The sequence below is a fragment of the Uloborus diversus genome, chromosome 6 (assembly GCF_026930045.1).
Source record: "Uloborus diversus isolate 005 chromosome 6, Udiv.v.3.1, whole genome shotgun sequence".
Classification (NCBI taxonomy): domain Eukaryota; kingdom Metazoa; phylum Arthropoda; class Arachnida; order Araneae; family Uloboridae; genus Uloborus; species Uloborus diversus.
In genome coordinates this window covers 72308034-72380122 of record NC_072736.1, presented here as the reverse complement: position 1 = coordinate 72380122, position 72089 = coordinate 72308034, and the positions used below count along the sequence as shown (strand labels likewise).

The 72089-nt window shown below is 33.8% G+C and overlaps 1 protein-coding gene across 1 annotated transcript; it reads left to right on the top strand.

Annotated features, from left to right (window-relative positions):
- Positions 1-41243: 41243 nt before the first annotated feature.
- On the top strand, positions 41244-71700 carry LOC129223865 (fatty-acid amide hydrolase 2-B-like). The gene is made up of 8 exons (XM_054858229.1): positions 41244-41499; positions 46773-46955; positions 50100-50319; positions 52635-52844; positions 57431-57550; positions 60527-60681; positions 69174-69266; positions 69389-71700. Exons 1-8 carry the CDS (start codon positions 41461-41463, stop codon positions 69977-69979), a joined length of 1611 nt encoding a protein of 536 aa, XP_054714204.1. The 5' UTR covers positions 41244-41460; the 3' UTR covers positions 69980-71700.
- Positions 71701-72089: the final 389 nt, after the last annotated feature.

The following is a 72089-nucleotide window of genomic DNA, read 5'->3' as shown; positions in this document are numbered from 1 at the left end:
CCGTCTTTAAGAAGCAAAGCAATTTATTTCCACAGATATTTAGAATTGCTTAATGTAACCTGCTCTATTTCAAAACTCACTCATTCATTATAGCATTTTACAAGGAATTTGGGTTATTCCTTTCTAGAAACTGATTAAAAATCACTTATGATTGTCAATATTGAAATTTAAATTATCGTACTTTTGAAGTATAAAGTAATGAGTGGATATAGAAACTCTTTAACAACTCTTTTCTCCGTTGCTATTTTTCCGTCTTTAAGAAGCAAAGTAAATTCTTTTCACAGATATTGAAAATGGCTGTAAGTAACCTAGTCTATTTGAAAACTCATTCGTCATAGAACTTTGTTGAAATTGTTGTCCCAAATAAGGAAAGAAAGCTGGTTTGGAAGATTTGAATGGATAGCAAACAGTTTCATTTGTAGATGACTTTTAGCTGCTTCTTTTAAAGACTTTTATGAGCTCCTAAAGAAAGGAAGTGATAATATTTTTCTTCTGACTTAAGGTGTTGGGTAAGATTACGCGTTATTAATAAATCTTCAACTTTACGAACTCTATAGCTTACATCTGACTTTTTTTAAGAAATTCTAGGACGGCTCGGAGATAAAATTGTTATTTTTGATGTTTTGGGGTTTTGTTTCACGTTTCGGGTTATTTTGTTTAACGTTCCAGGTTATTTTGTTTAACGTTCTGGGTTTATTTTTTTTCGATGCTTTGAGTTATTTTGTTTCGATGTTTTGGATTATTTTGTTTTGATGTTTCGATGTTTTTGGTTGTATCATTTTGACGTTTTTGGTTATTTTATTAAGATGTTTTGCGTTATTTTGTTTCGATTTTTTGGATGATTTTGTTTTGGTGGTTTGGGTAGTTTTGTTTTGATGTGAAAAAATACCTCCATCAAAATTAGAATTATCTTTTTGTCAAACATATTATTCAAAGTTCAAAGCACTATAGAATATAAGAAAATACAATGGTTTACAAAAACAAAATAAAATGCAATGCAGCAGTATTTATGTTTGCTCTAATTTTCATAAAAGACTTTTTTTTAATCGGAAAAGTGGAACTGTGCTGCTACAATTCCCATTTCTTAAAAAGCACTGAAAGGTTGGTTAGATAAAAGTTAGGGGAAAAAAAGCTAAGTGGATCTTCTTCTCTGATAAGTAGAGTTTATACAAATTCAACTACTGCCTAGCATGAGTACTTCAAAGCATTTGTGATTGTTCGAACCGATATGATATGAAAATGGTGACTGTTTTCCGTCTTATCTCAAAAGCCGTTTGCTATTCCGGGAATTTATTTTACTATAAATGTTTAGACCAACTTGAGTGAACGATAAGTTTTTGATAAGCGTATCGTTTCTATGTCCTCTACATTGTTAATAGAGAAATGTATTTCGATACGGGAAGTTCTTCTAGTGCTTGTTAATACAGTTGAGGCTATGAAAGAAGTCTTTTAACTTACAATTGGAAATGCTTACAAGATGGAATCTGATCTGCATTCAGTTACTTCAACTTTCACATTAGTCCTGCAGTTACTGCCAAATGTATTCAATTAGAGAATGCTCTTGATGCTGAAACTTCGCTCCCCAATGCTACGTTTTTAGGTTCATTTTATAACTTTCACGTTTTCAATGGTTTCAATGCATTTACGGAACACAATTTTTATGTAAAGGAAGTGTCATTGCTGTTCAGAGTTTTGAGATATGAGTCGACTGGTGTTATTTCCATCAATTTTAATCGATCTTGGTGGACAGTAGAAGGTTTTTAAAACGTATTTTCTGTTGTTTGTAAATGATGACCGGTATTATATTGTACTTCCGTATACTTATTTGTTCAAGTTTTTTCACTAAACGAACTAAAGGCACCTTTTTATCTTTCCAATTAACATTATTTCATTGTAAAATCAATGTGTAGTTAGGCCATTCATACCTGTCATTTTTGCTGATGACCTAATAGTTTATAATTTTATAACATTGAATTTGTTTTGTGCAAATGGTGAAATCTAATTCTTTACAGAAAATGAAATTAAGTAATAATATTTGTACATAATTTTATGTTTTGTAACATAAATTGGTATACATGAGGTGTTTTTGTGTCTATATTTTGATGCACATTTTTTCGATTTATGACTATGATAAAATATGAGATAGTAAAATAGCAAGTGCATTTGTAACTATTAAAAAGCATTTCAACCAAACTTTAACAGATTTGTATGTTTTCCATTCTTGTTAAAAAAGGAAAATGCTATAAAACATATTGGTATTTTCCTGTTTTGTATACTGCACAGCTTCAAAACTTGTCAAAAATTGCGTAGTATGTTTTCCTAATCTTATCTAACTTTGGAATAAAAACAAAGATTTAATTCTTCGTCTCAAAAATCTAAGCTTCACCAATAAATATTTGAGATGAAAATGATCTTCAAAGATGTTCTCCTGTTGTTGATGAAAGTCCTTTATTGTAAAAGAAAATTAAGAAAGGTTTCCGTTCTGGGAGTTCTTGCCATTGTGTCCCAACTTGCCATTTTTGTTTCAAATGTGCACAATGCTTTTCACTAAAATGCAATAATAAATATTCAATTAAAAGTGATACCAATGGATTGTCCAATTGATGATGCATCCCGTGAAACTTGAAAAAAACTTTAGTAAAGTTTCGTTTTTTTTCCCATTATCTTTCTTCCTTTTTTTAAGGGGGCGATTCCAACAGTCGCCAACCATAATATAGACGATGGACCACAAAATAATTCGCTTCGGTTCAGGTCCGGATCTCCGCTTCATATTTTTCGGACACTAACAAGAGAGTGAATAGGGAAGTTGCAACCTATTAAATGTTCATATTTTGGCTATTGGATATTGTTAATTGACCCTCAAAACTAAAAAATTCACCATCGCCGAATTTTAAAACACCGTGGTTGATTTTTAATGAATTTTTAAAAATCCACGCGCAAAAGTGCGCTCTTCTGAAACGTCACGAGCCTACGTCACAGGGCGCGAATGGGCAGCCTTCCGCCGAAGATCCCTTGTTTTCGCTAGGAACATTTTGAGCGCGCTGATATTTTTATTTTTTAGAAATTCAATAATCCTTTTGAACACACTATGGAGACTGGATTCGTAAAAGCACAATCTAAATAATCTTCCTCAAGTAACACCAATGAGATATTCGAATATTTCCGAGAGGATGAGAGGTTTAATGTTCCAGAAACGCGAGGAGTTAAATGCGAGGAGAAAGCCTTTTACGTTTCATCTTCGAAGTCGAATGCGTGACCTTCGCTTCTCCCCTATCGGAAGAGGGAATGACGTCACTTCCTATGCCATTTGACGTCACAAGCGCTTGAACTTTAAAAATTAATTTAAAAAAAAAACTACTTATCGTATCGCAAAAATTTTTTCACCTATGATGTTCATACATGTTACTCTATCATATAAAAATATAATTGAAAAATCGAAAACTTCCCTATTCAAATCGTATTACATTAAATGGGGGAGTGGGCTCCGCGGTTTGCTCGCCAACTCCAGCATTCGCCGCCTGATTACATAGAATCTTAAGGATTTGAATACGTGCAACGGTGTCAACTAACACACAAAACACGTTGATGGATCAAACGAGTCATTCCTGAACTGGAACAGTTATCCATTGTCATTCCGTAAAATGTGACATTTTTTGTTATAATATATGGTGCTTATACAAATCTTAAATGTAGTCGGTTAGGTTTTTGAGGCACCTTGTACTTTACCGTAAATCAAAAAAAAAAAAGGTTTAAGGTTTTTTTTTTTTAAAATAAACATAGAATTATAAAGGGAAAAAATACAACGTTAAATCTCACTTATTTGCAGGGAACTGATGATGTATGTTTTGAAGAACCACTTTTTCATTGCAAAAGCAATGAGCTACTGAAAAGACATTTATTTCTTAAAGATAAAACTGGTCCGTTTTTGATATTTTTCAAAAACTATGAGTTACATTGATTTATTATATTTTTTATTTTGTTGATTAATTTGGATTGTATGTAAATGACTACCGCGGTTTCTCAGGTATATGTGAATCATTTTTAAAGTGCTAAACTATAAATAAAAAAACAGCGTAAACGTTCTTATCAACGTGAAGCAGAAAAGTTTTTTTTTATTTTCCGTATTGTAATGTTGTGTGTATTTTTGTCTATTGATGGATGTTTGTTGAACCAATAAGTGAAGTCATATTTGACAAAATTTTGTAAATTCATGTAGCATCGGTTAGAAAATATTTCAATGATAAATAAATAATATTGAGGTTTCTCTAAATTTCGTAGCTTATTCTTTTTTCTCCTTTCATTTTAATGTCTTTTCATAACGTAACGGATGTAGATATAGAACAAGGGTACAAATCCCCTCTAAGATAATAGCGCACACCTAACGAACGTCCTCTCCACTCCTCCCCAAAGAAAAAAAAAAAACAAGACAAAGATCTCCAAGCTAATCCCTGACAATTTCTACGCCATTTCTCGTCCCACTAATTATACGTCATCTTTATTAAGGGGGAAAAACGATATTCTGCAGCAGTGAGAGAATTGTGAAACAGACAATAGGCGTCCGTGGCGTGGGTGGGGCTAAAACAGGGGTTCTCAAGCTTTTTCTGCTCACGGCACCCTTTGACGAAATAGAATTCTTTCGCGACACCCTAGTCCATCTTTAGTAAATAAGGTAAATACACTAAATAAGGCCATCCTAATGTTCATAGCCAAATATCACGCTCATTCATAACTATCTGCAACAGCTTTTGTACATTCATCAGATGGCTTAATTGGCTACAATCTTTTCTAGGATATCAAATAAAAGGAAAAATGACGGTATGCAAAGACATGTTTCTCTTTGATTTCGTTAACTACCTAAATTAGGCTTCAAGAACAATAAACAACTTTATTTATGCTAGTAAACTGCAGTGAACTACGTAGAAACAGAACCTACCGTAAGATAAGATAGTTTTGTCATCTCTCTTTTGTAACGACTTTTGCTATATTGTTGCCTGGTAATCAAAAACTACTTGTTGAAAAGGTATAATCATCAGTCTGGCTTTATGATGACAATGAAGACACGATATAGCGATTTTTTATTTTGCTACATCAAAAAATAGGGGGATAGATTTTTTTTATCTATATGGCCTTATTTGGCATATCCACTATACCACCATATGGATACCATGTATCTTTTGTGGATACGTGGTATCCATGTGCTTTTATTTATCCACCCATACATATGGATACCACGGAAACTTGCGGCACCCATTGCCTCTTCCTACGGCACCCCAGGGCAGGGCCGCGCCGTCCCTATGTGCAAGGTCGTGCGTCGCACGACGGCGCCAGAACGAAAAGGGCGCCGAGCTCTACGAATCAATGCTCTAAATGAGAAAAAAAATCTCCAACCAAAAAAATAAAATTGAACTTTTCATTTTTCTATTAAAGTACCTGTGAAATTATACTGCTCATTAAAACAAACAATCCTCCTTGCTGCCTTTCTATTAGGGGAGGAGGATATCTTGTTGTGCCCGCATATGCTATTCAGAAGCGCAACCTTTTACACTGAAAACACGTGATGTTAATTAATGCCTACATCGGCACTTTTCTTCATATGTGGAGCCATGAATGTTATTTCGGTATGTCTATAACTTCACAAGGTTGAGCTACGAAGCAGCGCAAGAAATTTGCTATTCCCCATTTTTGTTCTTGCGGTGAATATGTTATAATTTGTGCAATATGTCTTTTTGTGATTTTTAACTACTATCTTTGGTAATTCCACTGCATCATGTTATCATACATTAAAAAATATGGTAAGCACAATAGCATATTATTTACCTGAGCGTAATATGCATTTTTTGTAGACAATAATTTAGATTAACTTTTAGCTCTGAAAAGTAACGACTTGACCATGATGACTCAATTTCTTCATCCCCTTTTTCTTCAACTATTTGTGTATTAAATTTAAGAAAGAGCTTTGGACAATGTGTTTGTTTTAAACATTAAATTCAATGCATTTTTAACGACTTCGTAAGTTGGAAGTATTCGTTTTAACGGCAAGTTTCAGTTTCAGGTTTTAAAGCGGAATATCCTCTGCAATATTATCCTTTAATTCAGAAATATAATCAGTCACCTCCTGTTTCGTGGCGCAACCAGAGTTGTCCAGAGGACACCCCGCTGGTACCGCCCCGTGCCCCCTCCCCTTCAGAATGCTTAGTTGAATGTTTTTCAAAAATATTTACTTCTGAAGGGGGGGGACGCGTCCAACAAAGTGATTTTAATAAGGAAAATATAATAATGGGTTAAAACTTTTAATATCCACAAATTGGTCAGCTACTCCCCCTCCGTCCAATTTCTTTTCTTTTTTCTAGTTCGCCTGAAAATAAGAAAGTTTTCAGAATGCTACTCTGCCGCTGAAAGCATTACGGAGCATCTCAAATTTCGTTTCCAGATCTTCAGTTTGACAAATTTCGAGAAAGCTCCCGAATCCGAATCAACATTGCTTGAAACTCCGTTCGAAAATCACTTAAATTGCGTTTTTAGAGCTTTAATTTCGAAAGAATGCCAGCCCTAATGTCACCAAATATGGTCTCACAATCACGTTTTTAAGACTTCATGTTCAGAAAATATTCAGGCAAAGGCCTACGAACCTCCGATCTTAATTATCATAAAAACTTAAATTTTTCATAAGTCTTTTGAAAAACCTAAGTTAGAATAGCCTCTGAACCACTTCTCCTAACATCATAGAATACTGCTTAGGTTTTTAGGACTTTAATTTTGGAAAAAAATTCAGGGGGGGGAGCTCCAGAATTCTCTTCTTGTAAAAATCTTCAAGTGTCTTTAATTGCGTTTTTGTTCAATTTCGAAAAATTGGTGGGGAGAAAAGGGGAATTGATTTCTATCTATTTTTCGAAGAAAAAAACGATCGGGTAGAATCTCAGAGTTCCATTCCTTATTCTAACGTCTATAGATATGAACTAGAGAATCATGTTTTAAGACTTACAACTTCTATAAATTTCCGCAGATCGCTTTGTACCTTTTTCCCCATAACACCACCAAAGACCGTCTAAAATTGCGTTTTTCAAACTACATATTTCAAAAATTTTCTGGTGAGAATCCCCGGACCCTTCTTATTAAAAGATTTTTTTTTTTTTTTTTTTCAATTTGTGCCCCCTAAACCTATTTTTTAGTTGCGTTATTGCTCCTGTTGTCATGTTTTGACAGGCATAAAAGTTTTATTAATTATTCATCACTTAGAGATTAGATAGATATTCAAAGTGGCTTTAACTTAGATATTAATATATTTTCTTCTTCCAAAACGCATTAGCATATCAGAGGAGCTGCTGAACTCAAAATAATTTCGAGATATGAAGTAAAAACGTACACCATATTGCGAAATTAAATATTCACACTTTTTTTTGTATAAACTAAATGCCAAACGTATTTTTTCCCCGTTTTATATTTGTCTACAAAACCTCCCACCGGGTGTTAACTATATTTTCCTCGAACGCCAGGGCATAAAGGCGCTCAAAAGACAATTGCACGACGGCGCCGATCAGTCTTGGCGCGGCTCTGCCCCAGGGTGCCGCGGATACATGGTATCCATGTGCATTTATTTATCCACCCATACATATGGATACTATGGACACTTTGCGGCACCAATTGCCTCTTCTTACGGCATCCTAGGGTGCCGCGGCACCCATTTTGGGAACCCTTACATTTCAAGAAAAATCGATATTAATAAACATAAAAGCAGGCACGCTCTTGAAAGTCGTTTTTGTTTACGCGCAGCCTTGCGATCTTGCTATTTATGGTCCTCCCAGTCGCATATTCCCCCTGAATAGTAAGGGATTGGAAACCGCGTTAAATCAGTTGAACGCCAAATGATGCAATGGTTAAAAAACTTCTTCATATTTAACTTCTCGGCCAAGGCAAATAGAGCGAGTTGCGCAGCTTGAAGTGTGTCATATCGAACTTTCTTCTTTTCTGAACTGGCGACTTTCGAAATATTCGACTGAAGGATGCCTTTCGTTGCGCATGCTCTTCACGAACGGGACAATGACGCCTTAACTTGTTGACTCCCAAGGCGGAAAACCTTAATCCCCTGCGTGTGATTCATTAATATGTAAACACTTTTAATCTCTTAGAAGCTTTTTTTTAAGTATGATTTACAGCTCACAATGCTCTAATGGTGTTTAAGAACAAAGAACCAAGCCGTGTTAAATACTCTGAATTTTAGACCTTGCTATAACGAACCCTCAACGAATTGGTTTAGGAGGAGATTGCTATAACCAAAAAAAAGTTATAAGGTACTTGTACAATGAAAATCTGTATTGCTCGATAGTTTCATTAATTGTTAGGGTAAAATTAAGTAAAATATTAGTATTTAACAATTATAATCAAGTTGTAAACGAAATGCAAAAATTTACTTTTTTTATCATTTATAGTTAGGGATTGCAATACGGGTATACCGGTACACATAATATTGGTATTTCGAGCAATTTTGCAATTTCGTAATACGGTATTTGCTGAGGTAAAATACCGGTGCTTTCGCTATTAGCTGAAAATAATAAATGGATCATTCCACGTCAAATCGCCTAAATTAACTAGTCGACCGTTCCGTCATGTCTCCGATTTTTTCCATTATTTTTTTACGAATAGATATCTATGAGAAAAGCTTTTTAGATTTTTTGAATGAAAACTATGCCTTGGAGAATTTTTTCAAAAATTCGATTTTTGATCATTTTTCGGAGTCACCGTTTTGGCATGAATTCAGAAAATCTCTCTAATTTCTTTATTTTTCAACCAATTAAGCTGAATTTGGTGTCAGTTTCAAGCCAATATTTTTCTCTTTCAGCGTGAACGACAGAAAGTATTCTATGAACAGTTGGGTGTTGCCACTCTTTATCTAAACTCAGTTTTTATGTTTTTTCAATTGGGAGATTAAGTAAGTTATATCTCCCGAGTACCTATTACGATCTGCATCAAATTTTTTTGTAGAGTATTTAAATCATTCCCTTGCTTTATAAAAAAAAAGTAGGAGGGTGTTTTTTGTTGTTTTGAATTTAAAAAATAAAGTTTGTTTTGCAGAAAATACACGTTTTCTATTACTTTAAATCCCTCTTAAGCTTAAAAAGGGCAAAAACTTTTCAGAAGAATAAAACAATTAATACTGGACTCTCAAAGGATTTGTTTAATAAGTTGTTTATTTTTGAAAATTATGTAAAAATCTCCGTTTCAGACTTCGCAAAAATAAATAAATAAATAAATAAATAAATAAATAAATAAAAACACTTTTGATTGAAAGTGTACTAAATATTAAGAATAATAATTTGAAGAATAATATAAAAATAATTATAATGGAATTATTTTGCTTTTTTTTAAATTAACTTTAAAGGATGGAAAAAAAATACTGTTGAAAATTTTTCTTAGCATAATCTTGTTTGGATTACGTTACACATGACAATGAACTTCCACACTTACAGTAAGTACTCCACAACTTTAGATTTCTCTGAAGAAAATTATTTTTGCTGATTGAAGTATATTTTAAAACATCCCTTTGTTTCTCACTGCCTCATTTGTAGAATGTCCTCTTTGAGACATAAAATTGAAGATTTCTATTAGTTACAATTAATAAACTTTCGCTTCGTTTCACAGTAATGGTTTCTAAAAATTAAAGAAATAAAACGAAAGAGTCCAGAGGTTACGTTTCTACATTTGTACTACCTATATCCTCATTAGGAGGCAAAGTTCAAGATTTCTCTTAGGTACCATTAATGAATTTTCGCTTCGTTTCATGGTAGAAATCTCGTAAAATTTAAGAAATAGAAGAGAAAGACAGGGTACAGAGGTTATAGAGACAGAGAAAGTACATAGGTTGCAAAGTGAACGTAGAGGATAAGCTCTCTGCACGTTCCCATTCACATTATCACTAGTGTCCTCAATAAGACAGAAAATTAAAGATTCCTGTTAGTTACGCTTTTGTGTTTCTTTAAGTAAAAAAATATTATTTAATAACTAGTCGACCCGTGCGGAACTCCGCACTGTGCTTCGAATCGTTTCATAAGGTATTTCGCTCTTTAAGAATTTCAAAGGAAGAACATTATGAAGAAGAACCGAAAAAAAAGTAAGCGCAGAAAAGAAAGCATGTAATTTAAAGACATCAGTAACAAAACCTCGTTAAATACAACGTTGTGATAATTTGATCATCGCTCACCTTCTGATCGTACATATTTTCAATTCAAACATAAATATCATTAAAAGTGTGGCTGAGTAGTGACTCGTGAAAAAGCAATAATTGTGCATGTAAAAAAACAGGTTGTGGCAAATACAGTCCTGCCCATGAGAGCATCTGACGGGAAAAAAAGAAATATTAAAGAGATATTTATTGGCACGGATTCGAATTGGCGCCCTTCTGATTAACAGCCCGACACCCCAACAAACTTAGCAATTGCGCCTTCCTTTTCGAAAGCTATTCATTGAAGGAATGCGTAGTAAAAAACAGCAAAAAAGCTTTTTGCCAAAAAAAAATAATAATAATAAGATCATGCTTCTATGCTTTGTCATTAATCAGCATGATACGATTTAAAATTATTCGAAAAGCATGGAATTTGATTAAAGAATGACGAAGATCTCACGTAGCGATTGAAACGAACATTCTAGAGAAGTAATAAATTAGATTGAAAATAAGTGTTTTTATCTTTGAATATTGAACTATTTCACATAGAAGGTTGCTTTAACAGTTACGGCTTAAATGCCCGCACATGTTTCTCTTTTAATCGAACACTTAAAATTCAAAACCGAAACCAGTTGAACTGAGTCCGTTTTTTAAGCGTAATTTTTCGAACGTAGACAAAATGTATTTTTTTTTTTCAGCAGAAAGCAGAAGAGTAGAAAATTATTTCTTGCTAATGAAGTTGATAATAATTTTAATGCTTTATATCGTATTCGCGCGAATAAAAAATTAAAGGTTTACTGGGTGAACCTCGTAGTTTTAATTTGGCGTAGTATTTGTTCATTTGTACAAAAGGTCGAACACTGCTATTAGAAACATCTACATTTCAGCATAAAATGAAAATGTTTTTCTGCACAAAAAAGATTTCCTTTAGGTAAATCTAATACTTTTTTATGCTTACATTATGCTGAGTGGTCTGGATGTAGTCAAATCTTAAAAAAAGGAAAAACACTCTTCGATTAACAGTCAACTTATCCGAATGATAACTGTAGCCTGCATAAAGGAGTCGAAACACCAAGTAGCATTCCCACTGCATTTATTTTATTACGTTTGTATGTTATGAGTACATGTAATGCGTAATACTAATATAAATTTGATATTCTTTCGGACAGCCCAAACTTGCCCGAAGTTCAGATAGTTTATAGCCGAACGCTCTACCGAAAAAAACTTATCAATTTAACCGAACAACTAAGTGCAGTGCTTTTAAGCTTTATTAAAATATGAACACACACACACAGGCTATTTTTTTTTTTTTTTTTTTTTTTTTTTTTTGCCGAAAGCGACGTAAAAAATGGAAAACTGCATTAGAACTTTGCTTTTAAAAAATGCATAAGAACGACAGGCAGCATCAAAGTTTTGAAACAGCAAGGGGCGTTTTCGAAAACTTGATTTTTCGACCGTAAGTCTATTTTTCTTCATTAGCCAACCTGATAAGTTTTAAAATGAGAAGGGAATAATATATAAGATAAGATATTGAAGAAACATTTTTTTATTCTTGAAAATTTCTACAATTTGTTACCGCAGGCTGCTTGAACCGTTACGACTTAGATGGCAGCACGTGTTTATCATTTAACAGCACGGTTAAAATACAAAATAATTTGAACTATGCTCTTTTTTAAGCGTAGCTTTCGAATGTACTAAAAATGTGATAAGCTATTTGTTTTTTTGCAAAAAGAAGAAAAAAAATATATTTTACTCTTCAAATTGAGGTAGTAATTTTTTTATTTGTACAAAGAGTCAAAAACTCATTAGAAGAATATATATTTCAATATACGATTTATTATTTTTTTCTGAACAAAAAACAATTCTATTGTAGTCTGAAATCTTAAACCTGTTACTTATATTTTCACTTACATTATGCTTTACTTTTCTTACCAGAGCCAAAGCTTAAAAAGAAAAAAAAAAACGCACAATTCCGAAGTAATTTATCACAAAGTCACTTCAAGTTTTCATATCAGCAAGGAGCGTTTCCTTCTCCTTTATTCTATTCCATCATAGTTGCTATTCACTTAATTAAGTGTTCATGTAATGCGCGATATTTCTCTAATTTTTTGTTGCAGATTGTCCGGACGTGGGCCCGAACACGCATTCTCCTGGTTACGAAGAGAACGCTCTGCCGATCAAGCTATTCAGCTCTGTCGGTCATTGCACAAATTAAAGTTATAAGTTCAACCGAAAACCTCATTCTGGTTCTTTAAAACAGGTTTTTCGGCTGAAAAAAACAATTTTTAGATAGTGGGTCTATTTTTCGTCAGTAGTCAGCACCATAAGCTTTAAAATAAGGCGTAAATCAAAGAAATCGATCAAGAATTGAGGAAAATCTGGCGTAGAAACCAAAAACAGGCTACAGAAATAATATATAAGGATGTGTTTCTAGACCATTTTTGGAGCCTCTTAAACAGTTCAGAAGGAAAGCACCGTTTGGATAGAAGGAAATGTTTTTATCTTTACCACTATTACAGAGGAAATTCATAGTTTATTGTAATGATATTTAATGTAATTCAAAAAGCAGTGGGAGATGGGGCAAGTTGGAGCGTGGGGCACGTTGGACCGGTCTCAATTATTTTAATACTATTAATATTTTTTATTTTATTTTATGATCAACAAAGAGCACCTATGGTCCTACAAATCTCGTAATGAAATCACATGGTATAGTTACATTGAATATTTTTATTCTTTTTTTCAGTAAATGTTATTTTAGTAGTGCTGAGTAATTTTCAGAAAACTGCAACTTTATTTTTCTTTTAATGGTTTTCATTAAGATTTGTGGGGAAAAAATTGAACTCCTTTCTTAAAGTAAGTTCTTTTAGTTCACAGTTATTCGTATTTTTTTATATTTTTTGTCAAAGAGAAAAAAAAATTACGACATCACGTTTTCTGACCAAGAACGTAGGGTAGATTAGTACTCCACTCATTGTAGGGCACGTTGGACCGGACCAACCTACCCCACATATTTTTAAAACTTTTTTTTCTCTTAAATCTCAATAATTATAACATTCTAAGTCTTTGTAAATTATACATTCATTTTATTTCATGTTACTCATGTTTCGAAATAATAACTTAGGGGGAAAGAAGCAGAGATATATTTTATAATGATTTAACAAAAATTATACTTAATTGTTTTTAACTAGATATCTATTTCAGATATAGCACTTTCTTACTATTTATATTTTCAAATATACTTCTAAATTGTTGCAGACAATTGTTTTCTAAGAAAAAAATATGTAATACATTCTATAATAAAGTTCCTGTATTAAACATATTTTTCTCCAAACAAGCATTCTACATAGAAACAAAATAAAACAAATAATTGTTTAAAAGAATGAAAAGCATACTTTTACTTAAGTTTATATAATTTCCCTTTTTATACTTGACTTTAGAATACAAAGATATACTAACTTAAAGCTGTCAATTTTATTGTACTTTTTCTTTAAAAATATATGGTATTAGTATAACAGAATTCTTTTCTTTTTGGATTTGTTTCATACAAGTCAATAAAGAAAAAAAGAATTTTCCCCTTACCAAATATTGATGTAATTGTTCATAAAAGTAACATATGACTTATCCTTCTAAAACCCAATCCAATAAAAGTGCTACTCCCAAAGCTGAGTAATTGTAGTAAACTACAATTAACAATTAATTAATTGTTAAACTGTGGTAAACTACAACTAACAATCAATTAATTGATAATTGTAGTAAACTACAATTACAATTGATCAATTGTTAGTTGTTGTGGTTACGTTTACCAATTAATCAATTGTTAATCTTTAATTGTCAATGCAATTAAAATTTGCCCAACTCTGCTTTCTCCGTTGTTAATTTTCTTTAGTTGCTCAAACTATAATGTGTCATTTTAATTATATAGCTTTGTTTAAGCTAGATGTTAGCTTGCAATTACAATTTTGACAAGAAAAGCGAGCAACTTATCAAAATCACATTCCCACTTGTCAAAATCTCAGCTTTCTTGCCTTATATATGGTTTATGGTTGACTTCGTGATGTATTTCTTCAAACTTCAAGAATTTTGTTTCATATCGTCACTGAATTCAAATGTTTTCTGTGCAGGCACTGGTAAAAAACGAATTTCATGTTTTTCATGAACGTTAACTGATATACTTTGCGTCGTACATACAACGAACAATATTCTTTGTATGATGAAATTTCACCCTCATCCTAACTAATTATATCTTTTGATGTGTGTATCACTACACCCCTACCTTTTTTTATTATTATTATTATTGTTTGTGCTTTCATTCCTTTCAAATTTAGCGGATCTTGAACATTTGAAATCCATCGTTTGCGGCTAATTCATTAAAATCGAGTACCTGCTACAGATCCATCATCGTTTTCCACAACACATTTCATCATTCGGATACTTTATTAGTTCTTGAGGTTACCCATTGTTCTTCCTTTAATTGGCTGTTTTTTCCATCGGCTCATTGGGTAACATTGGCTGAAAATATCTCGAGTTCCACCTTCATCCCTTATTTCTAAGGTCATCCTTCCTCCGTGGAAGCATAAAATAGGCTTCTGTGCATTACGCATGCATAATTGGCGATCTTGCCCAACTCATTGCAGAATGGGAGGAACTTCGAAAATGGAGTCATTGCCAAAACGTGACAGCCAAATTTCCATTACCTTAATGGCAATAACTTTGCAGTCCAATTTAAGTGAGTCATAGAGTCGAAATGAAAGCGATCTGAAAGGAACCGAGGAAGTGTGTCTTGCCATTTTTGTTAGTTTCGTTTTCTCCAGTCGCTCGCCTGGGGTTGTTCCGAGAAGTTTCATTAGGTCAACGATTAGAAGAAAAGGTTTCAATTAAAGTATCGGGGCCACTTGCTGTCTTCTCATCATCCAAAATGCCACTTTGGCCTCAGGATGCCGAACTTCCAGAGAAGGGCAAAAGCCTGGAATCCATCTTCGCAGCTATCACCACCTTCGTAAATATGATTTTATGATTCTTCATTTTTAGTTTCGTTTTTACTGTTTCATCTCGAAGCAGTTTTTAGTGCACAAAAAAAGATGTACAAATTTCAACAGACAAATCTTCGTTGCTGTTCTTCATTTGGGCAATAATTTAAATCTAATTAAAATCATTTTCGATTTTTTTTTTTTTTTTTTTTTGCAGACTTATATTGACTACTAAACGATTGACCTTGAAAATTCAAAGTTCATCTTACGTTAAAAATTCAAAATATTCGATTGCTATGTAAATTTTCATGCCTGACGACTTTTTCTACCCAACTTGGGAAATTTATGTGAAAATGCGCTGGAAATTGATATAAAAAGAGAACTAAGTCGAGTTAAACGTATTTTTTATAATTTATTTTATTTATGTTTATTTAATAATTTGTTTTAATTTTATTTATTCGTTTTTTAGTTTTATTTATTTATTTTTGTGCACAGCATAGTTCGAAGGAAAAGAGGCCCGTTCCTCTTTTGTTTTTTAAGTTAGTATTAAAAAATGCGAGGTAGCTTTAATGTTGCTTCATCAATGAGTTACGATTGTGCCCTGAGACTTGCTCGTAGACTTTTTATTTCAATTTGATAAACTCGGAATTTATTGATTTTCCTGTTTCTAAGATAGCAAAAATACTCTAATAATTTTAATCAGTATACGTGCTTCGATTTTTATAACAGAATACAATTTTATTTGCATTCATTCGCTGTACTTCTCTGTAACTGCCGAAGGTAAGGATGATTTTCGAAAACGTATAACCAGTTTCTGTTAATTCGTGATATTTTTCCTCAAGCCATTACAGTTCTGAGTAATTTCTGAAAAATGGAAATTTTTGCAAATGTGATAAAACAATATTAAATGACCAGTCTGAAGCACAAAGCACTTAATTCGTATTCATTTTCAATAGCAATTGGATTCACAATTTGACTGCATCATTCGTCAGCGTTTTTTCCTTTTCAACACAAAAGCTAAATTGAGTCAATTAACAAATCTGCCATCCATAAATCATATAAATTTGGGTCTCACCATATTTCGGAATTTTTTTTTTTTATTTTCCAATGCTCGATTTCTATTGATGTTTACCCTAATGCTTGATGTATATTTAATAGAACACAAAAAGATCTTGTCGATCAAGATCTTTGTCCACCATTCAGCTATGATTAAAAATGGTTTGTCGTTTCTGGCTAATTGTGCTCGAGTTTCTTCTTTTTAGTCACCTCACGTTGTTCTCAAAGGATAAATGTGAAAAACATTAAATGTATGAAATTTAGTTTCATTTAAAGTCTCATTCATCCTTATTTGAGAAAGCTCAGAGCTGAAGTGCCCTTGCCAGACCTTCATGATGGATTTCGTTCCACCTAGTCATTTTAATGCTTATCAGTCCTGATATGATTCTTAGCTTTAGTTTCAGTACATAAAATGGAAAAAACGTAAGTTATTAAAGATATTTGATAGAAATATAAATCGGAAGAAAAATCAATGACCTCTATGTTCATAGTGAGACAGTACATGTAAAGTAGGTAGCGCAATTTATATTACGACTACCGGCCATGAGACTACACTAAAGCAGCGCAACTCTGGCACTCGTTTTGTATTCAGGAGAGAGTCAATCACGATAAATGTAGGGCTAGATGCAATCATATCCCATGACTGTGTTTTTGGTAGACTTGGGATTTTGTTGACAGTGCTCTACAACATCTTAGTAGCTGGTTTTCAGTAAACGATGAAACAAGCATATCCAATCTACTCAAACTGAAAAAGTTTTCCCGGCATCATGACATGAATCAGAAATTGATAGCCACACGTTAACATTTGTGATAATGAGGTCGCAGATAGGCTGTCTGAAAAGGGCATCGAGGACGAAACGGTAGTTGACTCTTCGCTTACCAGACTTAATTTGGTCTGGCATGTTCCACCAGTTCACGAACGGTACACCGGAACATTCTGTCGTGCTCTACTAGAAGTTTAATGTGATTGTGGCACTCAGACTGCTCTATCTAGATTTACAACTGGCGATCATTAGTGTCTTAACTTTGAACGTGGCTGAAAAATCCACCCTACTTCTAAAAAAATCTTTAACCATCCGGCTACTAGAGCATAATCTGCGTTGCATCAGACTTCTCAAGGAAGACTTAACCATTGAGAAGAAATTGACAGGTATATCTGCTCTAAGAATTCAACCTTCGATCCCCGCATAATAATCGACTTTTTAGCGGTCAACAATCCGCTGGAGCTGATCTGACAGACATCAGATCTCTTCTCCAAGATAAGCAACAACACAATTTGCGTTTTTGTGTTTCAGAGTAAACAATTTTCATTTTGATATGAACATGTTTTGGTTTTCTGAAACTTGTCTTATAATAACCGATATTATAAATAAGTTTCGTCTCAAGATTCATTCGGGAGATACTTTTGGGACATATATTAATTGAGATTTCGACGTGGTTGTCAACTTTGGGAAATAATTCGACATAAAGCAATTTGGGTTGTAACCCAAACTGTAATATTGCCAAAACTGAATTTGACACAAGTCTGGCAACATTATTGAGCAATCACGATTGCTTATTGTTCTCATTTGACTGTTTTGATGTCCTATCTTTTTATTTTCCCACCGCCACCCTCCGCACCCTGTCACCGTCGACGGGCTCCTCACGATGCTTCTCCTATAGCGAAAGCCGTCTCCAGGCTGCATCCATGTCCTACACACACGCGCATACATACGCAGCTACACACACACACACGCACGCACACACACATTCACACACATACACACAACTACCCACACATTCATGCCTGCACACTGACACAAACACATATGCCTACACACACATACACATACCCCCCACACACACATACACACATTCATATACACAACTATCCACACACTTATGCCAGCACACAGACAAACACACATGCCTACACACACATACACATACCCCTACACACAAACACACATACCCCCACACAAACACACACGCCTACATACACACACTTGTGATTGCGAAAAACATAATTTGAATTCAAGATGTCAAAATTCAAATTATTTTATTTTTTAGATTTCATATAAATTGGTATGTTTTTTTTTTTTTTTGATATATTATTGGTAAATAAATTATTGCTTAAATTTAAGATAGTTGCTAGGGGGAAGCAATAAATAAAAGTCATTTTTCCGACACGCAAATGCGTTTAAATATAGAGGTATCATATCAAACAAGCGCTCATAACAATATCACGCGAACGACCAAGGTTCAACAAACACCACCGGTGAATTTCTGAGCTCAAACGTCAAGTATTAAGTCATATTTCATTTTATGTAGGAAATTCTGTTACTCCAACCAACGCGTCCGTTGCATACCCAAATTACACCGTCAATTGCGATGAAGTACAAGTTTAAAAAATAACAACAACAACAACAACATTTCTCCAAGGTTGAATGTTGATGAAAATATCATGCACACGAAATAGAATTATTTATTTATTTTTTAATTTAATACTTGTATGTGACATAAACCCATTAGTTTAACAGCAAATTGGTGCTTAATTTCATATTTTACAGTATTTGCATGCATTGCCAGAAATGCCAGAGCGGCAGAGCAGCAATGTGATGCCAATTTATCAAACGTTAGCCTTAACCTGATCTCGTGGAAAAGTCAAAGGAAATATCACGTGTCTGGACGAAAGTTTAAAATAACACAAATGCCTCGCGGCGCTTTCGTCTCCAGACGAACAAAAGGTCAAGCTTTCTTCATTACGTGAAGAACTAAACGAATAAATATAATTTCGATTAATATCTCAAAACACTCACATAATAAACTTGTTAGTCGATTAATGCAGATGCTTGTTGGATTATTTTTCCGACTTGTAAACAGAAAGTTAATTATTTAAAAGATTCTACATACCATAGTCGAGTCTTAGTTTTCAACGAAAACTGAACATTTGTGACGTTTTAAGAAATAATCATTACATTTTTAGCTTCAGTAAAATTTTCAGCTTTTCTTAAGAACATCCAAATTATAGTCCTTTCATATTAAAGATCCAAAGGGAGAGTTTTAACATGACGTGGAACTTCTAGCGCATTTTCAAGAATTTTTGCCAAACTAGTCAAAACAAACCGCTTATCTGCTAGTCAAACGCTACACGCTACCAAAAACAATTTTCTGAACTTTTAAATTTAACGTTAAATTTTAAAACAAAATAAGCCATTAAACAAGATAAAAGTATCATTAAAAATATCCAATCAAATGCTGATGAGTAAGCCAATAACAGTTTTTTAAAAAAATTCACAAAGTAAAAAATAAATTGTCATTAAAAAATAATACATTTTCATTAAAACTTAAAATTAAAACGTGAGGAACAAAAAAATGGCCACAGCAATTTCAGCAGTGGATATTTGTTTCGCCGTTTTTGCACGTTCTACGTTATGATAATTTCCCCATTCGAAAAACTATTTTGAAGTATTCTGAAACGAAGTACGAAGTTACGTTTGTAAGGAAGTTGTACTATTTTTCTAATGTCCGTACTCCTTCATAGAAACGACCGAGTGTTCGAATTTTAATCTTCATATAAAATTTCCTGTACGCCATTTTAGTCGAATGATTCAAGCAGCACTAAATTACTCAGAAAGTTACTGACAAGATAAAAATTTACGATCATAAAATCATTGCTGTCTTCAAAATTGACCTGATTATGCATAGGTTAAACCAACTGGGTCAAGCATATGCAAAATCTAGATAAATTTCGTCAACTTTAATTTAAACTAGTTAATTTATAACTGAACTAACCTTATTCATGTCTATGCAGTTCTGAATTTCTAATAAGGTAAAGTGGGCAGTTGCCTAGAGCGGTAAATTTCACTTTTTTCATTTTTTCGCAACTCTTGACTACAAAACATGAGAATTTGTTTGATTTCTATCTCGAAATCTTCACAATAGCGTTAAACGGTTTGGTTTTAAAAAAGGCTTTTTGAATTAACTTTTAACTGTCCACCTTAAAACATTTTTAAAAAATATTTAAGGTTAACCTTTTATAGGATGTTCTGTATGTTGTTTTGAGATTTCTTCTCAATATTTTGTAAGATTTGTCTCAAAAGTTTATTTATTTATGTAGGATGATTACAAAAATTACTTGTCTTCACATTAAAATGATATTGCAAGCAAATCGTAAGAACAATTTTCATTACCATAATAGTTATTTAATATCAAGTACAGTTTTATTTTTTGAAAAAGAAAAGGAAATAAAACCGCGCTGGTCCAGACAATTTTATCGTTGAGTGGACGAAAAAGGACCTGAAAACGCTAGTTTTGAAAATGATGACGAAATAATTTTAAATTTTAGGAGTTTTGCTAAGAGACTCAAGATTTTTTGAACTGTGCGACATTTAGTCGCAATGTATTCTCAGTTCCTTGAATACATAGTCTTTTAGAGAAAATAGAAGTTCTGTCGATTCTATAGTAAAAGGAGAAGAAAATGAAATAAATAAGGTAAAATGAAATAAAATGAAAACTAGAATATGATATTTAGATTGACTAAATTTTAGTTTTATGACTAAATTTTAGTTTAAAAAAGTACTAAAGAAAACTAATTTCGGTCTCATAGGCAGTCATTAACCGAAATTTTTCCTTTTAAACTTAGTTTTAAGAATAGGGGGCTGTCCATAAATGCTGTCACACTTTCTTTCAACGTATTTGATCCCCCTTTCCTCCCCCCCCCCCCCCGCCGTCCTTGTCGCAAAGAGTGACACTTCTCCTTACCCCTTATCTCCCTTTGTCTCATGTCACGCTACATTGCATAAGCAAATTGTTATTTAAAAAAAAGGGTGATTTCACACTTCTTGTTAAATCCTCCCTCTGAAATGTCGCAAACTGTCACAATGGGGTTGTTTCCATCAGTCAAAAGTACAACTTTTATTCGCTGAAGTTGATAGAATGAGCAAAAAAAAAAATTAACATGGAGCGAAGAAAATCTTTCATTTTCAATACGTTTAATTTTTATTTAATTTTTAGAAAGCCCGATTTTTCAAATAAGGCATGGTCTTTATGACGTCACAAGTGATGAACATTGGCGCGCACTCCACTGGCGCTCTGAATGCTTACTCTTGTTGTCTACCGTGTTTCCAGGTTAAGATAATTTAGAAGCGAATTAAATATTGCTCTCTACGCTTGCTATCAATCATATCGTTTTTATTACATGTGAGTAAAGGTGCGAATTAAATATTGCGTTCTGCGCTAATGACATCAGTGAGTGGCATTTCATCACTTGTGATGTCATGTGCAGAAGTGTAAAAAATAAAATTGAATCTGCTCACCGATTAAAATATTTTTTAAAACTATTAAACTTTGTCAAATTATTTAAAAAATGGTCAGATCCTTTATGTTTAAGCAAGCCCTTTCAAAAAAAAAAAAAAAAACACGACCAAATTTTACGAAAGCAAAAAAGTCATTACGTTTTTTCAGTTTGGTCTGATTAGTAATTAGGTTTTATTAAAACTGCTATCCTGCGAAAACTTTTCATCCCTTTTCTGTCTACACTAATTTTTTCAGCAATCACGATTTTTTATGTTTTCATTTGGTGATAATGAATCGGCTTAATTTTTCCCCATCCTCTAGATTTTACACAATTATGATTGCCATTGGAGCCATTTGTAAGAAACAGAACGAGTAGATCGCAATTCGGGATTGCGAAAAAATAACTTGAATTCAAGATGTCAAAATTCAAATGGAAAAAATGCCAGGTGCTAGATACTTAGGTCTGGATTTTTCATTTTTTTTAAATTATTTTTCTTTCATTTGAGTTACTACACTGCAAAACCAATTTACATGCATTAATGTTGGATTGGAGTTTTCAGCTTACGACCAATAATAAATTAACTAGTCTATAGTCCGCTTTACCTTTGCTCCGGTAGTCCAGGAAAAGTTTTCGTATCCGCTTAATGCTCTTCAAATATATTTCCGAATGAAATAAGAACGGTATCTCTTAAAAACGCTTCATAATATTCATAACGAAAAATTCCTAAAGTTAAATGAATGTCTAAATTCAGAAAAAATCATTAAAAGCTTGTAGGTAATTTAAAAGTTAATTCTAATAAAAAGATATTTAAAATGTTATTTCTCGACAAAGTGGTTTTTTTTAAGCTCAGGAACTGTAACTGGTGGTAAAACTGTATTCACAAGATTTTTAAAGAACAAGGTTGAGAAAATAAAAGGACGTTTTTTATCTCAAAGTGCTACTAAAAGTTGGTAATTGAAAATTCATTCAAAATTATAATTTAGGTAATGGTTCTATCAAAACTGCAACTAAAATTCTAAACTTGTATTAAAATACAGAAAAACTTGCTTTAAACTTAAACTATGTTTTAAGTACACGAGTGAATAGCCCTGTTACCCTTAACTATGACTAGGCGAAGGCTTTGGCCATTTTTAGGTGACAGAACTTGATACTTACGGTGCAGTGTGGAGATATAAGAACGACAGCATTTCTAGTCTACATCAAAAAAATAACATATATATATTAGGGTGGTTCGAAAAAAACGTTTTTTCGAATTTGGTATCCGATTACCCCTCAAAAGTTGCAGTTTTGTACCCTGAATTCGGGAAAAATAATAAAAAATTCTAAATTATCATCTATAGTTCGCGCATGTCGCCTAAAGTTACGAAAAAATTAATTTTTTTCAAAAATTTTCATAATGTTGAAAAAAAATTCTAATTATGTTTTTTTTTATCCAACACCAAAAAGACAACAGTATGTAACATACATTTGATTTTAAAAATGGTTTTATTGCTGTTTTAACCCATTCCTTGCCCCGGCCGATACAGGATCGGCCGCGCAGTTTGTGTTAATACTGCCCCGGCCGATTCAGGCTCGTCGCAAGAAAATGGTTCCTAACTGCCCTCGACGATCCTGTGTCGTCACGGCGTTTCTAGCAGTTTTTGCTTCGGCCGAATATGTGTCGGCGATCCTTCCAGGAGCAGAACCCTGTTATTGCGCTTCTCTGTTGGGTTCTGGAGCTTTTAGGGGAGCGGTAATCAAGCTCTTTTCTTAGACAAAAGGGATGTAACTTATAGTATTTCACAGAACTGGTTGTAATTTATTTTATTTTACTAAGATATTAACTTTTCAAGTACTCTTTGATGGGACACGTATAATGCTTCAAATAATCAGGCATTATATTTTTATCTTTTCGTGGAAGCTTTGTTTCTTAGCATTCTGGCATTTGAACTCCTGATGAACAAGTGTGAAAATATTTCCTTACATATTTATCAATATTTCTATGCCTGAATAAAGCAAATAAACAGAAATATGTTTTTCTTGTTATCAAAAATCCACCTTCTTACGCAAGTATCCTTCACTAAATTGTTCATAATCCTCAAATTTTATAATTTATTTTACGCAATATTTTTTTAAAAATTATCTTACGTATCTTAATTTTGTACGAGTACGTTTTTTTTTAATTATTATAATGTGTTTACTACGCTTTTTATTTATTTGTATACTATTATTATTTTTGTGCTTATTTATTTTTAAATCATGATATTTTGAAACGTAAATTATATCTTTTTATATTCGCGGCACCCTTTGATGGATTTTTAGTGATACGGTTTTGAATATTTTTTATTTCACGAAAAAAAAAAAAGACGACCGCATTGACTATACGTAAAAGTTGACTATGTAAAACATAAAACAGATACGACAGTACGAATAAAATGATAATATCTTGAGTCCTTTTTTTGTACGCTTTACTCATAAGAAACAAAACATTCCTTTTCTCCCATTCTTTTTCAGATTTTATTTACTGTCTTAAAATAGCTCCAATGTTTTAATTGTACCTTCTTTTATGAGATTTTAAAAATATAAATTAAATATTTGGTTTCTTTTCAATAATCAAATTGCCATAATTAGTAAATAATCCTATGAAACTAACTAAAATTTATCCAAGTTTGTTTAAAAAAAAGATTTAAAATCCGACTCGATTTCAAGCAAGATCTCCTTTTTTTCCTTCTGAAGACATGTTCCGTCATATAAGCATAAAAGCTTGCTTTGAAATTCCTTTCTGAGCTAAACTGTTTTGTTGTAAGAAAATAATGTGGAAGGGTTGACCACAAAACACTAAAACCTTCTGACCATTCTTTGAATGGAACTAACTTGCTCGGATGTTTGCAAAGAGGGTCCTTGGAGAATACAGACCACCCAGTCGGTCTAGTTATTCCTCTCTCAGCTGGGGGCTTTTAGTTGCATGCACAAAAGTATCCTTTAGGGAAATAGGGATTAGCCGCAAGTTTTGATCTTTTGTAATCATTTATCTTTAAAATACTTCCCACGCTTGAGCAACTGATATCTGCTCATTCAGAAGGGTTTTAAAAGTCACCTGAATTACGATAAAAGTCGACCATAGTCCTGCCATCAAAGGGTTCTGTGTTTATTGGTCGTTTTGAAGTGTCACAATATATCAAAAGGCACCGAAGAATACTTTTTATCCTCTTAGAATATCATTCCCACACTTAAAGCGTTTTTGTCCATTCAGCGTTTTGTCCGCTTGCTCACACGTTGGATCGATCAGTCAATTGTTTGAAGAATGTTTTGTTGAGGCCTTTTGAAAGATAGATCATCTTACGTTTAACAGTAAAAGAAAAAAAAAGATATACTGAGATAAAAGCAAAAAGAAAAATAAATTAATAAAATAATTAGTGTTATGAAAATAATTTCTTTTCGTCCAATCCTCTATTGTTTCTTATTTTCCTGTTATGTACTGCGTAAATGTATGAATATTTCAGCACATATTAGCAACCTTGTATTTTATTGCACTATTTAATTCAGCGCTTAAAAACAAATAAAGCGAAGCGATTTTCGAATGCAAGCTGAACAGCAAAAACAACATTAAAATACCGATAGCAAAATGGGGAGAAAAGTGTTATTACAACGTAGCAAAAAGCAACTCCGTTTCGTTATCTGCGGCATGCGCGTTAAGGGTTTTCGGGCTGGTCATCGAATGGGTTAAAATAATTTTGGTTTGCAAAAAAAGTTATAAAATGGTAATAAATCGGTGAATTCGGACATTTTTGACTATATTTAAATCACATCGTTGTACCAAAATTAATAGTTAAAAGGTTTTAACTACACTTAAAAATGAAAGCGTGATCGATGCATGTATGTGTGCAGCTCTTAGCTCGTCTCAAAAACATTGAAACTACCCAGAACTCACCACGGGGAGGTGGCTTCACTTCGAGTTCCACCCACTCTCTTCCCAACTATCCATCCAAATGTAGGGGTGTTTTTTACAATATTTACATATTTACATTCACCAATTCTTGGCTAGCATGATAGTGAATTTAAGTTTACTTATCATCTTTAGACATTGTCTTGAATTCACTTTTAAAGTTAAACGATGGCATGACTGATCTTGAGAGCAGTGTTGCTCTTATGAAACCATCTCTATTTTCTTCCCCGCAAACTTTTGTACAGGACTCAGTTACCAGTTTTACTATTCTTTGCACACTTTGAGTATGGCAAGGAAATTTCATCGGGTCTAACTCCGGCAAAACATTACTACCAATCAGTTGTTCTAAGCTCTCATTTGACACATGGTTCATTGCTGGAGGAGGTGAAAGTTTACACTGAGACCAGTCAATCAGTTCAATGTAATCTGAAGCAGCAAAATTGATGGTCGGAGGTTGAAATGCACGCACGGATTTCCCTTTGGGCTCTTGATTTCTAGCTTTTAGCAACCTTCGAAAAGCTAACTGCTGAACATGGATTCTTTCGTCTACTGCCATTGATATTAACATATTTTCCGGATGACAAAAGAAAGCATTCCTCTGCATCACAGGATCAATGATATGCTTTACACTATCGGGTAGCTGACGTGACGACTGAATAGCTTTGAAGATGTGCTTGGGTCCAAACTTCACTGATGGATGCCTTTTGATTTCAAACCAAACTGGGGCGTATACTTTCATAATGTAGTCTACAAGCATGTTAAGTCCTTGAGAGGATGTCACTTCAGATATGTATAGCCTTAGTGTCCTATTTGCACATGTCAACCACCTAGAATGACTAAGAGGACCAGGATCTTTCACAGCAAGATCTGAAGGACACTCTCCTGTCTTCACTGCTTGATATATGTCAAGTAAGTACTTTTGGTCCTTGCTCAAGTCAGTTTTTGTTATGTTTATATCTTCACCAGTGATTGTTTCAAAATTAACAACCGGGCGTTTTTCACAGTTCAATAAAAGTCTGCCAATTGTTCCCGAGAAACTTGTTGGCCCTGAAGTCTCACCATCTACACTTTCAAACAAATGTCTCAGCGGCAGTTCATTGAACTGAAGCAAGCATATGAACCATTGCACTGGGCGGGCAAGTTTAATCTCAAGATTACGTATTGCACCGTTTTTCCAACCTGTATTTGTTGCTGTGCCGTCACATCCAACAGCAACAAGCTCATTATGGTCAAATTCCTTACTTTCTAAAAAACTCAAAATGGTTGATGCAATTTCGCTTCCTGTGCCACTTACTGGTGTCAAATGGCCTATGTACTTTCCACCAGGCTCTTGATTTTTTCGTAACTTTAGGCGACATGCGCGAACTATAGATGATAATTTAGAATTTTTTTATTATTTTTCCCGAATTCAGGGTACAAAACTGCAACTTTTGAGGGGTAATCGGATACCAAATTCGAAAAAACGTTTTTTTCGAACCACCCTAATATATATATATATATATATATATATATATATATATATATATATATATATATATATATATATATATATATATATATATATATATATATATATATATATATATACTTCAGAATCCGTACATCGTTTCTCCTATGTTTGCAAAATATTTTTACGGCGAGGTGGCACTAAAATTAATCTTTTTAATTACCTCATATCGTCTAAAGATTTCACATTGAATAAGAATAAAAAATAGTGCTTTAGAAACTTCACCTTAATCGTACGCTTTTCTAAATGTATCTCAATTGTATGCATTTTTTTTTTTCCACTAGTCTTGGACTGTCTGTAAAATACTAAATTGCTTTTGTGACTTATGTTTGGTAAATTGATTGTGAAATTCTTCGATTAATTGTGCTCCTCTTTCAGTTGTATCATTCACAACTTTCAGCATTTTAACGATATCTCTTCCCTTTAAATAGGTTCCTTCATTTTGCTATGAATCATGATCAAATAGGAAAACATCTTTCGGTGTTTGTAACTTATCAAACAGTTTTATTGACTTGTAATTGATTCTATAAAGAGGAAGATCCTACTAAGAAAGTATTCCAAATCATCTACTGTTATCTGAAATTTTTTATACAATCATCAGATACGTCTTCCTATTCAGCAAGCATTTCTTTGAAGTAGTCTTTTCCTATCTTCAAAGTTAATTCCTTCATCCAATACGGACAAAGCTACTAGTTCATCCCCTAAGTACCATAAGTGATTTATGAATTTTTCAATCACTGCTTATGCTGCATGTTTGTCATCATTTTGTACGCTGCAGTTTTTTTTAGATACTAGACTTTATATTAATTTAAAAGGCCTAGAATGGGTTGCTGCGAAAAACTATATCTTCATACAACATTTAACTGTAAAACAGCATTTATGGGCATTCTCTTCATGTAAGCTCAATTTAAATTGTTTCCTAAAATCATAAATGTTCGAACAATAGATTCCTTTTGCCACCCATCTGACTCACAGATAAGCTCCAAGTTGCCGAAAACATATCCCTGTAGGAGGGAGGACTTCACCAAGAAATATTATTACATGTTATGAGAATTCTCTGTAATATTTCTTAATTCCGCTTTCTACGAACAAGAGTATGTCATCAAATTCTTCTTTAAGAATTTAAGTGGTATGCCTACTTTTTGAATTTTGAAGCGCTTAAATAATGGAATATCGAGTGTAGAACTAAGAAAGGCAAGAATTCCTTTAAAGACGCTATGCAGTACGATTTCAAGTGCATGATGATAGCATACAAATGCAATATATCACCGTTCAGCTTTTGCTCTAAAAAAATACATGCACAATTTATACGGCTGGTATTGCAAGCCGCTGTATAAAACACTACAGCTTGAACAGTTAGTAATAAAGAGCAATCATCTAAGATATCATATACAACTGAAGAAATATCTCAGAAATGTTGAGGAGCTGTTTAACATTGGAACCTGAAGCTTATTGGCGTTTGGCCATGGTAAGCCTATTGGCGTTTTTTTCAGTTACGTCTGGATGTAGCTTTGTATCCCAGGGAAAAATTAAAAAATCTAAATTTAAATTCATGAAATCTGATTTTACCTCTCGAAGATTTTCTCTTGCTCTCTTAAGGGATGTACGATTGATCATAAGGTTATTTGGATTTAAATTTACTGCATCTTACATAGGCTGTTAATAAATGAGCAGCATCTTTGTCTAACATTGATGAAATGCGAGCAGATATCAATAGTTGTCAAGCTTTTTTGCGTTGTGGTAGACCAGATATAGAAAATAGGTTCAACAGGTTAAGATAGATACCCATTTCGGTTTCTAAATTTTGTGAATTGCAAGATGAATTTGATGATAATAAAGGACTATGTACTGAAATAGAAGATAGTTTAAAGTATAGATTTTTACATTATTTCGATCTGGAAATTTTTTTGAATTTATATTTTAAATATGGAAAATAGAGTTTATTTTTATGGTAGGGTAATCGAGGATTTTTCAAAATTTAAATTATTAGAATGCATAAACATTTAAATTTATAACTAAAGAACAGCGAATTAAAATATAATTATCATTACTTATATTTATAGCATGGAAACCTAGTGACCCTATTTGCCACACCTATTACATACACAGAAAATTTTCTAAATCAACACCCCCAAAGCCTGGAGGAGGCAATTTGTTGTTGTCAAAAATCATTCATTAATGGCCTTTAGAATTCCTTGTGTCTATTTTGGTGGAAAGAAATGTTCCTCTGCCACTTGGTTTGAAATGAGCGCGAATAGCGGTATGCCTGTCCCAAGGCCATTGGTGTACATGTACCCTATGTAATATGTAAAATTTTACAGAATGAAAGTGAGATAATGTTTGGTCTGGAAGCAGCAACAGCTATTGAGGTTCAAAATTACTTTAAATATGAAACCTAGGAATATTTTTACATAAAAATGAGAAAATCCGCAATTTTTTCTTCAAAACTCAAAAAAGGCGGCCCTAGGGGCACGTGTTAATATTCCCGGATTGACTTAAAATTTTGCAAGGATCATTTATTTGTATAATGGAACAAATTGACGGGGCGTCGTGTAAAATATCTGCAACTTCAAAAATAAGGACCACCCTAATATATATATATATATATATATATATATATATATATATATATATATATATATATATATATATATATATATATATATATATATATATATATCAGTGGCGCACACAGAAATTTTGCAAGGGGAGGGTCCGTAGTTAAAAGTCCCATTTTCATATCATACCCCTATATGCCGTCAAACATATTGACTTGATTTTATTGATTCTTGAGAACAAAAAGAGTAAAAATAAATTATTGAATAAATAATTAGCACTAATTAATAAAAAAATATTAATAACAGATACTTAAATTACCAGAAAGCAAACGAATTAATGCAATGTATTTACTTTTATCATTGTTCATAAATGAAAACAGATGCCCAAATTCAATATAAGAAGCATCAAGTCTGAAGAACAAGAAAAATCTCATTTTAACCTGTAATTACAAAACTAAAAACATTATTATTACTCTGTTTTCATTTACAGTCACCCATAGTCTGCCTCTATAGGTTTACAAAATATCGTAGAATAAAATTTAGTTTTCTAGTTCTTTTTTCGATTTTATTTATAACTTCCTCAGTGTGTGATGGTGACATTGCTTGAATTCAGCAGTACAAGAACACATTAAACGCTCATTATATATAGTACTATTTAAGTATGTTTTTAGCCTTCTCAAAGTCGAGAAAGATCGCTCGCTTATGCAATTCGTTACAAGAAATGTACACATTTTCTAAAACATCTTTTAACAAGAGGATTTTTTTTAACTATTATTAGAACTGAAATTCTTGTTTTCTTTGTTTGGAAATATTTTGTGTATAAAGTACATAGAATCATAATCAGTTGAAATAAGAAAAATGCAAGAACTATGGGAGGGGTCCGGACCCCCTGGACACCTCCCTTGTGTGCGCCACTGATATATATATATATATATATATATATATATATATATATATATATATATATATATATATATATATATATATATATATATATATATATATATATATATATATATATATATATATTAACTGGTACATTTTATCTGAAGAATGCCCTCCCGCAGTGAAATGTGATGTGTCGATATTGGGGAAGCTTGGTCAAAGCAAAATATGCATACTAAATATAAGAAACAACGTAATAAACCGCCAATGAATGAACAAGAAAAAAAAACATTTCAAAAAATTTCGTAATAAATCAACTGTTGAGTTCAGAGAAAAGTGGAACAAATATAATACAGGGGGAAAACAATAGAAAAATTTTGGGAGAACAAAAAAAGAATGCCTAATATTTTAAAAAAAGAATAAGAAATGAAAATGTAAAGACATGTAAAAAGAATAAAGACTGTTAGAAAAGTAACACTTTTACATCATTAAATCAATTAGAGTTCAGAAAAAGCGAAAATAAGAAGCAAACTATAAAAATGGAAGCCAAACTGCAGAAAAAAACGAAATAGATTAAAGACCGTTGAATTGACTCAGGGGGCAAAGGGAAGGGCGCACTCCCTTCCCCCTTTAAAGGACGCAAAGACCCCTGTCTAAATCAGGAGGCCTCCTTCCCAAAAAAAAGTAAAAATTACCCCATCAAAACAGCCTCCCACCCCTTCCAAAAAAATTCAATGGCGCAGTTTGTGACATGACCCCCCAAGGTGGGCACTCCTGATTGATTATAATCATTCTTCAGAATGTGCAAAGATTCTCAAAAATTAAGATCTGACAAATTTGGATGTTTTTGGATTCTTTTATGAGTGTTAGAATCAAAGGAGTGATTTGATTCTCAGCAGTGTTGAGCAGTACTAGAACCATTTGGCGAACAGTTCAAAAAAAAAAAAAAAAAAAGGCGGGAGGAGAGAAGAAAATAGAGAGAGAGAGATGTGCAAAATAGTACAGGAAAACCAATATAGAAAAACCGTCAATTCTTCATGAGGCATTATTTCTTCATTTTTCTCTTCTTAAATGAAATTACCATCTTGATGAGAAGTGAAATACGCAACTTGTATTCAAATACAGTGAAATTTACTATTTAGAATTTGGTTAGCGATTTAAAAATATTATTGCTACCGAGGATGAAAACCAAGCAACTTCGTCCTCGCTAAAAGAACAATAAAATTAATAAAAACAGAGAAACCACTGAAAATTTGTAAAAGAAAACGCATATTGCATAAATCAGCAATATAAATATTGACATAAACTGAATTTTAAAATTTCGTAATCAGCAAAACGAACGAAGGTCACCAAGATTGTGCATTGAACAGTTGGTATGCTTGCGATATAGTCGTCTGTTACGAGAGCAAATGTAAATCGCTGGATTTTTTTAAATGTGTTTTGAAAGCTAAAACTTAAATTCAGGCGATTCCTAACAAAGCAGTATTTCTACAATGCGTATCAGTTAACAAAGAATGGCTAACACAATAAACATTGTCGACAAGACTGTTTACGAGCATTTAATTCATCGGCTCACGCAATTTAAATTCTTCCACATGAAGATATTAATAATTTGCTCACGAACCTGTTTCTAAAATAAGTTTTTGAAATCAGCACGCGTGTCTGTTTCAAGAAAGTGCTGTTTTGCATAAGAAAAAATAAATTGCCATTTTTTTCACGTAAGGGTTAGTGGCATTCTAAACTGTTATTGTGATGGGAAAAAATTTGTTTTTGACGTACTTGGTCTCTTTTTTCATATCCATTCTTTTTTTTAGATCAGTGTTTCTCAACCTTTTTTGACCCATGGACAGGCGAGATCTTTTAAAAAAAAATTCGCGGACTGGCAAAACGGGGTTTAACCATTCGATTAAACTAAAATATTGTTGCAAGAAATATCCCAAAATTATTTTTTCAACATAATCGTTTTTTACCTAAATGTATCTCAATTTTTCTTTCTGTATAACAAACTGCGGCATTAATATAATATATTGCTTAGCATCCTCAAATATACTAGCCGATGAATAAAATTGGATAAAACATCACTTTTCAATATACTAGCCGATGATCGAGTAACCCGCATGTTTCAATACTGAAACTCGCGCCATGGCATTATAATTTGATAATATGGTTTGGTAATGTTTAACATGCAGTGTAAGGCTTTATCGTGACAAGGCTTCATCGATCTGGTAACTTAACTGTTTTACTATTAAGACTGTCATTTCAGGGGAACGAATGGTCAACAGAGAACGCTACCTACTGGAGTTTAGGGTTAATCCACTTGAGTTAGGGTTACAATTTGAACTATCAAAATCTCAAACAGGCACTGACTTCGTTCAAATGTAAAGCGATTTTCACCCGTCATACCTTGACTAGCAACTTTCTAGTGAGCTAATAACAAAGATGTCTGAAGTCGAGTTTCATTATAAGAGCAAGCAAATAAATTACATACAAAAGATATATTTATTTATTCCAACAGCAGCCATTGAAACATGAATCCTGATTGAGAAAGAGGGAAGGACAAGAAAATACCGTTGCAGTTTTTGAAGGTTTTTTTTTTTCTTAAAAACTACTAAAAAGTATTTTTGGTGAAGATATATCAAAAAATGTGACGAACCTCAGAATTATCTACAAGTTATGATGTCAATAAGTTCGAAGTCCAAGATATCATTAAGTTAGAAACAATCCAGAAATAAAAGCCGGCTGAACATGTAATTAAAAAAAAAAATGGAAATAAAATTGCATTCCAACTTTTTTTTATTGAGCCAAGCCATTCGCAAAAGAGACAAACCCAAGATAAAAAGGAGCGGCTACCTGAAATATCTGTAAACCTTGAAGGTCACTAATGGCAAAAATTAGGCCCAAAATAGGATACCTTGGGACGTCTGATTTTAAAGAAGGTCAAGGTACACTTTGGACATACCAGTAAAAATATAAATAGAGCACGTGATAAATAGAGTATATTTTCATCACCATCATTTGTTAAGTGCATCTTTGTTTTGTAGAACGTACTTTTATACAATAGAGCTAAAGACAGTTCAATTTTTTAAAAAAATATTAAAGACACAGCAAATAAATTCGGATAATGTTCCTTGAAGAAAAAAAAAATTCCCCCAACATAAATAATGACGGCTAATGCTGTGTACTATTTTAGAGTCAACCCAGGTTTCAATCTCCCCCCCCCCCTAAACATAAATAAATAAACAAATAAATAAATTAAATTAAATTCGTTTCTGAAAAATCAATATCAAATTTTTTTGCGATCAGTTATTCCGATAGGAATTTATGTATACGTTAAAAAAGTAAATCATTCCGAAGAATAATGTAAAAAGTTGCACGAATAATTTCAGCTCTACTCAAACTACATAGCATTTGCATCAAAAAAAATTGAGTTAAGTGGAATATTTCAACTTCAATTGTAAAAATTGCAGACCTGTGCTGCTATCTAGGGAGTGCAATAACGATAAAAGTAATTTCACTGCGAAAATGTTTATCACTTCTAAAGAAGTTCTGCAAATATGCAAATACGTTCAGCAAATGCAAAAACACTCATTGTTCTTTTTTGTATGCGTTTGTCACGTTTAGAAATTTAAATTATGTCTGATTTGAGCAAAGATCTTTTCTACAGTGGTGGTAAAAAAAATGCATCACCCACGAAATCCAAATATTTTTAGCATTTATAAGTAATTATGAAATATTTAACGGTTCTTGCATCATATAACACAAATCGGCATCGGTACATGACGCAAGCTATTGCGTAAGATTGCATCATCCTTCTAACTGCATAAAAAAAAACAGTTGAAGGTTCGACGCATTCATTTGCGATCAGTACTTATGAGTTGCAGTATGCCGAAATACGTTAAACTGACACCACAAAGGAAGAGTGTTGCCGTTGCATTGCACAAAGAAGGATTGTCGTCACGTTCCATAGCAAAAGGAATAAAATGTTCGCAATCGACTGTTGTTCGACTATTGAATAAGCTAAAGAACACCGGAAGCACATTAAGAAAGAGTGGCAGTGGTCGTCCACTGATATCCAATGCAGCGCAGGACAGGTATTTGATACGACTCAGCCTTCGGAACAGACAATCATCTTCCACAGACCATAGAACAGCATGGGAAAACGAATTGGGGGTTCACGCATCCACGTATACTGTACGAAAACGACTGTGTGGTGCGGGTTTGGTGGTACGTCGACCACGAAGAAGCCATTGTAGACCAAAAAAATGAGGAAACAGCGTCTAGACCGGGCAAAAGCTCACCAAGGGTGGACTGTCGATCAATGGAAATCAGTTGTGTTTTCGGACGAGTCCAAATTCAATCTACATGAGTCCGACGGACAGTACACAGTTAGACGCCGCAAAGGAGAGGAATATCATCCCGACTGCATTCAACACACAGTCAAGCATCCCGTATCCCAGATGATTTGGGGATGTATTTCTGATCAAAGAGCGTGTGGGCTTCACTTTGTGCAAGGAACAGTAAACGCTCAGGTGTATATTGGCATTTTGGAGGAGAAATTGCTTCCTATACTATCCGGGATCACTTTACTTCAGTTCCAAACGTCATTTTCCAGGAGGATTCTGCTCCGTGCCATAGGGAAAAACTGGTAAGGGACAATTTAAAAACCATTATCCTGCCATTAGACTTAAATTGACATTGGGTTAAGTAATTTTTTTCCTCTAAACTCACACGCAGGTTCGGAAATGAAAAAATTAGCATGGAGTCAGCAGTTTGCTTCGACCCGGAAACAGCCCCGATCTAAATCCGATCGAAAATTGTTGGAATAGAATGGGTGTAGAAGTGATGAAACATAAGCAAACATCACTTGCAAAACTCCGGGAATCAATAATTCGTGTCTGGCACCATGAACTCAGTAAAGAATACATTCAATCACACATTCGTTCAATTCCCCGTAGATGTCAAGCTGTCATTAAAACTAGAGGCGTACCAACAAAATATTAGGTTATATGTTATGATGTTCAAAGATTCCCATGTTGCTTTTATTTATTTTTGAACAGAAAGAGTGTTACAATTAAAACCTCTACTTATTTTTTCGTCGTCCATTTTGCAACGTGGATGCACTTCACATTGTACTTGTTACAGTTTTGGCCATGTATTTCCATAAATAAAGTAAACAATTATCGGATTCCTGCTGTTAAATATTTATTTCATAAGTTTTGAAGAACTTCACATACATTCATCGTTAATCGCTCGACCAAAACTTCTCACATATCCCATTGTTGTGAAAATGCGAGGGTGATGTAGTTTTTTTTACCAGCACTGTATGTTCTTCACCATATTTATACAATGTCGTGCTTACTCCCATTCACAGTGTGTACTTTTAGTAAATGTGTTCAGGCCCAAATGCTTTCTATTGCTGGTATTAAACGGTAATACCACGGTTTGCCTTCTTAAACCAACAGAATGATAGGACGTTTTTTCAAACATTTCCTTTGTTTTATTGGAATTAAAAATATAAAATCTAATCTCCTGCTAATTGGTGGATAACAAGTAAAGTGGAATCGAATCTTGTTGCTCACTTATCAACACAAAGAACACTCTTTACACTTAATCCCCAAAAAATAATGCTTCATGCTGAAACTAATCCAGAAGAGATCAATTTCGGGAGAACCAAAATCCCTGTTAAGTATAGTTTCCTCCACCCTCCCATATTAGTTACGCGTTTGAGAATCGATTATGTAATTTCAGAACTTTAATCGGATTTCCACAACGGTCACTAGTTACAATCTCGAACGTCCGAGGTCATTTCAAATTATCGTCTCATTTTTTAATGTGTGTTGACAAAGGAGTGTTCGGCCTGAATATCTTATGGATATTTGAAATTGCGCACTAAATATCCACAGAAACTGCTCATAAAGTTGATGCTTATTTTTAAAACTTACAAAGCATTTTGTTTGCAAAATAAACTCACGTGATGAAAATATGTTTTTAGGTCACGACTGATTGAGAATAGAAAATAAGGAAAAGAAGCTAGACATTTTTTAGCTTCAACAGCTAAATGTGATTGAAAAACAGTGATTTCACTGGAGTCACTTGAGCAAGCGCAGCGCAGTGAAGCGTCAGTTTTGTCAGCATATGTATCGGAGTGAAGCGTCAGTATAATGCTACATCTACCGTGCTAAGCACAAAAGTGGTATTCGCACTTTTTATCAAAATTGAGTTACGATCACCAGGTGGTTCTTAGCCACCTATTTTACCTTAATACAACGTTTTATGGTCATTTGTGAATAGGAAATACTTTTTTAAAAAATTTGAAAAAGTTGCATCTGAATCAGATACATGGAGGAAGAAAACTTTAAACGACAATTTCTCATTTTGAACTCAGGACTTTTGCGCTTAGCACGGCAGACATATCGCCGTTCCGGTGGAACATTGACGTAACCGCCAAATTATTGAAAATGAGTTGTTTTCGTCCCTAGGGGTCCAAAAGTGGTCACCCCATACGGAGGAACACTAACAGATTTGAATTTCAACTTTTAGCCACCAGGTCATTAACTCACCTATGTTTCATTGTATGAGGCTTTATGAGGTTGTTACATGTATATTTGTTTCTACTGTAAAATTAACACTTTTTGAAGTTGTGTCTGCGCTCCACCAGAACAGCGATATGCACGCAAACAACTAGTGCCTCTTATATTAATTGTTAAGTTAATCATCAATGGTTAAATGAAAAAAACGAAAGGTTTTTCACTAAAAAGCAAAAGTAATAACTGAAATCCTCGCTGAGAAACGAGGATCGCTCCATTTTAAGACATTCAAGACGGGGTTGGGGGCAAGGGAGGCAACTGCCTCCTCACTTTCAAATTTAAAGGGACCTCACCTCCTCCCTTTTCAGAGGTTAAAGTTGATGACCGGTTGAAAAGTGATTTTTTATAGGGTGGATTTCATGAAAGTAAAAGCTTAAAATTCCAAACAAATGGATTTTTCTCATTTATTCCATAAAAATGAAGCTTTCAATTGGAAGGGGAAGTCTACGGTGGCCATCCGTCCCGATTTTTGAGGCCATATTCCACATTTTTGGAGGTCATAGAATCAGCCTTTAATGTAGTCCAATTTTACAAAACAAAACAGCTTCAGAGGCCACGTCCCCCTAACCTAATGCACTTCTTTTTAGCCCCATTTTTTTGGTTCACAGCCACCTATGTTCAAGACTCGTAAAAAAAAAAACAGTTAAAAAAAATTCATTTTGAGAGATTTTGTCTTCAGATGCGATGATAGAATTTGCCTCTATGAATACAATTTCAATGACATTGTAATAAAATTTGGGGGCACGGCAGTGCCCCCGCCAAGTCGAGCGCGAAGCAAACACTGCCGTACCATCTTTACTGGAACCATTTCGCCGCATTTTCGGGCCCCTATTTGAGAACCTTCTGGTGAGATTAGAACGCAGAAATTTTCGTCATCCAGTAAGCTATAATCACATACTTAAAATCCGAAATTTCAAGTCTGTAGGTCATTTAGTTCCGAAGTTAAGCGAAAGTAAAGTTTCGCATTTATGACACTCACTCACTCATGATCATCAAAATAGAACTAGTACTTCCCATAAACTCAGAGAGGTGAAATTTGGTACAGAGTTAGGGTTTGATGGCCACATAAAGGGAAAACTATAAAAACTAGGCTAATTGAAGGTCTCGAGTGACCCTGATTAGAAAACACAAGAGCCCAACCAAACTATTCGAGATCGACATAACGCCTTTATAAAAAATATTCAACTTGGCGGGCCGCTTCATTTGATGTCAAAAATCGAAAGCTGAAGTATCTAATGAAGAGCCCTCAGGTGTATTAGAGATATGGTAATGCCCCCTTCTACTATTGGTACATAAAAAAATCGACTGTCATTGCTAAAGTCCAGCGTAGTGGGACACATCTTCTAATTTAATCTAGCTTAACTTTAGTCTACTCGAACATTACACAAATTAAATGTTTCTACAAAAAGAAGTGAAATCCCACCAAAAACATTCTGTAAAAAACTAGCCAAGTCTCGATGGAGCTGCTTGTTTATCTCTAAAAAGTAGTGAAATCTAGACAAAGTCATGACAAGTCTAAGGTTCCTTACTGCGATTTCTTTATAATTATAGTTAATGTTGTGTGACTTGGCCGTTAAAGGGTACACAAGGGTATAAAACCAGGTGCTCCATGACACCATTGCACCAATCTTTCGCCAGAACCGCTACCCATTGACGATTTAAAATTGCCACTTGGAAAACGTGTAAACAAAATTGACTTGTGCCCACTAACGTATAAAGAATGTTTAACGGCCAAGTCACACAACATTAACTATAATTATAAAGAAATCGCAGTAAGGAACCTTAGACTTGTCATGACTTTGTCTAGATTTCACTACTTTTTAGAGATAAACAAGCAGCTCCATCGAGACTTGGCTAGTTTTTTACAGAATGTTTTTGGTGGGATAGAATGTACACATTTACAATTTATTGGTATGTATTACAACTCACTCTTTGGCAAAAAGTAAGGCTGTCTCCTTCACCCAAAACTTCAATTTTTCTGATAGAAAATATTCCTAACTTTCTCTTGTATGATCTATTATGAAAAATAAAACTTCAGAGTATTTAACGCGAATAGCTCCCTAATCAGGACTTAGCATTCTGGGCTAGTGCTTTAGTCCAGCATAAACATTTAAAATGCCTCCTCTGATGTAGGATTGTTTCCGTAATAATTTCAACCTGTTACTTCCAATTTCAGTTTCAATTTTTTTTTTTTTTTTTTTTTTGAGCAATCACGATTGCTTATTGATTTTATTTGACTGTTTTGAGATCCTATCATTTTATTTTCCCGCCAGCACCCGCTGCAGCATCACCGTCGACCGGAAGCCTCACGATGCTGCTCCTCTAGCGAAAACCGTCTCCAGGTTGCGTCAATATCCTACACTTACACGCACGTACACACACACACAAAAACACCTACACACACACATACACCTACACACACATACATACACCTACAAAATTGTGTATTTATACATATTAAGATAAAAAATTTCGCTTATACGAGTAGCTCTTTCTGGAGTGTTAAATCTGCGGACATTCTTGCTTAATGCTCCAGCAATAGTCAACCATCATATGTGCATCCCATCTACCTTGATATCGTGTCTCTATGACCTTCAAATCTTGGTGGAATCACTTATCTTGTCTTCATCATCACTGATCGAACCAACATATTTCGGAAAGTTTGCAAGATGGCTAGGTAAGAAATGCAATTCAATGCTCTTGTGGCAACCAAGCATTTAGAGGCTCTCCGAGAGTTGCTGGGTGATTCTGGCGTAATTCTGGGCTCGTGTATTTCCAAGAAAGTCTTTCACAATGTTTTGGAATGCCAACCAAGCCTTCTTTTGAATTTCTAATACCGTTCCGATGAAAGTTTTATCTTTAATAAGATGCCGAATCTGTGGACCATCAAAAAAAAAAAAAAGGGCCTATATCTTTTCAAATGACAGGCTAGGAAATACCAAAATGAAATACTTAGAAATAGTCCTTCCTATGATCCATGCAGGCATGGATCTGCGGTGGGCCCGCGTCCTTAAAGGGTCCAATAAATTGAAAAGAAAATTGAAAAGAGAAGTAACACTAAGACTTATTAACACTGCAAATATACACTGCCTCTGGGGAGGGGGCCTACAGATTTTGCTGCAGAGTGTCCCAAAATTTATAGATCCGGACCTCGATCCATGCTCAATATCGCGGAGAGTAGTCACATTATCATAAGTTGTAGAGAAAAAACTTGACGTGGTAGAAGAAAACTAAATACAGTTTTGAAAATAGCACGAATAATTAACTATAAAAGCTCAAAACCAAAGCTCAAGACCAAAACTCAACAGAAATGATTTTAAAAATTGTTCCCCAATGTAATGTTGAATTGATAAATTTAACTGCATTGTCTGAAACTTAATTAGATTTGTTGCTTCAATATATACCTTCAACATAAATTATAACTTCTGTAGGTCATAACGAATTAAGAACATTTCTCTTCCATTAGAAAAGCAAAATTATTCGCAGAAAGAAGGAACCTTATTATATTTTGCTCCAATATAACTCCAATCCCAAATAATTCTTTCCTGAAGAATAGCAGTAAAATCTTAAGAGAAGGAACAAAAGCAAACTGCTGTCTCGGTTTTTAACATCAAGGTGAAATTGAAAACACCGCATCATTTTACTGAGTTTCCTGTTTTCAAATAATCTCTCCTGTTGCATTTTCTGTAACAGTGTGACGTGTTATCTTGTTGTCTAAAAATGAGTGATTGAGCTGTTTAATTCTTGCATTAAATAGTGAAATAACAGTGAAGAATGTATTAATAAATATCGGTGGATAAATGAAGTATTTTGCTTTAAGGTAATCAAAAAAGTCTGCCAAAAATATCAGTTTGACCACGGAAATTTTTAATTTTTGAAGATAAGAAAATAAAACTATTGTGGAATTTTAACTGTGCATTAGTAATAGATCTTTTTTTTAATCAGGAGCAAAGTCGATGTGAAGATTACCCCCATTTTAGGGGTGGCTGAATTTTTGGACTATTGAGGAGAAAATAATGTTTTTGAAGGATATTTTATGAAATTAAACTAAAGTATGACAGGAAAAGAGATGCGTTTAAACTGCTCTTTGAAACGACGGGCCTGTTCGACACTGGACATTCGAAGAAAACCATTCCGCTCGATCACAAGGAATAAACTTAAAAAGAAAAATGCAGGAAATATTCTTTTTCGAATGACTCACATCCTTCGTATTTCCCGATGTCTGAAATCGCGCAAAGCGTTCGTGTTTGCGCGAAACAAAAAGAAAAAAACGCGGGAGCTACGGCCACCCCCGCTTGATCACCACACAAAGGAGCCGGTCGGTGTTCGTGAGGTGCGAGACGCACGCAATATTAGGCACGGTGTGCTCTCCATCAAGGACGCCACAATTGCACGAAGGAAGAAAAAAAAGCGTGAAAGCTCCGCCGCGGCAGTTTAACCAAGACACAATCGCAGCCGGCATTTATTCCTCATTCGATGCCTCGGAATTCGGTACGGGTGGATCGCTTCGTCCTACAAGTGGTTGAGACTGATATGAATGTATGAGGATGCATTTTAACGAAGGAAGCGCCCTGTCGGCGGTAAGAGAAACGGCGGTCTTTTGAAATTCCTTGCTTATTTTTCGTTATTTTTATTTGTTTTTGAAAGTTGCCGGTTAAGCTTGAAATCCGGCATTCTATAGAAAGTCTAAGCATTGTATACTATACAGATGGGAGGACACGGTGGCCTCCCAAAAAATTAGTTATTAGACACAATTTGCCTCACGATTCGGCAAATTGAAAGGTATTAGTGCAGAATCACGTTTTTTTTTTTTTTTTTTCTCTTTCATAAAATGTAGGTAGTGTCATGTGTGTATGATCGTATTTTATCATTTGGTAAAATTCGAAGTTTAGTCTGCGAATTGAGAGTTTTCCTCCACCCAAAATTTTAGGTGCCTTGTGTATAATACTTAAAACTAGCTGGCAATGTTTTGAACGATTTACATTTCACATTTCATAGGCATTTTTTAGAATGTCAAAAGAAAAACTAGATTAGCATAAAATGCATCTCCATTTGGTTACGAGGATTATTATTTTTTTTAAATTCAAAATATCATTCGAGTCTTCCGTGTTGCAACAAATAGGTTAGTTTTATAGTTTTAATTTCTTATTCCTAAATTAATATTTCGTTTCCAACTAAAATAAAAGTAAAGTTTTGTTTTTTTAAACTCTCATTTTCCAATACGTATTTTGATTTTTTAAATGATTTTTTTTTCTAAAACAACCTTTTTTTTTTTTTGAGGAATGCACATTATTTATAAAATTGCTTTGTCGTTACCTTTCCTGATACTGCGCCGGAAAAGCATTTGACTTTCTACAAATGCCTGGGTACTATATGGAATGACTAAGTATTATATACAATGCCTAAGGAAAGTATGTAATAATTCTCGTATTTCATATATTGCCTTAAAATGTCCAGCATAACATACAATGCCTGGGCATTACATAGAATGTCTGCGTTTCATACTGTGCCTGTAAGATATACGATCCATTCCTCTAGGCTATGTATAGTGACTGCAATACCGAATACCGGTATTTCGAGATATTTTTCAATTTCATAATACCGGTATTTGCTGAGATAAAATAACTGTATTTTCAGTATTAGTTGAAAATATTATTATTATTATTTTCAACAAAAAGTTATCAAATAAACTTCTTAGATATCCAAATTTGTTTTAGATGTGCATTTCTTTTTCGACGAGACAGTGTCAATCTATTTAATGTAAATATTTGGCTTCAAATGCACGACATAATACAATATCAATAAATAAAAGTACCGCAAGGTAAAAATATCAATAAATAAGTATGCTCATTACGTTTATTTTCTTCCACTTCCTTGATCATTCATTTGCACTTTTGTAAAAGTTAATTTCAAGTATAATTAAAATGTATTTGTGTTATGAAAAATGTATTCCAACCGTTAATTGCAGCCATCATTTGATTTGATATCTTTTTTAAATATTTCCCACAACTCTACTGAATTTCGAGAAAAACCTTTTCTTGTTTGTTGACAAAAGAAAGTTTGTTGTTAATTAAATTTCACTAATGAATTATGTAAAAATATGTTAAGTTTTATGTTAAGTGGTTAAATGTGGCAAATGCTGTGTAGTAGGGGGAATATTCTATGGGTTGCGCTCTTTAATAGGAGAAATTTTAAAAAAAGTTTAACTTTTGTATATCATTAATAAAAATTGTTTAAAATATTTAATTTTTGCATCTAACACCTGTTAAAAAGTGATCGTTTCGCCTAATTTATCTATTCCTTCTTGAAATAAACTGACCCGTAAATTAAGAGATCTTTGTATTTGATACCATGACGAAGGAACAGAAATTTATTTCAATTATGAAGCAATATTAATTTCATTTATTTAATACACGAAGGGAAGAAGTATTTCGAATAAAGCTACTAAACGTTCCTGTTTGAGAATGTTGAACAATAAAATAGCAAAATAAACTATTTTGTCAATTTCTATTTGGAAAAAATTGACCTTGTAAGTTGAGAGTTCGCTGTCTTTGAATTCGTAACGAAGGAACTAGAAATCATTTTAATTATAAAGTTTTTTTTTTAATTGTTGTTTAAGAAATATAGAAATAAAGTAGCTAAACTCTCATTTCTGGGAATTTTAAGAAATAAAATAGCGAAATAAAGGGGGGGTTTTTTTGGAATAAAATCTTTGAAGTTGGGAGCTTGCTGTATTCGAATTCATGACGCAGATGCGAAAATTTGTTTCAATTAAGAAGCAATATTATTTTAATTTATTTAAAATTCGATGGAAGAAACTAAAGCGAATAGAGCAGCTAAACTTGCATTTGAGAATTTTGAACAATGAAATATCAAATCAAACTATTTAGTCAACTTCTGTTTGGAATAAATTGACCTTGTAATTTGAGAGCTTGTTGTGTTTGAATTCTTAACGAAGGAACGAGAATTCATTTCAATTATATAAAGAGTTTTTTTTTTCTTTTCTTAATTTATTCAACACACGAAGAAAGGAAATAAAGCAAATAAACTTTTATTTCTGTGAATATTAAATGATAAAAAAGCAATAAATTGTTTTTAATTTCTTTTTGGAATAAATTCGCCTTGTAAATTGAGAGCTTGCTATATTTGAATTCATGGCAAAGGAACGACAATTTATTTCAATTATGAAGCAATATTCTTTTGGCTCATTTAATACACGATGAAATGAAGTAAAGCAAATAAAGCAGCTAATCTTTCATTTTTGAAAATTTTCAACAATAAAATAGCAAAAAAAAAAAAACTGTTTTGTCAATTTCTATTTGGAATAAATTGGCCTTGTAAATTGAGAGCTTTCTGTATTTGAATTCATTATGAAGGAGCGATAATTTATTTTAATGATAATGAAGCAAAGGTATTATTGAAAGAAATGAAACAAAAAATGGCTGAACTTTCTTTTCTGAAAGTTTTAAATTTGTAAAATCTCCAATAACAATTATCAACAATAACATAATTTTCAAACAAACTGTTTTGTCAGTTTCTATTTGGAATAAATTTACTTTGTAAATTGAGAGCTTTCTGTATTTGAATTCATTACGAAGGTACGATAATTTATACTAAAAATAAAGCACTATTCTTTTAATTTATTTAATGCATGATTAAAAGAAATAAAACAAAAAAGTGGTTAAACTTTAATTTTTGAAAATTTAAATTTATAAAATCAACCAATAACATAACTATAAAACAAACCATTTTGTCAATTTCTATTTGGAATAAATTGACACTGCAAATTGATAGCTTGCTGTATTTGAATTCATAACGAAGGAAGGATAATTTTTTTAAACTATGAAGCAATATTCTTTTAATATATTCAATGCACGAAAAAAGAAACGAAACGAATATGTGGCTAAACGTTCATTTTTTAGAAATTTAATTAAAAAATAGCAAAACAAACTGTTTTGTCAGTTTCTTCTTGGACCAAGTTGACCCTATAAATTGAGAGCTTGCTGTATTTGTATTCACAACGAAGGAACGATAATTCTTTTCGATTATGAAGCTATATTCTTCTTAATTTACATTTCACAACGAAGAGAAATGGCATGAATAAAGCATCTCAATTTTCATTTTCGAGGCTTTTAAATATAGCAAAACAAACTGTCTGCAGCCGTACTATAAATATTAATTAATTCCCTCTTCTGTACTGAGAACCATCTCTAAAAAATGTCCTATTCTTCCACTCCTGCAAGTTATGACTCTTGCGTAACGGAGAGAAATCGTTCAGAGCACGTGCTAAAGTCACGAGTTGAATTTTTATGAGCAAACAGTATCACATGGTCCCTGCAGGATACCATTACGCTTGTCTAAATATGAGATTCGAGGTACAATTAAGCGTGTACTATTAATAACTCTTTACGTAGCGAAGAAAAAAAAAATGAATGAAATGGATACAGAGAAGCAAGAGGATTATGGAATTAATTAAATGCTCACTTAGAATTCAAGGATATTTGAAAAGTATTATTAGCCGCTGTTTTATGTCATCTTTGTTTTATAATGAGTTATTTCTGGAATTAAATTATTCGCTGTATTTTTTTTTTTTTTTCATTGCTCAATCTCGTTGCGGTTCTGACATAGTATGTTTTTTTTTTTTTTTTTTTTTTTTTTTTTGCGCTTTAAGTTTTTAAATATTTGAGATTAAAAAACCATTTAGTGCTTAAAAAAACCACCCCAGCTTTTTGAAAAATTTTGTTTTATTTATAAAAAATAAAAAAAAAACAATAATTTGTTTGTGTCGGGAGTGTGACGTAGGAAGTCACGTCAGCAACAAATACTAATTAGTAATTTTGGAAGAGTTGTTTTCTTTTTTTCTTTATTGAGGCTTTGATATTTTGAATAAATATACATAATGGTTACTATCACTCAAATATTAGAAAATTAAAATTTTAAGTTTAAAATTCCTAGATTAAAAACCCAATTTCTACGCAAATGCTTCACCCGTAACAACGGAGTGCGCAATCTATACCTCAGTGCAGAGCCGTAGAATAAGTAAAAGTACAGAGTATTTGTTCCTAACTTTCATAAGTTTGGCTTTGTCTCATAAATAAAAGAAAACCGCCTCACTTGAAACCAAGCATAGAATCCTGTTTGAAATACAAGAACGCTGTTGCGGGCATTTCATCTGCATACCGTCTTATCTATTTGGATTTGGATGCATTAGGATTATGCATTTTATGTTGTGTTTGTGTGTATGTTTCTAAAACAGATCTATATAGTATTCATATATCTATATATCATTGCATCTTCTCCAAATGTTTATGCGAAGTTATTTTGATGCCCAAGAGTTTACATAGAGATATTTTCGAGAAGGGAAATAGAAAAAGTTCATGAAACAAAAGAGTCGTAAAATTGCGTAACATTGCTCTCTTCTACACGAACGAGTTTATCGTGGCAGAAACCAAGTAGAGGGCCATAAAAAGCACACGATTAGACTTTGTCGTAGTCTGTATGTTAATTAGAACACTTTTCATATTTGTTTCTCACTGGCGAAAGTGAAAAGCCTCAATTCTAGTTGCCTCCTACTATCAAAGAACCCGTGCAAAAATTCCACCAAGAAAAATTAATTAAAATGTGATCATAATGGTTAATTAAAAATTTATTTCTTTTAGTTAAACACATTAAATGTTATAATCAAAAGTTAATCATTTCAACTACATGATTAGTTAGTATGGTTGTGGCTATCACGAAATATTCTTCTATAGCTTCCTTATGAATGCTGGGACATTACGCTACTGGTACTGAATATTAATTTCGCCCTTAATCGTTGATTCTAAGTTTAAAATATTCCTCTTTTTCATTTCAGATTGTGTTCTGGTCAGCGCAGTGGTTTCGAGCTCTGACCACTTTGACCAGACCTTTCTCCGAATGGATTTTAGATGCCATCTACTCACTCTTTGTGGGTCCAACGAAGGTGCTTCCTCCCATCGAGAACAAAATTCTTCTTCTCTCCGCAGTCCAATTAACCGAACGAATTCGCAAGCGACAAGTAAGTTTTCTTTTCCTTTAAAATTATTATTATTTAGCTTGGGGGATATTTCGATAATTGGGAATCTGGCGATCTTTCTTCATTGGCGTCAATTTTTTGCTCCATCACCCGCGCGAGAGGTTTTTTTTTTCTTTTTGAAAATTAAAACAAAGAGATCGGAAACATCTATTCACATAGGGTTACTATAAATCAGCACGGTTACCCAAATAAAATTATTTATGCCAAAAATGAGACGACCGCGGCAGATTCCCAATTATCGAAATATCCCCTTAGCTTGTAAAGATGTAAAGACTAGAAAAGTTATCTCTGCTCTTAGATATTTTGTAAAACTTTCGACCAAAATTTTTGCGTACATTTTCAGTTTTAAAAGGATGTAAAGTTTGAAAACATAATCGTACCGCATTTCTGACTTCGCATTGGAAAAATTAATTAACTTTTATTTTAAACTAGAAAATCGCCCGTCATGGTATGACGGGTGAAAAATGCTTCTACAATTGAACGAAACCATCGCCTGTTTGATTATATTTTGATAGTTGAAATATCAACCCTAACTCCAGTGGATTAACCCTAAACTCCAGTAGATAGCGTTCATTGTTGACTACATAGACTAATAATAAGAGTAGATCGAGCTTTCCCAGACTTGCTGATGGAAAAATTGGTTTATGGATACATCATGTGACTAGTGGGAGGCTTGACGAAAACTTTGGCAGCATGGTTGCTGGATGGCAGGATTATCTATAGTTTGGCACTCGACATGTATTTTAAGACGTAATGTGTTTTTATTATAGTTTTTTTTTTTTTTCCAGGTGCAGAGATTGAACTGTTTTTCTTTTAGTTATGCGTTATTTTGACATTAGTAATTAGTTTTTGATCACAGTTTTCAGTAACTTTTATTTCGTTCGGAACGGCTACGTCAGCGTTGGCGCAAACGTTTTGCGTTAACGCAAAAATGTACTAATCGGTATCTTAAATTGAAATTGTAGGTAAAAATCTTACCGTTTGCCGATTCTTTTTGGGCGCTTGCATCTTTAATTGTTTAGAGAGTTATTGAAATTAGAAAAAGAAAATGCTCAATACTATCTAAACGAAAAACTCACTATATTAACAAAATATTTACAACTTAGAATAACAAATCGGGGATGTTTCGATAATTGGGAATCTGGCGATCTTTCTTTATTGGCATCAACTTTTGGCTCCAGCGCCTGCGCGATAGGTATTTTTCTTTGCAAATCTAAACAAAGAGATCGTAAACATATATACACATAGGGTTACAATAAATCGGCAGGGTTGCCAAAATAAAATTATTTATGCAAAAAATGAAAGGACGTCTGCTACGATCAACGCCCGCTGTTGCTAGGACATCCACCAGTCACATGGTTTGGTTTATAAGCAGCAAAAGGGTTACCATAGCTCGGTCTATTCTTATTATTAGTGTATGGTTGACTATTTAAATGTTTATCAAATATTATCAAATTATCATGCTGTGGCGCGAGTTTCATTGTTGATGACGTCAGCATTACTCGATCATTCGTTGTTATTATATATATATATATATATATATATATATATATATATATATACATATATATATATATATATATATATGAGGATGCACAAGATTTTAAGCAATGTTATTTTAAAATTTGCTGTCACTTAGGGCGACTTCGAACCAATGCTGAGAGTTTTTTTGTTCGAACTGGCTAATCTCTCAGGAACTACTGGTTCGAATCGAAAAGTTCTTTTTTGTGTTGAATAGTCCGCTCTAATTTCAGGAACGCTATAGGCTATATAACGCTACGCTATGACTAATAAGAATGCAACAGGAATAAAAATTATGAAAACGGGAAAATGTGTGTCTATACTAATATTATAAAGCTGAAGAGTTTTGTTTTAACGCGCTAATCTCAGGAACTATTGGTTCAAATTGAAAAATTATTTTTGTGTTGAATAGTCCATTTATTGAGGTAGGCTATAGGCTTTTTTTTTTTTTTTTTTTTAATCAGATTGACCGAAATATTTGTAATTGCAAATTGAATTTGTTTAGTTCTATGAATTCCTAATAGATGGTGGGGTAAGTTTAGTTCTATGAATTCCTAATAGATGGCAGGGAAGTTAAATCTTCAAGAGGGCGCTGACCGACAGTGTCGATAGCTGCGAGGAACCATGCCCATGCTACGCTGTTGTGATCAGCGAACGGATTTTTGAATGAGGTTTTTTTTTTTTCTTTTCGATGTTCAGGTACATGATTTGATGGTGTAGGATTTTTCTATTGGGTTTTGTTTTTCTTATTTTTTCAACGTTTGTTTGTTTAACGGACTTGTTTTAACTTTTTAGCACGGGCATCGCCGTGCGGGTGCTGCTAGTATTAGATATAGAAGAAAGTAAAAATGAGTTAATTTATGGTTCTCAAACCCAGGGGTTCTCGCCCCCTAAGAGTAAAAGCACACCCCCTAACTATCATGATGCCCCCTCCCTCAAAAATTAAAAATACCCCTTAAAACAACCCTCCCCAAAAATTTCAATGGCGCAGTCTGCGTCATGACCCCCCCCCCCAGGCGGCCACCCCTGTCAAATCCGAAAATCCTCCCTACCTCTGGGATCATGGGCGCCCATATAGGGGGGCAAGTGGGGTCTCAAGCTCCCTCCCCCTTAGAAATTAGAACTTTCTTGCTTTTAGTACTTTTTTCTTTGCAAAAGTGTAAAACATTTCTTCTCAAGCCGTAAATAAATAAGTTATTAAAAACGTCAAATTTTAATGACTCTAATCTGTCCTGAAATCGGTTTCTATGAAGAAAACATCTGAGCCCCCCCCCCCCCCCTCACAATTTTGCATATGGGCGACCATGTCTGGGATCTAGCTGCTCGAATTTTGGACTCTCTACCTGTTTCCACTGGGTGTGTTCATTCACTAATCATACTACTGTACTACATTTCTTTGATGGCGAATCATTGTGACCTGGTTGCCTAGAAGATCAAACTAAGGCCAGTGAGGGGGGGGAGTCATTACTAAGCTACAAATGACTGACAAGACAATTGATCTAAACAATGCGCGAAATATTTTTTTTTCCACTGCATCTCATGACACGCAATACTCGAAAACTGCGGCTAGTGATAGATTGCTAATAATATGTTATTGTTCTTCAGATAACCTGCGAAGAAGTGATGAAGGCTTATATATCACGCGTCAAGGAGGTCGAACCCCTCATCAACTCGTGCGTTGACCAACGCTTTGAGGACGCGTTGAAGGAAGCTCAAGAAGCAGACAGACTCATTGCCAGCGGAAGTAAGACAGAAGAAGAATTGGCGAGAGAATTGCCTTTACTGGGTGTTCCCTTCTCATGCAAAGAAGCTATCGGTGTAAAAGGTGAAACTACTTAACGTTAAGGGGTTATTCTAGTCTAGAGGCTTGATTGTAAGAAGATTTAACGAATGTAATAGGGAAAAAAACAATTGCTATTTTCACTATCTATTTTTATCAGTTTTCTATTGACCTTTTAAAAATATAAAATTGCATAATAGTTGAAAAAAAAACTCAAAAGTGTAGTTGGTGGAGGCTGGCAAATTGGAGAGCCTAAAAAAAGAGGGTCTCCTGGTTGACGTGATTCCAATCCTCTAAGTGATCTGAAACATAAAGTTAAGGTTGATTCTTTTTTAACGAAGATGTAGAATTGTCTGGACGTAGCCGATTTAGAAATAAAAACAATTTCACAAAATGACTTCATTTTCAGAAAGAAAAAGTTTATTTTTTAGTTCCTTTTTTGAATTTCGGTATTTTTTTAAAAATAATAAAAATCAAAAATTGCAAAAACCCCTTCGTAGAGATAATTTTGATAGTACTAAGAAAGTTTGTACCAAATTTCAAGTTAATCGGTGCATTAGAACTCTAAATATATTGGCAACCGTATCGAAAAAACTAGTTTCGAGAAAAACGCGTTTAAAGTCTGCAGTTTCATTTTTTTAACAAAATTAACAGCAACTCCAAAAATAATTTGAACTTCCATAAATCCTCTTAGAAACTTGTTCTTAAAGGTCTTTGAGAATATGGAGGGAGAAAACAGATTTTTTTTTTTTTTTTTTTTTAGACTATAATACCCCCTTAAGCGGTATTATATTTGTGCCACGAAGAGATGGCATATGAGCTGGAAGCGGAAACAACAATCTATTTTGTATTAGGTGCGATCAGTGACAATGCGTCAGCAGTCGCGTTCTTGCTGATCCTAGCTATGACAAAACGAAGTGGTCTTTTCTATTTCGAAGTTCATCCGCCATCTCTCCGTAAAAGAACTATACTTTTAATACACAAAGCCGAGGGTCATATAACAAAACTTTTACATGACATATATTCACATCTATGTATATAGTATGTATGTGTAAGTAGCATATCATGTATGTGTGTGAAGGAGCATTTCTTTTCTCGAGACTCAGAAAAGTTCAAATAGCGATACCATTTTTAACAAATAAAGAAACACATGGTCGCCACTTTAGGCGACTGGAACTTGATACCTGATGAGCCAATTTCAATGAAATGGTCGCCCGTTGGTGACTCGTGACCGCTAATCTAGAGCTTTATCCTCACCTCAATATTGAGGACCTTCGTTGTTTACCGCCTAATTTGTAAAAAATCTTTGCAAAAGAAGAAGTGCAGGTACTGAGCTCTTGTGAGCCTGCATGCAAATCAAGCCCTAGCGTTGCTGGAGATTAGGTGGAAACGTAAAAATTGTTTCCAAGTGATTATTATGATAAATTATTTTTAATGTCTGTTGCGACTTAATAACTTTCCCTCGTTTATTTATTGTCTCAGTTTTCCTCTTTTGATATTCTCCATGCTTAACGCAAGGAGGCTGACAAGCTCAGAATTATTTCACTGCTTAAACGTGTGAATGGAACCCTATATGGATGAATGGCTTTTATCAATAAGGAAAGGTAGTTTAATAATTGATATGTAATAGGCTTATTAATGTTTACGCACCACTGCATATTAAGCTAGCTTTTTAGACGCAATAGTTACACGTTTAAGATAATGTTAGGCATTTCTTAACTGAAGCTGTTTTAAGCTTTTAGTAGTTTGAATGAATTAAAGCCCTAGATTGTAGCTGAAGTAGCGGCACGTCCGCTATCTTGGGGCTAAATGTCGCTTTCTTCCTATGTCTGCTATAATAAAGTTGCGTGTTTTGCTTCTTGATTAAGGTGCTACTTGATTTTGGATTAACAAAGAGTTACTAAGAAACCACAATCAAGAAGCGAAACACGCTACTTCATCATAGCAGACATAGGAAGAAAGCATTGTTTAGCCCCAAAATTGTGGATGTGTCGCTACTTTATTCGAAGATTCAGGGTTTGTGATTTTGTGAATGAATATCTCTTTCATCTATGCAATTCTTTCCAAGGTTCTAATGAACCATATTCTTAGCAAGGTAAAGGAAATACTTTTTTCAAACATAACCTGCCGTAAATATAAATCACAAAATTAACATAATGCGCGCAATGACACTTCAGTTGTCCTGCGCTTAATTGTCGTGCATTTTTGAAGCCCATTTACGTTATCTTATCAGGAAGATATTTTTAGGACACTATGTATCTAAGTTGACCTTTCATCACTTGTTTTAATGACCGACATCTGCCATATTCGCTTAATTTTTGATTTAACTCTAAATATCTTTACATTTTTATCTTCTTCAGGACTGGCACAAACGAGCGGTCTTGTGTGGGCAGCAGATAGAAAATGTGAGGTCGATTCGGACACTGCAGCTCTCTACCGGAAAGCAGGTGCCATCCCGCTGGTTGCCACAAACGTTCCTGAGATGTGCATGTGGTGGGAGAGTGCCAACATTGTGTTCGGATGGACAAAGAACCCCTACGACAACAGGCGGACGGTCGGAGGCAGTTCTGGTGAGCATTTCAGCCTTCAAATCATCATTCGGCGCTTTTGATATCGAACTCAAAGACAGCACTTTCTTGGTGAATAAGTATAAGAAAATATATGCTCCGCTAGGTAGCGCAACCGTAATTGCATGGTTTGAGTTTCGATAATTGCATAATTTGCGTTCCATTATTGCATAATTTGAGTTTCAATGTTTGCATAATTTGAGTTTCAATGTTTGCATAATTTGAGTTTCAATGTTTGCATAATTTGAGTTTCAATGTTTGCATAATTTGAGTTTCAATGTTTGCATAATTTGAGTTTCAATGTTTGCATAATTTGAGTTTCCAAGATTGCATAATCGAGCTTTCCACAATTGCCAACTGCTCTAATACTTAGGAGTGCCCGATATGTTTTTGTGCAAAATATTTCTTCGACCCCTGAGCTAAGCGATGAGGGAAATTTGTTTCTTCACTCTTTGGAGCAGCTTTAAGCGTTGTGTTGATTACGGAGTTCCGAACTGATGCATCTACTACTCAGAATAAATTCGCCCTAAATTTACCCTTTTACTGATCATTGAGGGAAGAAAGATTATTATTTATTTCCACTTTTGCTGATTTATATCATTGAGGTTGTAAAAACAAAATAACCTTTTTGGTCTGCTACGGAAGTAGTTCCAGGGGAATATTTTTTTTTTTTATTTTAAAGAAATGGTTTAAACGAAGAAATAAATTTAAAAGTAGTTAATATTTTGTTTACTTAATTTTACCCCTTTGAGAGGAACACCAAATGTCCCAGCATCTACTTTACAGCACTTGTAATAATGAATAACACAGGGGAACAAAAAACTGTTGCATGTTTGATGCCTAGAATTTGAGATCGGATTTTAGATCAGACTCGTTTTAAATCAGCGTTTGCATGCTGATTTCGCAGTTTAAAAGCCCCGTTTTTCGGATTGAAATTATTTCTGCGCAAAAGACAAATTCTGTAATAAGTGCAATTTGTTACATGGGTGTTCATTTATTTTTTGAAGCATATAAAATTACCTTATGCTAATTTATCTTCAGTGAAAATAGTAGACTATAAGGGGTCATTCATTAATTACGTAAGGGTCCCGAGGGGGAGGGGGTTGGAAAATTATCTACGTACCCTTACTTGGGAAGGGGGGGGGGTCAAACTCATTCTTACGTAATATTTTCCAAGTCGGTATTTCACACTAGAAATCGCGCGGTCAAGTGATTTGGCAGAGATTATGTTCCATTTGCGTCTGGAAGGTAAGAAACGTGTTAGGATAAGATGTTTTTTTATTTGTTTTACAAAGAATGAATAGTGTAAAATATAATAAAAGAGTCGCACTGAGTATGGAATGTTTTATTTTTAATTAATATTACATCGAAAGAAAAAAAAAAAGAAAATGTCGAAAAAACATTCAGTTTAGATTCTAACTTTTCAATAACTATTTCTATTAAATTCATAACAAACGCAAAAGGTTTAATTTAATAATGTTAATTTAATAACGATTCCAGTGATGTAACGATTCCAAGATTTGTTGTTTTATCATTTTGAAAAACGAAGTGGAATCTTACGTAACAATAGGGGGGAGAGGGTGAAAAGTCTTACGTACCCTTACATGGGGGAGGGAGGGGGTAAAAAAATTGCCAAAATCATCCTTACGTAATTAGTGAATGGCCCCTAAGTATTCAATAACTGCGCGTCTCTTATTTCTCTACTTATAATAAATCTTTCTAGGTTAGGTCGTAGTTAGCAACAGTGTTAGGGAAGCCATATTTGTTTCTTCTCAAAATATGCAAGTATAAAAATGGATATATTTATTTCTTATATGTTGTGTAGTGAAATGTACAGTTTAATGTGAAGCGTATTTTAATCATTGCTCATGAGTAATACCCATTTATTTTGTAAACATTTTTTAAGCAAATATACAGCTAGACAATGTGTTTTTCGTTAAGGAAACAAGAGACCTAATTAAATTTTCAAAAACACCGATAGAATTTATTTCAGCGAAGAATTCGTCTATAAATCTCATGAGTATTACCGCTCATGAGTGTTACTTTAAAGAAGTAACATATATGAGAAGGGAGTAACACTCATGATAAAAGAGACCCAAATAATGAGTAGATCCATAGTTATATTGTATTACCTTTAAATCATACCTTTATCAAAATGATATATTTTCACACACACACACACATATTATATATATATATATATATATATATATATATATATATATATATATATATATATATATATATATATATATATATATATAGAGAGAGAGAGAGAGAGAGAGAGAGAGAGAATAAATTCACATTTATTAAAAAGTGAACACTGACACAAAGCTAACGTTTGTAAAAAGGAAATTTGTGTGCGTTGTTTAGGAAAAAACTCTAATTCTTAAGATATAGTAATCAAATAACTAGATATTTTGGAGGAATTACAGCCAATACTCTACAATAAATTAGTTGATGTGTCCATCTCTCATGAGTGTTACCATCTTTCATGAGTGTTTTCTGAGTATAGCTAAAATTCAGTATTTGTTTTAATAAACTTTTTCTTTAATATTTAAAAATTGGCTTCAATATTGAAATGTTTTAGCTATTCATGGTGATTGCACTGAAAACAATGAATGTTTAATTTAATACGTTTTTATCATAAACTTTACCCTTTATTTAGCAAACAAAGTAACAATCATGAGAAAAAGTCATCCAAATACTTAAAATTTCTTAAATAAAAAAAATATATAGCATTTTGACGTATTACTGAGTATTTAAGATGGTTTAATCAGGATTTATTGGATTAGTTCTTCTTTAGAAAGAAATTACAGAATGTTTTATAAAGGTAACACTCATGAGAAAAACGGTGACTTGCCAAAACGTTTCTTGGGATTTCTAAAATCTAAGCAAATTAACTCACAAATAATCAATAAATGTCGTAGGTCTAGTGTTGTTGTTGCATGCCCCCATGGTCAGCAGTGCTAAATCATGTCCATGAGTTTGTTTACCCTCAAGAAATCCAGCACCGTCACTGGGTCTTCAGTCAAATCCCGCCTGTAGAGCCCCAGGCATGACAGCATATGGTCAGGCGAAGCCTGCTCAACAGGACACTTGGAACAAGTATGAAAGATCTTCGACCCCTCTGAAAATTTAAAAGTTTTAAGATGTCCCCTACGAAAACGGGCAAGAGTTGTTTGTTCCTGTCTGTCAAACCCAGGGGCCAGGGAGCTACCAGGTCGTGAACATCTGTACCAATAGTGTTCTGGTTGGAGAATCCAAGAGTAGGTCTAGTTTTAAAGAAAACACAACTGCTTTCAATATAGGTTCAAGTGTAAGCATGTACGCTCTCTTTATTTTCTCGTGGAAAATAAATCAAAGTTTCAAATAAAAACATCGATAAATTAATTGTAAATTGTTTATTAACTAGAAAATCGCCCGTCAAGGTATGACGGGTGAAAATTGCTTCTGCATTTAATATTGCCTGTTTTTGGTGATATTTTGATAGTTGAAATTTTAACCCTAACTCCAGTGTATTAATGCTAAACTCCAGTAGATAACGTTCATTGTTGACCGCTTTTTCATTTCTTCATTCTCCTAAAACAGTGGCGTAGCTAGACCCGACTTTCGGGGGGGGTTACTTCTTATATTATATATATATATATATATATATATATATATATATATATATATATATATATATATATATATGTATATGTATATGTATAATCGCTTGGAATTTTTTCCTTTTCTTTTTTTTTTCTTTCTCTTCTCTCTTCTTTTTCTCTTTTTTTTTTTGAGACTAACTTTTCGGGGGGGGTTTTGTCCCCAAAACCCCCCCCTTAGCTACGCCCCTGTCCTAAAATGACAGTATAACCAGCAAAACAGTTAAGTTACCGGATCCAGTTCAGCCATGTCAAAATAAAGCATTTCCCTGCATGTTAAACATTGCCAAAAAATACTATCAAATTATAAATAACTTACTGAATTTTTAGTGCTTCAACAATGAAATAATGCCGTCTGCACGCTATGGGGCGAGTTTCATTTTTGGTGACATCAGAGCGTTACTCGATCAGTGAATTGGCTATTATATATATATATATATATATATATATATATATATATATATATATATATATATATATATATATATGAGGATGAACAACTAGAGCCAATTGTCAGTACTGCAATTTTTCTTATAAGTAAAAACTGAGGCAGTCTTGTTGTGTTAAGCTCAAAAGTAGTATCTGCACCGTTTATCAAAATTTGTCACCAGGTAGTTTTTTGTAACGTATTTTACCTAAATAATATGTTTTACGGTCATTTTCGAGTGGTGTCTGAAAAGTGTCTTCTAAATCAAATATGTGGAGTTTTAAAACTTTTAAAAAAGCAATTTCTCATTTTGAACTCAGCTACAGATACCACTTTTGCGCTTAGCACGGTAGCACAGTCTTATTCAAATTAAATGATTTCAATAATAATAATTTAATATTTCTATGAATCAATACATTTAATGTCATTTATTATTGTTTACTGTTTCATACTGGCTATTTTAAACATTTTATCTTGCTGTATGGTGAAGTTATTTGACAATGTTTTCAAAGGTGGGGAAGGTGCCATTTTGACAGCAGCTGGAGCTCTTGTTGGAATTGGTAACGATATTGCTGGAAGCATAAGGATCCCAGCCTCTTTCTGTGGAATATATGGCCACAAGCCTTCCAAAGGTATGTGACGTACACAATGTGAAACTTATTCTACAGTGCTGGCAACTATAGTTCAAATAATATGCTCACAACGAGTTTTGTTAAGATGTATTTGGTTTTACGTAAAGGGTCAGATTATTATCCTGGAATTGTGACGATTACTGATTGTGCGGAAATAATATGAGATCAAGGGAAATGAGTTCCCAGCGAAGTATCGGAATTTTTGATTTACTTTAGGAATATGATTATTTTTTTCGCACATGCATTAGTGATTTTTTTTTTTTTTCGTAAATTGTGAATCCTTTTCAATTTTACGATAAGCATAGTGGGGTATAGTAAAGCTCTGTTAAGTTGAGCTATGATACTGTCAATTTTTACTTCTGTTTGGGTAGTTAGTGAAAAGGAACTTGTTATTAGCGCCGATTCAGGTTGGAATAATTTCGTTAAACTACTATGAAAGTAACCCAACTCAACTCAGTACCAATTATACATCCCTATTACGCCAAACAGAACTACACATTTTCAAGATTATGACTCAACTTATCAGAGACACACTATAGCACATTCATTTCGTACCGAACGCGCCTGGTACGAAAGGTGATACGACGTGGTGATAAAAGTTCACAAACATTTGGCGATCTTCGAATTTTTAGCCAAAATTCGCCAATGAAAAAATGAAAAGCCACTTCAGGGAATTACCATGGTAGAATTAAAGTAAATTTTTTTGCTGTGAAATTTGTTTTGGGTTTGATACCGTTTACAAATTATTGGCAATTAGTCAGAATAAAGATAGTAGGATTTCTTTTTGCTGCAGTAGCAAAACATCAAAAGGATTATTCTTGTTGATCTTTGTCCTCTTTCTCCACCTCCTAACGAGAAACTGCAGTCTCTGAAAAATTGATTATTAATATTGTGCCTGTAGGTGATTCACAAATATTGAAGTGAAACGAGTAGCTTATGACTTGCAATTTCGTCTTCTATCAAAATATCTGAAGAAATTACTGTCTGTGCTACTGATCATTGAAGTTGAGGAATACTTGTAGAGTTTCGTTAATGTTGACCAGAAGAGGTTTTGTTTTCATGGTCGAATGTGAAGCGTTTTAGACATTCCAAATACAGTAAACCGCCATTGATCCTGTCACTAATAAACTGGAATTGACTCAACCCGGACACTATTAAAACATACTTCACTTAATCCGGGCACTATTAAGCCGGACTTCGCTTAATCCGGACAGCCATTTAGATCAGTCACGGATACAGGGGAAGACTCCCTCCCTTAACCTTCAACACTATTATCCATCCACATTGTGTTCAAACAATTTATGAACTAAATGTAAACGCGATTTGAGTACATTTTTTACTTTAATAAAAAAATTTAGAGTAAACATGTGAAATACTACTTCTTTCCCTTGCTTATGAAATTAATTAGTAACGTTTCTGCCTTATTTGGAGCATTGGGTGGTTGCAATTTTTCGACAAAAAAACAGCCATTGGTATTTGCTTCTTGCTGCGAAAATACATGTTCCTTATTATTAATTGACTTGCGGATAATCCGACCCGCGGATAAATCGCTGGCAGATAATCGGGAGTTTACTGTAGTATGTTGCTGTACCTTGGCTCAACTTATAGGTGCTTTTTTTTTGTCTAATTCGTATTTTTATTGATGCAGACGACCTGGATCCCGTATTAGTCCAGATTAGTGAGGTTCTGCATCAATATTCTTTAAAAACAAATTTTAAACATATATTTTCAATAACTACATTTTGCATTTTACACAGCGTTTTGAACTGATGCTATGATTTTCTTTTTGATGTACACCTAATGCAACTATTTTCATTTCGGCACAATTTTATGCTGCTATTCATAATGCACTTAATTGAAGTCGTTCAAAATAAGGATTATTCAAGAACTAAGTTATTAAGTTTCAATTCCGAGTGACTCTTTCGAATGATTGTATAATTAAAGGATCGGTTACGAATGATTTTAGAATGATTTTTTTCGAGTGAAACTTTTTAATCACTGGATATATAGTGATTTTGAAGTTCAAGTATTGGTGATTATGAAGTCATTCCAAATACTCACTAGGTAACCGTTATTCGATATTAAAATAATAAAAAAAAATCCTTTGTTAACCGATTATTCGATTATGAAATCATTAGGATGTTCAGTGACCTATGATTTGAAAGAACAATTAAGTAACACATCGTTCGATTTGATTACAATTACTTGATATCTGATTATTAAATTCTACAAATCATAAACTATTTGATTAGGCTGCTAATTCAATTGCCCTGTTTATAGCTCTACTGTTAATCGCAAGAAGAAAGAAAGAAAAGAAACATCCTGCAATTCTTTTTTATTTTTACTTCCTTTTAAATAGTAAAGGAAGTATTCATTCACGAAAAATATTTCCCTCAAATTTCGACCCAATTTTCCATTTTATTCATCCCCGAATGAATGTTGCGCGGTTTTTTCGAACCTACCGCATGTGCGTATATTCCTAAGAACGTACGGAAGCCCAAAATATCCATTTTGACCATACCCGAGTGAATTACCACGGGTTTTCTCGCGACATATGGCGTCTGTATGTGCGTATGTACTTATCTCACGTAATTCAAAAACGGTATGCTGCAGAAAATTGAAATTTGGTATGTGGACACCTAGTGGAATCTAGCTGAGCACCTTTCCTTTTGGTTGTATTCGGATGTTCTAAAAGGGGTCTCTTACACCTTTTTTGGAGAAAATCAGTGTTAATAGTAATGCAAACTCCAGTGATGTTATAATTTGATGAAAACCTGGCGAGGTATCGACAAGTTTCTGCGCTCGATGAGTTAAAAATCTCATTGCCGGCATTAATGGTGCCAAATTAAATGTCAGAATTGTCGATGACATTTGCAATTGAAAAAACAATTTTTTAATCTTTTACTAACTGGATTCCTGCATTTTCACTCACATGCACTTAAAACATTCTGTTTTTTTTTCCCCTTTTTTTCTTAGACCTGATATCAAACGACGGACATTGGCCTGAAGATGGTGAAGAATACGACCAATTCGTAAGCACAGGACCAATGTGCCGGTACGTCGAAGATCTGCCACTCCTTGTAAAAATACTTTCAGGCGACAGACTGAACAAGATACGGATGGAAGAGAAGGTATTTTAACCTCTGTGGTTATCTTATTTACTGATTAATTTCCTTTATTTCCGAAAAAGTGAAGCAACCAGTCTTTTTTTTTTTTTTTTTTTTTTTTCAGTATGGGTGAAGGATTTGTAACATTCTATTGCACATCTACTGTCTCTAAAATCGTTTAGGGTGGCTTAAACTATATGGATTAATTATCGGGAGACAAACCGAACAGGATACGCATGGAAGAGAAGGTGTTTTAATTTCCATGCTTATCTTATTTACCGATTGATTTTGTTTCCAAAAGGTACTTTAATCTCTGTGTTTATCTTATTTACTAATTAATTTCATTTGTTTCCAAAACAGTGAAGCAACCAGTCTAATTTTTCTCTATGGGTGAATGGGTTTTAACATTCTATTGCTCATCAACTATCTCTAAAATCGTTTAGACTGGCTTTGAACTATGGATTAATTATCGGGAGATAAACCGAACAAGATACGCACGGAAAGAGAAGGTGTTTTAATTATCTCAGTGCTTATATCTTATCTACCGATTAATTTGCTTCATTTCCAAAACAGTGAGGCAACCTGTCTTCTTTTCTGTATGGGTGAGGGGTCACAACATTCTATTGCACTTCTATGTCTACAATCGTTAAGGGCGATTTTGAACCATGTTGGTTAACTTTCGCATTTATATGGGTTAATTATCGGGAGGAAGACCGAACAAGATACGCATGGAAGAAAAGGTGTTTTGACTTCGGTGCTTATCTCATTGACCGATTAATTTGCTTCATTTCCAAACAAAGCAGTGAGGTAACCAGTATTTTTTTCCGTAAAAATGAAAGGTCATAAGTTTCTATTACACTTCTACCATCTCTGCAGTTTTTTAGGGTGACTTTAAACCATGTGTAAGCTTTGTGTCAGTTTTTTTTTTTTTTTTTTTTTTTGTATTTTTTACTTTAAAAGAAACTGAAACCTGTTCTTATATATATTATATATATATATATATATATAAAATTTATATAATATATATATATAATATATATATATAAGTTGTCAACACTGGACACAGTTCACTGTGCAAGTAGTTCTAAAAATATTGTTTAGAAGGGACTGTTGAACGATGATTTGAAGTTTTTGTGTAGTGCAATAAAATAAATTACAGAATCCTCGTGATGCTATGAAAAAAAATAGAAGATTTTAAACAATTAGATGTTAATTTTTGTCGTTAAAACTTGTGCAACTTTGGTTAAAATTATTTATACTGCATAGAGATTTAAAATTTCCGGAAATTTTGAAATGGTGGAAAAAAAAAACAGTTTTTTACCGGTTTTTTCGGGAAAAAATGGAAAATTTGATTTTTTTTATGAATTGAATTAGGGTTTCTTAATAGCTCTGTGTTTTTTGGAACATATAAAGGGTTAAGCATTAAGAAATATATGCTATGCGCACATCTGCTTGACAGAAATACACATTAAGATAAGATTAATTAGAACAAAAAAAAAAGTTTTTTGTTTTATAACTGAGAGCTTTCATAATCAAACACTAGAAATAAGTCGTCATTTTGCCAATAATATTAGGTACCGTGTGTCTAATCGTAACAATTACATTTTCTATTTTAGATTGCCTTTGAAACTTGAAGTATTAATTGAAATTTTTGACTTTTAAACATGATTGATTTTATTTTTCTTTTTGATAGAAAAATAATACAATGTAACTTTACTGTCTGAAAATGAAAGCTATTGAGTTTTGATTTTTTCTAATCCAGTCTCAGACCAAATCAAAACTAAATTGGTGTTCTTTAAGCTGAATCAAAACTTAAACTACAGTTTAAGTTTATTCATACGGCCGTGCTAAGCACAGTAGTAAAAGTAGCCATACCAGCACTTTTGAACACATTTGAGTTATTATAACCAAGTTGTTCTCTGTTTCCTATTTTACTTAATAAATAAAATGTTTTAGTGTCATTTGATAAAGAACTATTGATTTGAAAAATTCTTTAAAAAAAAATAATTTGAATTCTGAAATTTTGAATTCAAATTATGTTTTTTGCAATCACGAGTTGAGACAGGACCCTACTCATTGGGGGCTATTGTTTCTAGAAACAGCTCCTGTCCCCCCAAGCATGCCCCTCATCCAGGGCGGTAACGTGTGTATAGTTGAGTGTGTGCAGGCGTGTGTGTATGTGTAGGCGCGCGTGCGTGCATGTGTAGGCTTGTGTACGTGCGTAGACCTGTGTGTATGCACGTAGGCGTGTGTGTACGTGTGTAAAGGCTTGTGGGCATGAGCCTGTGTGTGTGCGTGTGTGTGTGTATGCGCGCGCGTGTGTGTGTAAGACATGGACGCCATCGACCAGGAGAAATGGATTCCAGGAGGCAGTGTTCGGAGCCGCACCTGCAGAGGCCGGTGGGCGGTGGTGCTGGTGTTCATGATCCAAGCTGAAAAAGGAACCACAACGTCAAGGACGGTGAAATGAAAGCAATAAGCAATCTTGATTGCTCAAAAAAAAAACATCTGAATCAAATATATGGAAGAGCCACACTTCAAAATACAATATCTCAGCTTGAGCTCAGCTGCAAATTCCCCTTTTTTGCTTAGCACGGCAGTATACAGGGTGCGGCAAAAAAAAAAAAAAAATACCGGACAAAAATTTTATCATTGAATGAAAGAAAGGTAATTTCACTTTAATAAGTGCCTAATTTATTTTTGTTTCTCATTTTACTAGAAAATAATTTACAATATATTACCTAGTTTATGTATTGTTTTTCGATTTTCTTACAATTTTAAGCAAAATATCTGCTATTTTAAGTTGTTTAACCAAGTAGAACGACAGTTCGTTTACATATTGTTTCTTGACAAACAGTATTTGAAACGGCATTCCGTTTCAAGTGGCTGGAAATGATGGTCAGGAATGTGTACAAAAACGAACAGTGAACATTTCAGTTAATCGTCAGGTCATCCAAAAGTGAGTTCAATGAAATCCTTGGGTTTCCACGAGAGCAGTCGTTTATTGGAATTTATGACCGATAAGTGCGACTAAGGGAAAAACAGCTCAAACAGAAGTTTTACAAGTTCCAAAAAGTTCAGGCATTCGTATGACTCCAAAGATGCCAGAAACGCTTGAGACGGGCCGCAAGTTCACGCTGGAAGATATACCTTTCACTGATTTACCGTTCAACCGGCTCACATCCCCCAGAACCATAGGATTTGGTCTGTAGACACTCCAAGCACCTTAGAAAGTGTTAGATATCGCTAAAACCCGAAGTCAGGCTTGGTCTGAGATGGAATCAGCACAAGCGACAAAAAATTTCTAGTTTTTTGTGGACGAAAAATGAATCAAAAAGTGAACCAGAAAGACATTTTAGAAGTCAGGGCCGATCCTAGCAGGTGTGCAGAGTGTGCGCCGCACAAGGGCGGCCAAAGCAAGGGGCGGCCGCTGGCCGCATCATATAGTTCTTATAATCAAGCAAAATTCCTCAAGAATTTCTCACAAGATAACTTATAATAAGTAGAATAAATATGTTGATTTTTAAATATTCAATTGTCAAAGTATGTGTCGATTTCCCGACAGCATAGTTTAAGAAAAATAGAATGTTAGGGAACATTATGTTGGTTCATTGTCCATTAATATCTGCTCTTAACACACATGCTTCATTTGGTTGCAAAGTTTGTGACAGAACCGGTAATCAGGCATGGATACAGGGGAGGGGAAAGGCCCCCTTCTGAAGCATGAAATGGTACCGTCTAAAAGGAGCACCGAGGGCGGCCACTAATGTTTACCTCCCCCCCTCCCCAGCTTTTATAGACCTAAAAATGAAGACTTATTTTATGTATTAAAAAAAAGCTATACTGATTAGATACTCTCACAAGCATTTCAAACAACAAACTATGTAACAAACTCTATGTTTAACAATCGTGGATGCGTGGAGAGAAAGTGGAAAATTGCGACTACCTTGAGAGTAACATGTATGAATGACGAACTAAAATGTTGTACTTTTCTCCCCTTTACGACAATTTTTCTGATTAAAATCTTGAATGAACTGCCCGGTTTCAGATCAGGTAGGAGCACAGGGCCCTTGCCCCGGGAAGCAAATTTAAATGTAGCTCCAAAAGGAAGGTCCAAAAGGATCCCATGACCTCCTTGACGAAACTAAAGAAGGCTTAAAATTGCGTTTCTAGGACTTTACTTTCGGAAAATTTCGTTGGTTGAACCATCTATCTTAAGGACCAAATTAAGTCTCTGATTCACCTCTTCCACCTTAACTTAATCAAACATAGCCTAAAAATGTTGGGTCCAAAATCCAAAACGTGTTTTCAGACGACAGCCCTTCCTATCATCAAACATCATATAAAATTGCTTTGGCATTTTTCGAAATTTTTGCAGTGGAGGACCCCGAAATCCATTCGCAAACATTACTACCAAAGAGAGTCTCAATTAGCGTCTTTAGAGAAGCCCCTAATTCCACCCCCTCTCACTTAACGTATTGAAAAACAAACTAAAACTGCGTTTTTCAAACATTAGTTTCAAGAACTTTTGAGGAAAGACCCCGGATCCCCCTTGTCTCCAACGCAATCACTATACCTGAAAATTTCGTTTTTAGATGGTTCCGTGGAGCCACAGCTTCCTGCCTAAATTAGCCTGAAATTGACTTCAGTTTCAAAAACACAGTTCGTGAGGCACACTGAACCCCCGCCCGCTCTTAAGCCCATCGTTATCAAACAATCTTAAAATACGATTTTGGGACTTATATTTCTAAAGAATTCCGGAAGAGAACTGTCAGGCTTATGTAACTTTTTACGGCGCTAGGGCATATCCATCAATCGTCGAGGTGAGATGGACAAAAGTCTATAGTTATATTTTTCAGATATTAATGTTGCAAAATATTCGAAAGATTCGTAGAAGCTTCCCAGTTTTGTTAACGTCACCAAAGATAATATAAAATTGCGATTTTAGAAATATCCGCTTAAGGGGACACTGGACCTTGAAAACAAACTTTTTTAATTATTGATAGATTTGCATGAAATTTTAACCATATACTTTAAACACTGGTGCAAGCTTAATTAATAAATTTCATTAAAAAATTTAATTAGAAGACCAATTATTTAAAAAATGTAAATAACCTTAACGATAATTAACAAAACTTTGAAATGTCCCTTGCGTAATTATTTTGATTTCACAACACTGAAACTTATTTTAAGTCATTCTCTATACTATAATAAATAAAACAAAGCTCACAAAATTATCCTCATATTCAAATAAATTCAAAAAATAAAAATTTCAAAAATTTGACAAAAAATTTCTTCCTTTTGAACGTCCAGTGTCCCCTTAAGAGCCCCAAAACCCTTCCTTCCCAAAAATAGCCTATAATGGATTTCAGTGCGACAAATATTTTGGTGACGTGTTTGGAATATTTGGAAACGTGAATATTTTTACGTTTCCCCTATTGTTTTCAAATCTAGCCAAAAACGGGTTTTTGAAAAAATAGTGCCGAGAAATTACCGGAGGATAGCCGCCAGATTCCCTACCGTCACCAAAGACGGCCTAAATTTGCGTTTTAAACTTATACTTCGAAATCTTTCGATGGGAGACGATTGAACCTCCCTTCCTCTTGCAACGTCAACAAATGTAACCCAAAATTGCGGGTTTAAAATTTTAGTTTCGGACATTTTTCGGGAAGAACGTCGATCCTTCTTAAGCTAGGGTCTTAAAAAATAGCTTCAAATTGATTTCAATTTTGAAAGAATTTTAGGAAAGAACTGCAACATTACTTTCACCTAACGAAAAAGTTCCTAAAATTGCGATATTTAACGCCATTTTCGAAACTTTCTCCATGCACCTTGAATGTACTTGACTCTTTTGTCCTTGCAACCAAACACAAATAAAGATTAACTAAAAATATTTTTCATACGCCAATTTCGATAAATTTCTTGGAGCAATCCTCCTCCCCTGAACCCCTGACACCTCCCCCCACGCTTCCCCTTCCTCCGTCCTTTCTCTGATGTCACCGAAGAAAGAGCATAAAATGCGTTTTTACGACTAGTAAATTTTGGTATCTATTAATTTCTTCAAAGAAGATATAAATTGTACCTAAGGAGTTTCTTACTATTAAAAATTTCTTCCTTTTTATAAGATCATTCTTCTGTCCCCCCCCCCCCTTTTTAAATTCGAACTTGGCATAGAAATTTAAAGAAAGATTTATATAGACGTTAAAGATTAGTCAAAATATGCAAATTACTCTTGAGGGGCGGCACATTAGGTCTTTGCACACGGGCGGCTGACACCCTAGGATCGGCCATGTTAGAAGTTATTGTACTTCTGTGGGCCTAAGAGCACTTCAGCATTGTAGACTGGACATTTTCCTTTAACTCCACACCGATTCATATGGCCAAAAAGACAAGAGTGGTGCAAGGCGCTTTGTTTTTGACATGATATCATCTTTAGAGTGGACGCTCTACTCGCTCGACCTCAATCCCATTTATTACTGTATGGCCTGTTTGAGAGTCAAACGTCTACCCTAAACTACACATAAGTTTGGACTTTCTAAACCAATTGCTTTTAGGATTGATTAAAGGACTTGCTGCACTTGAATGAAGATTTCGATAAGCAGTTGCATCTCTGTATTACTGCAAAAGACTGCTAGTTTGAAACCTTTTTGCAAAAAGTATTATTAAACATTTTTCTATCTATATGCAAATTATATCGCCATACAACAACTTGCATTAATGTTAGACAGCATTTTAACATAAAACGGAGTGGGAGGGGAGGAAATTGCATCAAAATTTAAGCATTAGAAATTTCTAATCACTTTTTGCTGAAAATTTCAATTAAAACCCTGAAAAGTTGAAAAAATTCATTTTTTTTTTTTCAATTTTTCTGAAGTGGAAATTAACTTCTTTGGAAAAAAAACGTTTTTTTTTCCGTTTTTTTTTTTCGGAAATTTTCCGGTTTTTTTTTCCGATTGTTTTCATCTCTAATACTGCATCACATTTTTGAGATGGTTCAAAGTTTCTCTAATAGGCAGGATAACTTCGAATCGGGTTATTAATGATCATAAAATTTGCTGAAAGTGAATTAATTCTTAATTTGGGATAATTGTACGATACTTCTGGAGTGGAGTTTTTCTTTCGTTTTATGCTAAAAGGAAAATTGAAAATTGTGGAACAAAGTTCTCCGAATAACTGTATTGCAGTTTCATTATATAATGCATAATTGTGAAGTTGAGAAACGTGTAACGGGGACAAGGGACAGTTTTGATTTAACACGATTTTTTTAATGTATTTTAATTATAATGCCTGGTTTTCAAATAATTTTCTGTGCCTCCTTGTCAGTATTTTGAGTAAAAGTATTGATTTCATGAGCAAAATATAATCTTCTTTAAGAAAAACCTTACGACTTTATGGTCATTGAAATCAGAAGTCCTGGGTGAAGAGCTTACTCTAGAAACCATTATATTATGAATGAGCCGAGCCTTGCCTGGTAGGCTGCCCTACTAGCTATTGTCTTAGTCAGAGTTTAACCATTATGGTATGAAGAATAGCTTTAACAGATTTTAAATAACGTTGAAAGAAATCCGCATTATAGTTCGAACAAGTCCCTAAAAATATCCATTGGAATAAAGAGAACAGTTTCAGCTGACTAAAATCAACTTGTTGCCACTGTGGAGTAGTATATTTTTTGTGTGTTTTACCACATTGGCGTCACTGGAAAGTATGACGTATGTCACCAAAGGTTTACGAATTGCAACTCTTCCAAAAATGTTTGAAGCATGAATGTCCCATTGGACATCATAATGAAATGGTATTCTGGAAATTTCTATTCATCTTCGACGTTATCTAAGATAAAGACTGCTTTTGGTTACTGGACCCCTATATTAACTATCATTTATCCCTATCAGACTTTCCGCCCTCTATTGTACTTAGTTTGCCCTAACAACATAATAACCACTCTAGGCAATAATGATTCCACTGTTGTACTCACTATTGTACTTCGTTTGCACCAACTTCTTAACAACCACCCAAGACATTAATACATTCGCTAAAATTTCTATTACAGGCAGCCTCGCACTTAGAGACAAAATATAAAATTCAAGCAGTTCGGTTAAATATTACCGCATTTCATACAAGCCGTTGTAATGGTTGACAGAGTACCAGAGTACTCCATGCAAACCTTAAATAATTGGCTGTTTTCGGCCCGCCGATGAGCAATCAGCACATCGCATTTCAGCAAACATATTTTTTTTAAGTATGAGAAGTCATAATATTTTAGAACTAATGGTAAGAATATGCAACCCTTATGACTGATGTTGAACTACTGATACTTTACCTTTCATAACCAAAAAGTTGCCAACATGGGGTGCAAAGTGACATGCACGTTTTACTTCTTTGAAATGGACCATAACCTTTTCGTGGATGTCCGTATTACTTTCACCGTTTCACCCATCTGCATATCAATAAATGCTTTCTCTACATTTCAACATTATTTTAACACAAAAAGACACCTAACAAATATTTTTTATTTATAGGTGGATTTCAGAAAAGTAAAAATATTTTACATGGAAGAATTTCCTGGATTGCTGCTTTCAGCCACTTCCGACATAAAAGCGGCAGTCAAAAAAGTATGCAATACATCAAATCTATTGATTTCTCATAAATGTCCAACAAAAATAGTTTGTCAGTTTGCATTAACTTCTTAATAACGACTCAAAGCACTAACGTGTCCCAAAAATTTATTTTACAGGCAGCCACGCACTTTGAGACTGAGTATGGAGTTCAAGCAGTTCGGTTAAATATTCCAGAACTAGCCCTTGCTTTCTACATGTGGGAATGCAAACTACTGGAAGCCGACGGACCTCCATTTAAAAGTGCTTTGTGCAGACCGGGTGAAGATAGGGAAGTCAGTCTGTTCTGGGAGTTCTGCAAGAGCTTAGTCCGTAAATGTGAGCACACATGGCCTGCACTCTTCTTTGCAACTGTTGACAGGCGAGAAAAGGACAAGTTTTACTACAAATGTCTTGAAGAGTACAAAATTCTCGAAAGGAAGCTGAACGAAGCTCTTCAGGGAGACGCCATTCTCCTTGTACCCACCAGTCCCGATCCTCCCCCGCATTACTTGATGACAATCCCGAAATATTGGAATGTTGCATATACCTGCATCTTCAGTATCCTGGGTTATGCATCCACTCAAATTCCCACCGGTCTGAGCAATGGATTGCCGATTGGGATTCAAGCAATCGGAAGACAGTACCAAGATCACTTGACGCTAGCTGCTGCCGTGGAGCTTGATAAGGTTTTTAGGGGATGGATTTGTCCTTGTCCTATAAATGTATGAAGTCAAACTGGTACTTACGAATTTTAGGGTGAAAAACATTAATTAGGCGTAACTTATGCATGATTCACCAGTTACAACGAAAAAGCAAGGAGAACTGACCATAATAGCTTTCTACCTGAAAGTTTTATGTTCTCTGATTATATAATCTCGTTAAATAATGAGAAGGATCTGTTGCTTTTATATTTACTGTAGTGGAAGCTACTGTAACCAAGGACAAAATTTACTTTTCAATTTTAACTGGTCTCTGGGAATGGATAAACGATTTTTTTTTTTTTTTCTTTTTGGCAGAATGTACAACTTATCATCTAATTTGGCAATTTTTCTCAGATGAAAATCTCAAAGCTTTCAACTTCAAAAAATTTTTTTTTAAAAACCTTCTTTTTTGTCCGTTTGTACAACACCCCGTTCACTCCGCGGACAGGTGCCTTTGTACCCGTGGACCTACAAGAAATAATATATAAATAGGTCTGAGAAACTCAATTATACTTAATACATTTTTATAAGCATTTTATATTGAAATACTTCAAACATCCATTGAAAATAACATTAAATAAATTATCCTATAGAAATTAAACTTTAAAAATTAATCGAAGGTTTTTTCCCTTTTTTTAAATTTTAGTTAATTTTTGACATCAGTAAACTCTTTAAAAAAGTTTTTACTCTTAAGATAGTTAATGATGTTATGAATAATTAATATGTTTTTAAACAAAAAAAATAACTAGATTCATCATATTATGGCTCTCTATGTACCTACATAATAAGCTCAATTTATATGCAAATTGAAACCTTTATCCAAAATTAACCCATTAAAAAAAAACTCAAACTTCAAATTCATCATCATTGTTGAAAGCAAATTTCGGACGTTGATGACCAGGCACCATTTTGAGGTACTTCACATTGTAAAAAGGCTCACGTGTGACCCAAGGAGACTAAAAATTGCCGTCCGTGGGTACATATGGTTATGTGTCCTTGGGTACAAAGGTACGCCATTTTGGTTTTGCAAGCCAGTCACATCGACAAGACCACAGTTTTGCAACATTAAAAATCAGAAACAAAACCTTCAAAATATAGAGAATCATCATACCTACAACAAAAATGAATAATACAATACACGACGGACGAAAAAAAAAGAAATTGCTCATGTTATTTTTTACTTAGATCCTACTAAAACCGAAAAAATGTGATAGAATCTTAAATCTTCGTTTGATGGGGTTGAAACTTCCCGGGGGTACTGGAGAGGGCTGTGACACACACGTTGAACCCCAATTAGGCTCTCTCTCGACGATACCCGGAATTTCCCGATCGACGTCCGTAGGTACAACTGTCCGTGGGTACAGCAGCTTCCCCTACATTTTGAATTGTTATTTATCTTCCAAAGAAATCTTATTTGTTTGAAAAATTATTGCTATTAGCAATTTGTCTTCCATTTTGTATTTTTATGATTTGAATCGATTTCCAAGTTAGTGTTATACAATGTTCGTATTTTTTTAAAAAAACGCTTGTGAAATCATTTCAACTTCTAAATATTTCACTTCATTTTCTTCTGTTGTTCAAAGCACTATATGCTTCTTGACTCTTCTTCCTTGTGCTTATGTTTTTTGTATCCAAACTGTCAATTTCCATGTCTGTGAAGATATTTGAGTATTGTTTCAATAATCAGTTCATGTAACATATTAAGAGCATAAATGAAAATTTTTAATAAAATCATTGAACTTTTATAATGACATGTCTATGCTTCAGTGAATATTTTCTTCAGTAGAGAACTTCGATTCAAACACAAAATTTAAATCTGAACAAGAAGTTCCATCTAGAACTAAATGAGCCTACTTTCCGTATACCAACTTCGACTTTCTAGTATCTAATCAATATTCTATAAATTATCTGAGACTGCAAATTATGTCAAACAGAACTTAACAATTTAGGCTGATTTCTAGAAACAAAAAATATCTCACTCATCTAAAGAAATACATACGTAAAAAATAAACAAGTAAAATAGCATCAACATGACGGAAAAAAAAAAGAATCAAAAATAAAAAGTGCATTAAAATAAATACATTACATCAACAAAAAGAATCGTATGACCTTCTCTCGCTGCCAAAAAATAATTTCA

Excerpts from the sequence above, each read along its gene's own strand:
- LOC129223865 (XM_054858229.1), top strand. The coding sequence starts at position 41,461 with ATGAGGATGCATTTTAACGAAGGAAGCGCCCTGTCGGCG. Across the intron at positions 52,845-57,430 it reads GACGGTCGGAGGCAGTTCTG|GTGGGGAAGGTGCCATTTTG; the intron begins GTGAGCATTTCA and ends ATGTTTTCAAAG. Across the intron at positions 69,267-69,388 it reads TAAAAGCGGCAGTCAAAAAA|GCAGCCACGCACTTTGAGAC; the intron begins GTATGCAATACA and ends TTTATTTTACAG.